General features: G+C 30.2%; 2 long non-coding RNA genes across 2 annotated transcripts; both read left to right on the top strand.

The window, feature by feature from the left end:
- Nucleotides 1-10745: 10745 nt before the first annotated feature.
- LOC128184334 (uncharacterized) lies at nucleotides 10746-13818 on the top strand. Its single transcript, XR_008243721.1, has 4 exons — nucleotides 10746-11439; nucleotides 11782-11913; nucleotides 12268-12363; nucleotides 12469-13818. It is a non-coding gene; the product is annotated as an uncharacterized LOC128184334 (long non-coding RNA).
- Nucleotides 13819-53828: 40010 nt separating this feature from the next.
- Nucleotides 53829-55377, top strand: LOC128184336 (uncharacterized). Its single transcript, XR_008243723.1, has 4 exons — nucleotides 53829-53953; nucleotides 54359-54493; nucleotides 54646-54735; nucleotides 54949-55377. It is a non-coding gene; the product is annotated as an uncharacterized LOC128184336 (long non-coding RNA).
- Nucleotides 55378-71334: the final 15957 nt, after the last annotated feature.

The raw sequence follows: 71334 nt of genomic DNA, 5'->3' as shown, positions 1-71334 counted from the left end.
GCTTGCTTTATCCCGATCATGCAAACGTGCTTATTTTAAGACATGCGTATTAAGATTGATAACATTTTCACTGTTCCGACTGGATAGTTGTGCCTATTGTAAGCCGTTTTGACTTTAGTCATCAAACAGGGTTTAAAATTATTATTAGATATGTATTTTGAGTAAATTTCCTTTAAAAATAATTTGATGGCAAAACAATTTTGATATCCGTATTAAACAACACATGTAAACGGAATAAAACTGATTATGAGGTTTATTTTCTCAAAAGCTTCTATTATTTGGATATTGTGCATTTTGCGATTGTGATTTATAATGCTGTAGATGGATTTAATTTATCTTCTTTACAATAGAATGGCTCCTGTGAAGGCATAATGTTCTTTGTCTGCGCACTTAATCGATATATACTTCTTGTTTTGTCTATTTTTGTCTAAAATAGTCGGATACCAATTCTAACATATTGATTTGTCATATAATCTGCATACGCAGTAAGAAGTATCACTTTAGAATCACAAATCAATGAAACATGCCATAACAATGCATACTAATTTATCTCAATTTACTTTAGTTTCACCACCATCTACAGAAGAGGTATCCACCTCATTGACTACTGAAAAAATACATCAAGACCAACCACTTTCATCACACCAAACCCTAACAAGCACAACAAAAACAAAACTGGAAACAGAACGGACGAAAAATACAGAAGGTATATATAGTATGTTTGATGCCAATGGACCAATGGTAAAAATTTGATGTTCGCGTTTTCATATTCTCGCGGTTTGATGCAAAACAGTTGAATCGCGGAATTATGCACTCGCATGAAATAAGGAATTTTCAAGATATGGGGAAAATTCAATAACAAATACTACATAGTTTTACACTTTAAGCAATATTGGCAATATTTGATCTTATCTGTATCATTTATCAGTTGTATGAAATGAATTTGAATTTAACAAAGCAATATCTGAGTGCTGTAAAATATAAGTGGTCTGATAAGAAAAAATTGTGGAAGACTGACATGCTGTGTACATGTTTGGTATTGTTAATTCAATGTTACTCATGAAAGATGCATGTTTTTGTTTAAAATTCAATTTTACACACGCGCGAGCTATTCTGGAGGAAACATAAAAAATTATTTCAGTACAGTATTATCTAGGTGTTGCAGTTTTTTACCGTGTGAAAGTCGATATGATTTAGTGTTCGATGATGACAAGAAAAAGATCCCCCCCCCCCCAAAAAAAAAAAAGCATAGCAAAATTAAGTCATTACAAATTGAATTCATTAAAAAAGAAAAAAGGTATTTGGCATTTGTTATTTTGTTTACAGCAACTGTATATGAAAGAGATGGTCATTCATTTAAAACGAAAAAGCTATAAATGTTAAGATATTAATTTGAGAAAAGTAACATTTTTTTTTTATTTGTTATCAGCATAAAAAACACAAGGTCATTGAAATCTATTATATTTTTTATAGAATTTTTTTGAAATAAATAACAAGTTTCAGCAGTCTATCAATTTTGATATTTAAAATCCCTTTTTTATGCTACGCGAGTACTTAATTATGCTATATTTTTTTTCCTTTTTAAGAGTACACAAAATTAAAACAGATATGATACTTTACGCGTTTTTTCAAATTCGTTTAATTGTTGTGCATGTCCTTTAACCTACACTTACAAATCAAAGAGATAAAACTATTATAACCTCTGCGTGAAACTACGTAATAGATAAGGAGTTGAATCAGAAATGATAATATGAAGGAAGGATGTAGCAACATTGTTTTCATTTATGTTCTTTGCGATATTCCTGTTTAATGAGCATATAATTGATAACAGTATAAATGTTTACCAAAGTATTTCCGCAATTGAATCTCAAAAGCGACCCACCAATCTTCAAAATGTTTAAAAAAAATCTGTCATATATATATATATATATATATATATATATATATATATATATATATATATATACATATATTTATATATATATATATATATATATATATATATATATATATATATATATATTTATATATTCAGTTTGGTACGCGTTATTTAATATATTTGAAATCAAGAATACTGTTTACAGCTTGTTTTTATATTTCAATGGTAATGCTTTTATCATTATCAAATGTAGAATGCTTTGACATATTTTGGTAAGTATATGTTTTTTTCTTGCATACTTTATCATAAACTTAGCAGCAGGAGGAAAGACACCGGTTTAAGACGAGCTAATGTGATCTTCAGTTTATATGAGAAAATCATGCACTTAATAAGCAATGATAATTGTTTTGCTTTCAGCCATCTAGAAAAGTACATGAATATAAAACAACTAGATACTTGAAATACGACCAGCAACATTCAAAAAAGTAAGTGATCATAAATTGCGCCCACATCTGCATACAAATAAAACGATCCATTATGGAGGTTGCATGGTCAAAATATTAAACATCAGATTTTTACCTTAAAATTTTATCATAATTTTTTGAAGCCATTTACTATTATATTGCATAGAAAAACTCCGGATAGTTTAGCTTCGTAATTTTAATAGTTTCATATATCTCCATAAAAGGTACTTCTTCTAAATAAGATTAAAATAGCCCGGACCATCCAGCCATCTCAAGTTCCTTTAATCGAATCTTATCAAATAATCTGGTAGACAATTTTTTCAGACAAAAAATCTTTTTGTTTCTCATAGAAATTAAAATCTTTCATTTATATATGACAGTTAAAGATTACGCTCTGTTAATATATAACTTTTATAGTTAATATACGACGGCATTCAGTAAAATGCATTTAAGGGTATGTGCTGTCATTTCGTACATTTCAGGATAAGAATCTAAACATCTCTTGAACTTTTTTTCTGTTCGATACAGACCACACGGTTGCAAATCAATAAATATGTGGTTCTACATGTTGTTTTGTATGCAAATTATGCAAAAAAGAACAGAGCAATGCCTTTAATTAGTCATTTAGAACTGCGCAGCCACAGACTTAAATTCAAGATGGAAAAATCTGAAAAAAAATTTAAAAAGATGTCATTGTTGTCCATTCTACAACCATTTGTTGAGAAAAACAGTAATTATCATATCACTGTTTGTTTTAATTACAAAAGTAAGTTTATGTGGATTCTGAAAGTACGTTTATAAGCATAAATACTTACAACTGCAGAAAACTATTCGCTATCCGAAAAGTGAAAAGTGAAAAGCTTATAGTATTCCAACTTTGAATGCCCTTCCATATTAGCACCATGCTTTTTTGGCAACACATTGATTTAAAATTAGCCTAAAAAAGAAGCAGTTTCTGTAATATTTTGAAGAGATTTTTGAACATGCATATCCATGTATAATGGCGAATAAATATGTATTCTCTAGTTTAAGCCATTATATGTTGATGAGAAACTATGCTATCTCCATTATGAAATTGTCCCATGCAGGCACATTTTTCTCAACGATTAACCGCTATATTTTAATTTTTATTATCTGTAATGATCAGATGTATATCAAATAATTTTCATTTGTAGCGTTATAATTAAAATTTTGCAAAAAAGCTTAATATTTTGCAAGTGAGTTATTGTCTGAATTTTACTTTAGTCTCAACACAATCTACAGAAGAAGTTTCCAACTCATTGACTAAAGAATACATTCATCAAGACCAACCACCACTTTTACCACACAAAACCCTTACAAACACAGCAAAAATAAGATTGGAAAAATAACAGACGACAAATAGAGAAGGTATGTAGTATGTTGGATGCAAACATTCAGTTACAAATTTAAACCATTTTTTGTGTACTATCGCGTCAATTGGAAATAAGAAAATTAGCAAACAACATTTACTTACTAATGTTTGGTTCGAAGCCGTCAGATCAGATATCCTAGTATTATTAAAATTAAAAAAATCTTTCAATTATATGGGTTTGTAAAAATGTTTTCAAATATACACATTGTAACAGTTAACACATACTCAATTTCATTATGTATCTGCATATCATCAACGACATTATGACTTACAGCAACTATATTATTTTAGTGTTTTCATATTTTAGAAATGTACCCTCCATGCGGAGAGAACGAACCACGAGGAAAGAACAAGTTGTTATTTCTTGGTGTCATAGGACTCTCCTGTATAACTGTTGTTATGGCTGTTCTTCATATTGGATGGTGTGTTGTGGATGTTTCATGTATTGACATACTGTAAATTTCAAGAATAGCTACGAACTCTGATTACGAGTAAATCAACTTTTGACTGGAAGAAGAAATAAATAATGCCCCCTTTAAGTCCTAGCAAATTTTATAAACTTTGGTTCGAGTGTATAATCAATCTAACATGAATTTCCTGTTTTTTCTGCAATTTATAAAAATGATAGTTACTTTCCTCATCTGTTTTTAAGTTGTTTTGTATTCCGTATGGAAAAAGCAATGATCTATTGGTTATACACCAATAATGAATGGTGCATGGCTGTGCTGTCTTCAACAAAAAAAAAATAATTGATAAAATTAATTTCACTCCAATTATGTTCTCATTCGTTTCACTAATCCGAACATTAAGTATTTTATAAATAAAAACAACACGGGTGTAAGAGTGAGTGAGTTATCAACCAGTTTATTCGCCGTAATATACAATCAGCACGCAACTTTAATAGCGATGAACTGGAATTCAATAATTTTATATTTCCAAATATATCTACAAAATACAATGTAAATTTAATCCATACAAGTATACTTCATCGTACGCACATACACCTATAAACAAAAACTAAAACATCGTGTTCGGAAGGGTTGATTGCTCTCCGATGACCTGTCTGGTCCTGATCGGTTCTTTATACAGCCAAACAACTACTATATATATGTATAACTGCGCTTAAAGAAGTAGTCCGTAAAAATACAACTTACAGAAAGTTATTCATATTATAAACATAGTTATGGTTTTCCCTTAAATATTGTCTAAGGCAAAAGATAACTCAATGTCAATTTTTTTTGTCAATCTTATTTGACATTTTCCCTCTTTGTCCACAGAAAAAGAGTAAATTGACTCAGATGAATAGATTACTGAAAACTGAATATACTTCATGACGACTTTATTCCGATATTTAAACTGGTTGGCATGGACATTTTTTTCCAATGACGCTTTTTAGCACTAAAAAATAATTCCAAAAACGTATCTGCAGATGAACTGGTAATTTGGAAGTTATATTTCCTAAGAGAGGCTCCCCCAAAAACCATCGAATCTATTCATTTTGTACTTCCTACTGCATGTTATGGAGAAACGAGCTTAAATTTCTAAAAGCCACAAATTGAATTAGTTATCAATTTATTATTTGTAATCATAACAAAAACATATTCATGAAAGTTTATAATCGTTTTAAAACCTCCATAAAAAGGATATATCACCAGATATACAGCTTTGAACATCGGAATGCGATAGGTTGTGTTTTGATTCAACACCTAAACAGTTTGTCATGATAAAAATCATAATTAGGTATAGTTATTTCATAGTGATGAATAAAAGTTACCTGGCGTTTACCAACAGCTTGTTTTTCTTAAACAGATCACTGCATTTCATTTATATACTTGAATTAAATGTAACATCAAATATTTTCTTGAAATCAATTTCCTAGTGATAAAATATTGATTCAAATCAGCATTTCGACTTACATTATTTACCATAACGACGCTAATAAAATCAGCATTTAGACTTACATTATTTACCATAACGACGCTAATAAAATCAGCATTTCGACTTACATTATTTACCATAACGACGCTAAGTTAAAATTCGTATTTTTAATTCACATTCACCCGAACAAAAAACTCACTTCCAAAAAACGCAACCCCCCCCCCCTCAAAAAACAAAAACAAACAAAAAAACAAAAACAAACAACAAACAAAAAATAAGACAAAAAATAAACTATAGAAAGCAAGAAAATGACAAAGTCTCAACATCTAATATCAAACTAAATACCTGTATGTTGGTATCATTCGTTATATTTTTATCAAAATCGTAAAGTTGTAAAATAAGGACATACATTTTTTTCAAAAAACTTACATTGTAATACAATATGTAGAGAGAGAAGAAAACATTTTTCACGATATGAATTTTAATGCCATTCGTTTGATATGTAAATATTTAAACACTATTTTTCCAATATCAATAGCAATTCCCCAAGAATTAAATAATGTTATTTATCTTATTCATTTATCTGAACCATTTTAAATGATAAATATAGAAAAGTAAAATCAGTTAAAATATAGTAAAATGCGCGACGTGTTTAATCTTAAATGTACGAGGGTCAATTAAAAAATACGAACACTTTTGTCATACATGTGGCTATGTTACAAATACCTAACATCCCATTATTATTAAATTTAGTAGACTAAATTTAGCAATAGTTTCAAACAATTTTAAATCCAAAAAGTTAACATATTCCTATATTTCTAAGATTGAATTTAATTCTGCAAAAAATGAGGTCAAAATTTGTGTTTTATCAACCATAAACCATATAATGTTGAAAGTAATATCTCTATAAATTGGTCTTAATACAAAATATTATTGAAACATCGAATATATTCTATGTACCAAATAACGACGAGATATTTAATTTTGTTGAACAGATATCAGTAGCCAAAGGCAGAAATTCCTCTTTAAAATTGACTAAAAACGACACTGCGCAACGAAAAGTATAAACAGTATCGATTTAACGCCGATAAAGGCCGACACAAACTGTAAAAAATGCTCAATAATGAGTCAAATACGTCATCTGATGTTCAAAATGGAAACTTCAAGGAACTGTCTTATGATTCTTGAACAAATGTAAACAAATTAGATGTCAAGTGATATAGTGCCGATTTTAATTCGATGTTGAAAGGCACAAAACATTCAGGGTGATATAAAGTATAGGTATTTCTATAAACTGTGCATGCGTTAACTTGATGTCATGTTTTCAACGTTACCGTGTGCCGTGGTGACAAAACATGTTGATTTTAAAACCGCATAACAAAAATACCTTTTCCTTGGCGTTAAGGACTAAAAAGAGGAGAAAAAACAAATTTGTTCACATAACTAGTAGTATTTTAGCCTTGACATACATGTCCTGAAGGAAACAGGTGAAACAGTATCGGTGATTCAATGCTATTAAAAATGACAATAACAAACTGTCAACCGTCTAAAAATCCATATAACGAAATACAGATTCAAAGCAGAGCGAACACAGACCTCTAGAAAATATGCCGAAGTATGTATCTTTGTTCCATTGTCAAGACTGATAAATCTTGAAATGCAAAATATGCAACCATCTTTTAAAATGTTTGCTATATCAATTATTTATCAAAACTAAGATGTACATGCAACAAGATAAATGTTTCTTGATTCCATGTTATGTGTAGAAAATAAATAATAAACGAGGGCAGAGAGAGCAAAAATACGAAGCAGTTGCTTAGAATAAAAATTTGAATCATTAAGGTACCTCACTACACGGAGACTCATACTTTTTAAGACACTACGTCACAAGATAGCGATTTAAATGTTTTGTTAAACTGTCTGTATTAATCGATTCAGATGTATATAGTCATGGCTCAGTTGTTAAAGTACTAGGCTTGTGATCCGCAGGTCATGAGTTCGAATCCACCTGGGACTCTTGTTCATGTTTACTCAATGAAATTTGTGAAAATATCATTTTTTATCTAAACTTGTACATTTCTTCGCTTATTGGACATATATACTTCTTATCCATCATGCTTTCTTTCATAATCAAGTAATTTTCTGCTGATTTGAGAAACTATTTCAAGGTGTAGTGAGGCACCTTAAGATGAAAAAAATTGATGGATATACGATAAAAAAGTATTTAAAAAATAACCCCAAATTATAAGTCAATGAACATGTCTTAAATGTCAGCGAGAAACTAACTCATTAATTTAAAATTACAGGTCAACATAGGGGTTAATTTCTTCCTAGCTATTTTAAAATCTAGGAAAATGTCTATGATCGGCCTCTTCAACAATCTTGTATATTAGATAATTCATTACATATATAATTTTTTTTCCTGATTACTCTAAGTATAAGAGAAGTATTAAGAATAGCGGGCCCCAGAATAATGAATATATCTTAGTTTAAGTCAGAATTTGTACAAAGTATAAAAGTTTAATTTTAACATACAAACAGATAAAACTTTAGATTATGTGCCTGTCATGTTGAAAACTACACACATTTCAACTCTCAAACTATGATTAACATGTGTTTGGCAAATGACAGAAGATTTTAATTCATTATTTGTGGTTAAGAAAATAAACGAAATTTTAAAGAAAGTCTTATATATATATGTGGATTGTGATGTGCGATGTGCACTTAAAACAGTTACCCATCTTATGTGCATTGCTGTTTTAATTGAAATGCTATAAAAATGATAATAACAATGAAGTGCTCATAAGAATGCATACTTATTGATTATCATAAAATACAACAGATACAGATGGTAGTTGTTTTAAAAAAGAAATGAATGTGAACTTGCCACTGCACATTGAATGAAATATATGACGCTTGCTCTCCAATGAAATAGTGCATTTAAATACTGCGATGCAAATTTTGCAGCAAAGTAAATCAGTTACTATTTTTATCTATGAAAATCAGTTTTTACGATTTCAAACATTTTTAACATCATATCCCAAATGATACCTGCGTGTTTTATTTTTTGCGATAAAAATGATAGAGTAAAAGAGAAATATATCGTTTGGCAAAATAGATATACCGAATTCGTTGGAAAAAACCCCACCAATTTTACTTTTTCATGCATATCTTTATTCCCTCGAACATTTTGTTTTATGTTTTCTCATGCTGTACAACCTCATCGCAGCTCTGTTTTTGCTGTCTGAAAAATGAACTCGACACTTGTGCATAATGAAATATGTCATTTCGTAAAAATGACAAAAGTAAATAAAACATAGTAGGGGATCATACCAAAAAAACTGTTCACACAAAATGTTAAATAATTTATCAATATGCTGATCCCAACATAATTGTCTTTGCTAAGGAAATGTAACAGCAGTGTTCATATTGGTGTTGGTGTAAAGAAATTTTCCGTATCTAAAATTTCCATATTGTTACACACGATTACGTGTCATGATTCAAATACATGTAAAAGAATATATATAAATATATAAATATATATATATATATATATATATATATATATATATATATATATATATATATATATATATATATATATAAGGAATAAGGAATCATTCTTTGAGTATTATGAGGTGATAATTTTGGTCGGGCGTGATCAAATCCAATAAAGCCCGAAGTAATATACATGTTTATCATTTTAAACACAAATGCAAAGTTTCATTAGTTAAAACTTTCCGCGTGAATTTTGACAAGAGAATAACGGTAACATTCTTATTCATATGCTGGACCAGCACACTTTGTTCGAACACATCTGTTTAGCCAACAATAGGATCAACACCAAAAATAATTCGTTTAACAAAAGAACCTACGACAAAGTTGTAAATATTTCAAATCTTATGGAATGAGCTTCATCAAAAAGAAAGATTATTGATTACAATTTATTCAAAACGTATTTAATAATACAAGTATGCTTTATTTGTTTAAATTCCAAACATCTAGTTGATTGAAAATAATGAACATTTTAACATTTGTATCTAAATTCTTTTGTAAAACGCTGTCCAAGAGAAGACTGTCCCTTAAAAACAAAGATTTTGTAAAGAGGCAGGGGGTTTATCGGATTCCCAACTCATGACCACTTAGTAACATAGACTACATAACATTATGGGCCATTCAACAGCATTAAAATTTGGCAAAACACTGGCTAGGACAGTTTACCTCTTTAAATAAAGAAAATGGGAGCGAAAGATTTAGTGTTATTTTTAACCTTTTAACTTCAACCGTTAACTTTGACAAAAAGAGCTTTCCTGTTCAGATAATATAAAATAGTTAGTTTGAAAGAATCAATGAATTGCATGCATATATTTTCGTCAAAAAAGCATTGCATCATTTCTTTTTTGTATGAATTGATTATTTATTATGCATTCATCAAACGTTGTCATTTACATGTGGACATTGACTAGTATATTTCGATATTACACGGAAGAGGTTTAGATCAGACTTACATGTACATGTATATCCTTGTTCCGTGAGATAAGAATTAACTTCCACGTCTGCTTTAAGTTTAATTACCTATACAAACATATATATTCATACATGTATCAATTAGTATCCAAGCAAGTAGATTTGTTTTACATTTATCATAACTAAAACAATTGCAACAACATGTTACTTGTTAATTTTTGATAAGATATATTGCTTACATGTAATTATCTGTTTATTGTCCTTTGATCTTTCTTCTATATATATGCTTCATATAATACATGTACAGTTGACCTGAAAAAAAGGAATCACACGCACATGTTTTGAAGTTAGTATGTTCTAAGTTAGCTGGAAATGTGAGCCTAGGGATAACTCAATATCAAATCAGGCGATACTATTATCAAATAGAAACATCGATGCAAGGAACACGTTTTGATAAATGTAAATGTATTCCGCACCATTGTTATTTTTATTTCCTCCAATTGTTAACAATGTTGGTTTAATAAGTTGATATAGCTTGAATTTTTTAACAGTTTCCCTTTTATTTCTATATCTTAAAAGTTTGCATTTAAAATGTAAAAAAAAAAATCATATTAAATAAGTATATGACTGCGATGTCTTAATTTTTGCTGTCATTTTGCTTTTTTCTATAAAAGTTCGTGTTTAATTACGTAGGCACTTCTTTCCAGTCAAAAATCAAGCTGCTGCTGTGCGCGCTGTTTATCTTTAAAAGAACAATATTAGACAAAGATTAGTTCAACACTATTTTTTTAAGAAACAGATGACTGATTATCTTTGTAGTACATACATGTATATCAAAACTATGTGTCTAAAATATCTTTTCCTAAAGTGACCTGAACGGCTTTTCCGAATTTTTTCCCCCTGATTTATTAATTATAAACACATAAATAAAAAGACAAGGTTTATTCCATACAATTCCGAAGATTTCATCATATTAAAATAGAACTTAAATATCATTGTTAAATAATGCATATTACTTGGCTAGCTACCTGTACTTTTGTAGTATTGCTAGTAAATGGACAAGTTGACTTACATCCACCAAACTGGTGATACTCTAAATTAATTAATATTTGTGATATCCATTATGTTTTATAAAGCTGATATATAGGGAAGTTGGAAAAATCAATTTGATCCCACTAAAATGTTTCCTTTTACAATAAAAAGGGAAACTAAATACATTTCCTAACATATGCATATCACTGATAGTTTTTAATCTTATATCAGACAATAGATTAAAAAGATGAGATCTGCTTTTATGAATTTTTGGATAACATTACTGTTTATATCACTTGTGGATTTAAATGTTGTCTGTTCAAACAGTGGGTATTGTAAAACAGAAAGATTTTAAATTTTTTATTTGTATTATCTAAACTAATTGCTTTTTACATTAGTTCTTATAATTGGTTCTTCATATAATAAATATAAATAAACAACATGTGTTTTTGTGCAACTTTGCTGTTTATTTGCATTGCATTAATGAAAATGTTTATGAATTTTGTATTTTTAAGATTGGTTTTAAACGTACATTATTCTTCAAATTAAAAAATAGAAGTATTCTGTATTTTTGAAGCATATGTCTTCAAAAGGCTAAACAAAATCCCACAAAAAAACCTCAAAGAAATACATAAAACGACTAGCTTTGATTATTTCATATATAAAAGATTGCTCGATGGGATACCATGGACCCAACTGTAGCATGGCATGCCGCTATCCAAACTATGGAAATGGCTGCCAGTCGGGATGTTTGTGTGGGGAGGATCAGTGCGATCCTATCACTGGATGTGTTTGGAAAAGTAATGTTTATTGATATGCTAACTAATTTAGTCACAGTTAAATAAACTTTATCTATCTATCTATCTATCTATCTATCTATCTATCTATCTATCTATCTATCTATCTATCTATCTATCTATCTATCTATCTATCTATACACTATCTATCTATCTATCTATCTATCTATCTATCTATCTATCTATCTATCTATCTATCTATCTATCTATCTATCTATCTATCTATCTATCTATCTATCTACTCACCCATCGACCCACACATCCATCCATCCAAACATTCATCCATCTATCCATCCTTCCATTACGATTTGTCTGTCTATCTTCTTGATCAAATCAATTGCTTATGTTTTGATTCAGATGCAACGAATGTTATGCCTGTTAAAGGCACGTCTTATTTTCTACTTAATTCAACATTTGTCAACAATTCTTCAGAGGAGGATAATAATTCAACAGGTATGTTATAATCAAATCATAAACATTGGTAAAATAAGTACAAAAAAAGTAGATAGTTTGTATTAGTTTACAAACCCTTCACCTTTTAATATTTTGTTGTTTCAGGTATGCAGCCGAGCGGTTCATTGCATATAGACAAAGGAATGATAATCAGTATTTGCATTTTGGCAGCTGTTTTCTTTGTCATAATGACTGCTTATCTAAAAATACATAAAACACACTATCATAAAATCAAATACATACGACAATATAGAGAACAAAATGTCAATACAAGAAATGAAAATTCGGTTCTTTGAAATGATAGCAGATGTATGTACCATCGTTTCGTTAATCATAGTGTCGTTGGTAACAAACCATTTTTAAATGTCCAAACTTCTTGTTTTGATGTATATGGGATGTAACTTTGTATCACCCAAGTGCTTAAATCTCATAAAACCCTCCATACTTTTTTTTGACTTAGGAAACCGCCTAGATAAGATGTCTTAACAGAATTAGTTCAGCAATTTTACAAAAATTTAATTAAAGAAGAAATCAATACAACAGTATTCGACGAGAAAACTTATCTTATTAGAAATGCTGCAAACGTCTAAATTTAACTTTGTATTCTTTTTAGCGTTATTTGACAGAATACCAAAATACATCGCTATATGCCATGCATATATTTTTACGAATAGACCATTCTGAAATACACAAAACCATATCTACGATAGTCTATAAGCATTAATAATGTAACTGGAAAAAAAAATAAAAGGCGTAATTACGCATTTTTAAGGTATTTTAACCCAAAAGGGGGTTAATAACGCGCAGATAGGCATCATAAAGCGTTTTGAACAGTTGTTTTTACGCAAAAAAGACATTATTACGCCTTTCTGTAAGGCGTGATAACGCCTTTTTTAAAGACGTAATAATGCCTTTATAAAAGGCGTAATAACGCAAATAAAAGCCTAATATCTTAATTTATAAAGATTATAACTACTTTCGTAAAATCATAATTACAACCTTTCAAAAGGCTTTTAAACAAAAACACATACATGCAAACAAAATAGGGACGCACGTTTGTTGTGTTTCAACTTATTAGGAAAAGAGGGGCTAGATAATTGTGTCATTTTGAACTCATTTAATCTCTTTTAAATGAAGAGCTTTTTGTAAAGACAGAGGGTATATTCAAGCTGTAAATCTAATTTAAATTTTACTACCCTAAATAATAATTTATGGATAAGGAAATAATGTCACAATTTTAAAGTAATTCGGTGATTTCTTTGTTACCTTTCCAGCCCACTGAACATGGTTTCTTATTGACAAGGATCGTTTCATCCATCTGTTTAAAAACTCATATTGTTCAACTCGAGCAATCTAATTGGATAAAATCCCATCCCCACTTAAAATTTAATTGTTGTACCATGATGTTGATTTGGAACAAATTTTGAATGCTTAGTAATTAAAAGATATATTCATTTTTAACTGTTTGATTCCTTTATTGTGGATTAAACTTTGTAGGGCCTTTTTTGTGAATTATTTTTTATATAGCTTAATGGGCAAAAAATATCGGGAGTTAATTGTATAATCACGTAATCAATATTATTTCTTATACATTTCCTTGGGATCTACGAGATTCATGATAATTGTGCCAACAGGAATTCCAATGAGTCCACGGTATGTGTAAATTAATGTCAGCCTGCAGGCTAGAACTTGATTCAGAGGAAGATGGCATACCATTAGAATACCAGCGTCCGCAGAGTTAATTCGACAACGACACATTCATGTTGATATTTGTTATTCTATTTCAAAATTTCGTTCTACATGTATAAACGCAATACAGTGGGAATAAGATTACATTCTGCTTTAAATATTGGTAAGACGAAAAATATCAATGTATAAGTTGTAACATAAAAGGCGAGGCCCCTATACGCTTCCATAGAGACAAAATTACACCTTTAAGAAAGATGTAATAATGCCTTTTAAGAAGATGTCATTGCGCCTTTTATAAAGCGTTATTACGTCTTTCTAAAAAGCATTATAATGCCTTATTGAAAAGGCGTTTCTACGCCTTGCTTAAATGCGTTACAAGGCCTTTTTTGCATAGTGTTGAAAAATCAATTCCCTCCAAATATCGTACACGCTCGATTTAATATCTCAATATCTGTAAAGAGAATTCCTTCGTACTATTGATAAATCAATCAAGCCTGCAGAATTTTACTCCTTCTGTTGAAGGTAAAATGAAAGAGTAGTTAGATATTTGAAAACAAAGCTATTGAGAACAGACATGCAGAAGAATTTTCAGAGAAATCGTACCGTAGAAAGAGAAACATAATGTTTTTCATTGGAAATTTTAGAGACAATTATTTATTTATATACGGTACAAAGCAGACTGGGTTGTTGAACGTGGCGGAATTTACAGGGTACACATGCATTGTGAATGGACTAAACAAAAAATAATGGCAATATTGTAATTTTGACCGGAATTTGTAAGAAAAGACCGATATGAACACAATGATTTTACTACTTTTGCAAATTCCCAGTGACGCCTTGTTGTTACGATGTTGACCCGTACACATGATATTTCTTGAATCCTAGTCGTTAAGTAAAAGAATGAATCAAATTTTATATGTGGAAATTGGTACGTTTTTAAGGCAGCTAAATTTCATTTATGATTAGAATTTTATATTTCCATGACAGTACTTGTTGTGTTTTAACATCAATCGTTTATCTGTGTGCGTTAACAAGTAATTACCACAATTATTCATGGGCCACTGTGACCTCTTGACCAGATCTTGTGGTTATGTAAAAATAACAACGATTTTCTTAAAAACTTTAATGTTAAAAAGAATTTGCAAATATAAATGTTTTCCTTTAACTCATATCAACGGACTTATTGGTGGTCGTTCTTAGTGTTTAAAATACATAAATGTATCTTTGTTGGCATATCTATTCAACATGAAGGTTTTTTCACAAATCACAACAAACATTATATAAGTGAATCAAATAACATCATTTTCATCTCTACAAAATCAAGTATAATTCATTAATGCATTTTGTATAAACATTATATCAATCAAGTTGTGTTTCTGAATTTTAAATCAAACTAAAATATTGCATACAGATAAGCAGCTAATTGTAAGAGATGTCGAAGTTCAAATGCTGCAATATATGATTAAATTTTTTTTTAGAGGAAGGTCTACATTAAGTAGGTACGTATTGATCACTTTATGAATTTAGAAGACATAATTGATAAGATCTTTTCGATGTGTTAGTCATATCTAAGACTTCAATTCACTGCAAACATTACCATGTTTGTAATATTTCGACAAAGTATTCAAACATTTATTTTATAGCTACATCTACATTGTATTGTATCTACAGCTCCTTACTATAATGCAATGATTATACTACAATTCATTATTTCAATATGTTTTTTATCATTAACATTTCAAATTTCTCGCTATATATTTTGTAAACCTTAATAGCACTTTAAAGTTAGGTTGTAATCGTAATTATCAAATCGTAATTATCAAAATTTGTTATATGAAATTGACGCCCGAATAATAGTTTATTTTCGCTATGTTTCAACGTTATGAGTGAACACGGGAAATCAATAAATGGCACGAACTTGACAAAATAACACCAAATAATTTTACATTATAAGCATTTGATTCTGACCATAATAACAGGAAAAAAATATTAGGACATTAAAATTAACAGGAGGTTTCACGCGTACACAATTTAACTTATAAAAATTAATGTAAAATTGCACTAAAAACTGGATTCTTAATAAACCTGTTCTTTCAATTTGAATTTGCATCGAAGTTGCTATTGTTTTCGATAATGGTGACAATTAAATTGAAATAGTAAGAATAAACCAAGATGAAATTTGAGGTAATATGATTGTTTAAGTTGACAATTTGCAAATAATAGAGAATTTTAAAGGATGTTTTAAACAACATCGGTCATGTGGGCATAGAAGCTACCGTGCTTAAGTCTTAAATGTCCATTGTGCCTATTTCTATAGAAGCAAAAGGGAGAATCAGTATTTTTGTCCTGAGTCTGACCATACTTAGTAATTCTGTTTTTGAAACGTGATTTGTTAAGTTTTAATCATCGTATATATCTTAATAAGAGAAATGACCGTTCATTAACAATTTTTATTAACGGTGTAAAAGATTTAATTGTTAAAGGATACGCTTTGTTTTTTTGGCAGTCCTCTCATCCGAGGAAGGGGGCACTGTGTATAGTGTCCAGAAATGGCTTAGCAATGAATGCATATTGGGTGCATTGTGCATGATTGATCCACGATAAAATTCTCGAAATTAATGAGAGGGAATATATAGCTAATTGTGCGATTAGTTCAATCGATATATCTAAGATTAATAATACATGTAACATAAGAATAAGCTGCAAGATAATTTCGGCAATTATGATTTACATAAGATTTTTATAAACATTACTCCATAAGTATTTCAAGAGGAATATTGTTGCAAATGGACCTGATGGTGTCAACAACTCTTCTCAAATGCGGAAATAAAATTAAAGAGATATTTACCATTAACTATATCATAGAGGGAAAGCAGACGTTCCTCCTGAGAAAAACATCTGGCTTCTTTAACATTTGCCCATTATTGTTATAGGCTGACGATACGGCATGAAGCCTGTTAAAGAGTCCCGTCCTGTAAATGTCTATAAATCCGGATCGTAAAACGTTTTTATAGGAAACATCTTTTAAAGTAAAATTGAAAGAGCTTTATATAATTATTTGATAAAATCTTAAAGGGTCAATTTAATGATTTGAAATAATGTCAACATAAAGAATATTATGGTAACAATAGAAAATATTTAGGGATTTTTCGATAAACTTTCAAAGGCCTTTAGCAAGAAAAGTATGTAATAGGACTAATCAAATAAAAGTTAATTTTAACACTTTAATAGTAGGGTTACAATGCAGAATTGTAGGTTTCTATTAGTGGCATTTTTGCGCCCCTTGAGTAAACGTAATCCTTTAAACTAGTAAATTATTTACAATTTTCTATAAATATTAATTCTCTTGTAAGAACTTGTTTATAAATATATTTTCTATAGCAATGGTGTTAACGTTCCAACAGAAAGAGGGCATTGTTTACAAATCGGGTTTTTGTTATTAAGTCCATAAATAGGCTTATTGGACGACAGATAATCCGGAACCTTTGAAGACAAAACTATAATTCATGTATGTTTTATATATACAAAAGAACTTCGGAGAAAGGTAAATCTATCTATCTATCTATCTATCTATCTATCTATCTATCTATCTATCTATCTATCTATCTATCTATCTATCTATCTATCTATCTATCTATCTATCTATCCATCCATCCATCCATCCATCCATCCATCCATCCATCCATCCATCCATCCATCCATCCATCCATCCATCCATCCATCCATCCATCCATCCATCCATCCATCCATCCATCTATCTATCTATCTATCTATCTATCTATCTATCTATCTATCTATCTATCTATCTATCTATCTTTCAAACTATCAATCTATGGGTTGGTCCTATGATCAAATACATGGAGTGAAAATAAATTCATTGTAGATTTAATAACTATCAATCAATATTTGCATCAGTTAAGCCTTATAAATGTTACATATCGAAACCTTTTTATTACATTTACCAAAGTTTAAAACAACGCTCCTTATATTCTAATATGTAACAAAAAATAGTTCAACAGCGTAACTGTTAGTTAAAGCATTAGTATACAATGTACATGTAGCCGTGTAAGGAAAAAAACCCCAATATTCTTGTATTGTAATCTAGACGTGATTTGATATTTCAAGAGGTTCACAGAGTTTTGCAATGCAATTGTTTTAAACGTTTAAATCTTATTAAAATATCACTTTTTTAAAAATAGGTGTTAATGTCAGAGGGTAGTTTAAACGAACTAATAAAAAGAGTGTGCTTTATACACCAATCTAAATAATATCGTAACAAGGGTCAACGGAATGACGATTTTTCATAGGTATTTTCGCGATTTTATTTGTTCTCGTGTTGGAGCTGACAAAAAATTATGCAGCTGGGGTTGACATGATGGATTCACTTTGCGATAGGTTTGTGATCCTACAAATTCGTTTTGAATCAGGAATTGTATCAAAGGTTTGTACAAAAAGGACACTTTTAGCTTATGAAGAGTTTTTTTTTCAAGTAACAGACCAATCTGTCAATCAATTTACAGTTTTAAGAGTTTATCAAGATAAAATGACTGATTTTGTCCAAATAGTTGGCTGCTATCTTTCTTCGTCGTTCCAAATATTGACAGTAAGTAAAAAAAAATGTCCATTATACAAAAAAATTATTGTTTTTAGTACAGTAATAAACAAACAGGGCTTAAAAAGCTTACTAGATGTTGAGTAACAATATACAGCATAAAATACAAGAATTAATATTTCAGATTTGGTTTTTTTTTAAAGAAATGCTAGTTTCAATCCAATTTTAAATGAAAGAAGAAGCAATTATATAAATGATATCTTTGTGAAAAATGAATAGTATGTATCATTTACTTTGAATTGGTTTCAACGTCTCCCTTTGTATGAATAAATTGGTAAAACAAATTCTATATCCAAATAATTATCCCTTATTTTATGAATGGAAATAATATTACGTAGCTTGTTTTAACACATCTGAATGTTAGACTTTTTTTTTACCACTGAGTCTACGTCATCTGTTTCATATTTGGATATTTTACTTGATATGAACATTGATGGTTACCTAACAACAAAACTTTATGATAAAGGCGATGACTTCAAATTTTCTATAGTCAACTTGCCTTACCTATGTAGCAATATACCTTCATCACCTGCATATGGTGTTTTTGTCTCTCAGTTAATACGATACACAAGGGCATATTATTTGTATGAACAGCTTCTAAGGCTAGGCAAGCTACTGACAAGTTGATTAAACAGGACTATCAACAGTCTCGTTTGAAGTCATCTTTTCGTAAGTTCTATGGTCGATACAACGACCTTGTCAGCAAATACAATCTGCCACTGGGTGGCATGTTGACTGACGTTTTTCATACTAATTGTTATACCATAAATAGTCACATAATTGTCTACGGACTTTTCCGTTTTTCCCCGATTACGACAAAGAGCACACGGCGGGTGTGACCGGTCAGCAGGGGATGCTCACTCCTCCATGGCACCTGATCCTACTTATATCTTTTTAGAGGTCCGTGTTGCTCTGCTTTGAATTTTGTATTTCGTTTTATAGATTTTTGAGATGGTTGACAGTTTATCATTGTCATTTCTTCACGATACAGATCTGTGGGTTACTTTATTGTTTCTAAAGCAGACCTCAGGAACGTTTCATGTAACTGTGATTTCAGTGCAATCTGTAACTGGCAAAGTGTAAATGACACCTTTGATATGTTGCTCAATTATATCACCACCCTAAATCAAGGAACATGACCAGGTATGGTCATACTCTGGTTCGAAAAAAGGAGACACAACTGGTTTTATCCAAAAACGTGTCTTTTTGCTATAATACACAGATGTTTGAAGATTGTTTTATCCCTTCGTGCAGTAAATAGGATTCCTTTACCTTTAAACGAGCATTAAAGCTTAACAATGTATTTTATCTTCTAAACAGTGTTGCCACCTGTTATCATTTAAACCACTTTCTAAGTTCCATATATAATGTAAGCAAAGTATAAAAAAACCAGAAAAGTCTTTTACCATATTACAATCAAAATTAATTCTTTTTTAGGTAAAATGGGTTTAAACATAAATATTTACCTGATTAATAAAAAAATGAAGTATTTTAAAGTTACAAATTACGTTAAGAGGTGTTCAATTAGAAAAAAGATTCAAGTAGAAATCTCAATTTTAATTTTACTTAATATGTTTTATATGAAAAATTAATTTAAACCTGAGTTTAAAAGGTTGTTTTGAAACTTTTCAACATCGGTTTACTTTATAACAGATCCGTTTTAAATTTAACCTGAATTAGATATCGAATATTAACTTTAAACTTTAAATTTATACTGAAGTTTGCGTTTTTAGGTAGCTTATCCCCTTTTCTCCATAGCCCATTGAAACATTTTATAGACGTAGTACATAGGTGTTAAGAAATACTAATAGTCTCTACTATGTACCATATTCAAATATTTGTAATCAAATATATTTCAGGAAGAAGTGATATAATAGTTCACATGCGCAGAAAATATGTGTATGGTTTCAATTAATTGTACACTTGGGTGCCTGGAAATGAAAGTATTTTTAGAATTAAGGAGTCGTTGTGGAATGGTAGGAATATGTGGTAATAATGTGATCAACATTAATTAAAATGTATTTTAGGAAATATGTTCCAATGAATAAAATTTAGGAAATGAAAACTTTACTTCCTTGTCTAAAAAGACATAAATTGAAAGCTTAAAAACACAGATTTTAATTTACTTGCAATGACATATTCATTGAATAACATACGCTTGTTATCATTTGATATTTGAGAAAAATTCACAAAATCGTTTTCATGGAGTTTATTTTTATTATATTTTCCCTATACATTTTTGTGGCTTTAACGATTGCAGAGAGAACATGTGGCACGTAAGATATCTTTATTTTTTTTCAGATAATACAATATCTATGTTTTTTTCAATATTTTATATTAGATAACAAACAAATTTTTTCTTGTTCACACTCCATAAAAAAATATTCATAACACTAATGATAGTATATGATGTCATGAAACTCTTTGATAGACCTCCAATGTGCTGTCCGTATTTCCAGATAAACAAGAGCGATATCAATTGTAGCGGTAAGAATCCAAGCCATTCCAAATCAAAACACTACAACTATTAATAAGTAGTTTTGTTGTTGATAATAAGGTACACTTCATCAGCATAAAACTTTTTCACTTGTATGATTTTGGTTAATTTCTTTACTAAATATCGTATTTAATCAAAAATTGGATAGGTTTCAAAGGTGAGTAAAGAATTTAATGTCACCGTCAATTTAAGTACTTATAAAACCTTCAATTTCTTAACGACCGCTTTATATATCTTGTATGGAATTGAAGCTCTGCTATTCAGTCAACTGAATGCCAACTGTAATTGTGACTTACTGGCAGAAATATGTCATTTAGCCAGTTTTAAGTCACCTTTGAGTTGAAAAATTTGCATAGCTTTATGCTGTGACTACTCAGAATTTACAGATTTAAAAAAATCATTTTAATTTCATATTCGTACATTTAGTTTCATTGCCATTCAATAGATTGTATACCAGGATATTATGGACCTTACTGTAATTTTACCTGTCGCCAGCCAAACTATGGACAAAATTGTCAGTCAGAATGTTGGTGTACTGAAGAACAGGACTGCAATCATATCAGTGGATGTGAACCATTAAGTAATGCTTACGTTGATATGTTGCAAAGTGTTTATCTATATACAAGCGAGGCATCTATCTATCTATCTATCTATCTATCTATCTATCTATCTATCTATCTATCTATCTATCTATCTATCTATCTATCTATCTATCTGAGTATTTTTATCTTTGTGGATATATGTGATACATCAAAATAGTGAATTATTTATATTTATTCTGTTAAGTTTAATTCAGGCATGACAGATTATATCATTGTTGAAGACCGAACACACATTTTATGGAAATTACTAGTAACAAAGGCAGTATCAATGAAAGAAGGTTAACTGTATAATTATGATATACAAAGACTCTATTAATTAGTTATCGATGTCTGTGTCTCTCTAGAAGTCCCTATCTCTTCTACTATTTATATCTCTGTTTCTGTGCACTTCCTTCAACAACCCAAAACACATTTACCTATTGAAACATTGACCAAAAATTTCTGATAAACCTGTACAAAAATGAAATATATACATTTTTATATATATTATATAATTTTATGCATACTGAAAATACGATTTACTATTTTTCTACAGTAAAACTATTTGAAACGTCTGGGATTTTTTCAAAACAATGTTTAGATTAGAAATTTCGTTTTATTTAGATGTGACGGCCGGTTGGACAGCTGAAACACAAACATCTGTCCTACAAAATTCAAAAAAATATGAACAATATTTAAATAAATCTTTGAAGAAAGGTAAGATAATATTCATAGATAGTAAACTGAAATACAAAATACAAAAGATTCGAAAAATAAATTTTATTGATATCACGTTTAATTTAAACCACACAAATATAGCTTACATCTGTTCGACAATTTTAAAAGTGCAAATTTCAATTTACACTACACGAACATAACTTACATGTGTTACTCGATACTGTCAACTAACTAATAAATAGATGTATTTGCATGTGCGAATCTTAAGGATTCTAAACTTACAATTATCGAAATACGACCTCAGACCCGCCACTGCGACCTTGATACACATGTATCACTTTCATCCGCAGGAAAATGTTTTGTGGATCTACGCATGATTTCTATACACGTTGGCTGTGACACGAATTTTCTCTGGTAGTTTGTCTGTATATCCAGCACGCAGAATTTAGTGATTAATTCCTAAACACATCGAAGGATATTAACTCTTTCTTTAAACAACAAAACAGCAATATTAATATAAAAAAATATAAAATTTTAATTTTTTGTATATGCTTCATTCACTGTCAAATGTAAAAGGGTTTGGATTAGCGTGGTAGGTTCAAAGTTTGCATTAATTACTCATTAATAGTTTTTGACTAGGTACTATTCTATTAAATCTAAATTTAAATAAAAAATGCGCATATTTTATTTTGCCATTCATAGACAAAAATACGCGAGATGTGTTTTCCTATATCTAATTTTGTTGTGATATATTTCAGTTTCTTTTATTTATATTATTCATTTCCTCGCACATCTTGTTGCTGAGGGAATGTAACACAGCAGTGTTCATAGTGGTGTTGCTGTAAAGAAATTTTGTTTCAAATATAATTCGTAATATTTTGACGATAAAATACTATATATCGTAACATGATATTCTACCATCATTCAAATCAAAAATTATATATGACGGTTTTGTACTATCATTCAAGTCAAAGAATACCCATCATGATCTTTTTACTCAAAAATGAAAGTCTTCTTATTTCACCCTTTCCATGTACATTTTCTGTGATATGCAATGACAAGCAGTCAACTGTTACGGTCTAATTAAGAAGTTTGACCAACACATTTTGTTCAAACACAACTGGTTTGCCAAAATCAGGATCAACTCCAGGAGAAGACAATCTCATAGACACAGAGATTTCCAAAGGACAAAGATTTGTTGGATTTTCCATCTCAATACTACATAAAAATAGAGACTACAAGGCATCATGGGCCATTCAACAACTTTAGAGTTAAAAGCAAAACACTAGCTAGGACAGTTAACCACTTTAAATACAAAGTTGGGGCACAATAGTTATTGCTATAAACATTTGTTGTAACCTTGTCACTCTAAACGATTGCTTTGATGGGAACGCAGGTACAGTCATTTCATGCATATCTTTTACAATTTTATGCTAAGCTATGGTATGCGATTTTAACTGTATGCTATGAGATTTGTATGCTATGCTATGAGATTTGTATGCTATGCTATGAGATTTGTATGCTATGCTATGAGAAATTGAAATGAAGGGCTTAATGATATCGTATGCTATGCTATGCTATGGTATGCTATGAGATTTGAACAAAAACACCTCCATTCACAGAAGAGTTCCACACTTTTCGAAGTAAAATAATAAGAAGCAAAAGTTTACCAAAAGTCTATTATGTGAACATTTATTTTTTTCAAATAAAAACATTTAAAACCGAGTTAAAAAATGTTGTATGCTATGCGATGGTATGCTATGATATGATATGACGAATGTGATTCTATGAGATTGTATGCTATGGTATGAGATTCCAATGCTATGCTATGAGATTTCAATGATATGCTATGAGAATGCAATGCTATGCTATGCTATGGTGTATGTTGTAAAAGATATGCTTGAACTGACTGTATGACAAGGCAACTCTCAGCGATCGAATGAGTAAAAAATTCCTCTTATCGATATGACGTCACGATAAGCAGGGTGATTTCATATTTTACTCAGAAACATGCCAATTTTAACCTTATTTCTGGTTTGAATTATAAAACTACAGACGTATCAGGTATAATTATCATTGTTGACGTCACAAGCATGTTTATATGAGAAGAACAATGTTGGGAGACAAATCATCGGAAAGCAGTGTAAACAACGCCGAAATAAAAATTATTTAATACAGATACCCAAGATTTCGATGAATGTCAGGTTGAATATAATCAGGATAATACAAGCATCGATATATTGTTTTATCAACGAGTGTTATGAGGTAAGCAGAATATACATTTATATTGCTCGACCGGCCTTTCCTCTGTCAGTGTGTACAAAAAAAGGCAAAAGTTTAACACTACCCCGAATATCATGAAATATGAATTTGGCAAATATCAAAAGTATATGAGCTAAAATACTTAAAAAGTGCTGCTAGAAGCCTTTGCTATATTGCTGTGAATGAAAAATACGTAGTATTTTCAATGAAATTGAGGGGTTTCCGATAAATAATGCAAATATTTATTTTATGCGATTAACAATTGAATTCTAGCAGTAATGCTAATAATGATGAACTAATTGCCGATCGAATTATTGTATCATACATACAAATGAACTTCTTGGTAGTGTTACACTTTTTATTTTTGTGTAAAAGTAAAAAAGTGATCTATTTTTAACTGTCACGTGATACCATGACACGGCAGCTTCAAAGATTGAGTCGATTTCGAAAAAGAATAATATCTCAGTTGTTATTATTATTCAGCACTGTTTTCATAAAAATAACAGTTTTTAAATTGATTATAATTTTGACGGTCATTAAACTCTGAGTTGCCTTAACCTAGCCGTGAAACTCTTTTACAGTTAAGCAATTGTAAAATTGTTAGTTTTTGAGAATCAATGAAGTGTATGCATGTACCTTTGCCAACAAAAAGATACAAATGGATCACTACTTTTTGTATTAATAGATAATTTTAATCATGCATTCATCATATATTGTCATATACATAAGGAAAATCAGTAAAGTATTTTCTATATTTGAGAAAAAGGTTTTGATCATCTATATATGTACGTTCTTGTTTTTGTGAGATACAACTTGACTTTCACATGAATTGTGTTTTATAACCTATTCAACAGACAAACATCTGAAGATATATTCATATTCAAGCTAATATATTTTTTTACATTTATCATATCTATAACATTCACAACAAGATCTTGCTTGTTAATATTTTGATACAATAATGTTGTGATACATTGTTTTCATGTATAATTCTGTTTTCGTTCTTTAATATATATTCTTTATATACTTTTTTGTTCTTATAATACAAGTACAGTTGACCTGAAAAAATGAAACAAAATGTTTTAAAGACATACTTAGTAATCTGGAAATGTGAACATAATCTATGGTGACTTAAGCAAGGATAACTTAACATTGAATCAGGTGATATTATCGTATAGAAACATCAATGCAAGAAATAGGTAAATATAAATGTATTTCTGCATCATTTTTGTTTTATTTCCTCGAATTGTTCACAATGTTTATTAGATAGGTTGATATAGCTTGGCTTGCCTTTTTTTACCTTTCCCGTTTTATTTCTATTTTTTTGAAATTTGCAATTCAAATGTTTACATCATCATATCAAAGTATTTAGATGCAATGCCATATTTTTTTAAAGTCGTATTTCTTTTTTATGTCAATTTCTATGAAAATTCATTTTTAATAAGGTAAGTACTTAAATCATGATAAATTCAAAAAATTACCTGCAACAGTAAACTTAATGATCTGTAAACAATTAAATCTATCTATCAATCAATCTATCTATCTATCTATCTATCTATCTATCTATCTATCTATCTATCTATCTATCTATTTATCGATTTGTCTTTCTGTTTGTTCACATGCCTTTACTGTACCGTACACACTATTTACCAGTAATTTTTGTTTTGATTCAGATACAAGGAATGGTATGCCTGTTGAAGAAACACTTCATTTTCTACTTAATTCAACATATCACATGAACTCTTCAGATGATAGTAACTGTGCAACAGGTATTTTCCATCAAATCGTAGATACTAGTAAGATAAGTGTAGTAAACATTGTTGATATGACACCAACTTTGTGTCTGACATATAAGAGCTTTGGCATTTGATAAATATAAAAGTGAAAAAATGAAATTTCAAAATTGTTCATTTTCTTTTTAAGAATACTGGTGGTACATTGTTTAATTATGCTTACATATAAAACTGTTTTTGTTCATTACATTGTTGTATCAGATATGCCGCCAAACTGTTCATCACATGACTACAGAGCAATATTGAGCAGTCTGTGTGATTTGATAGATGCTTTTATTGTCATCATGAGCATTTATCTAAAATAAAATGACAAGACAAGAAATGAAAATGATTGAATATGTTTGTATCTTCGTTTCATTTTTTATACCTTGACTTATTTTATCTATCTATCTATCTATCTATCTATCTATCTATCTATCTATCTATCTATCTATCTATCTATCTATCTATCTATCTATCTATCTATCTATCTATCCATTTTCTCTTATCTATCTATCTATCTATCTATCTATCTATCTATCTATCTATCTATCTATCTATCTATCTATCTATCTATCTATCTATCTATCTTTCTATCTATCTATCTATCTATCTATCTATCTATCTATCTATCTATCTATCTATCTATCTATCTATCTATCTATCTATCTAGCTATCTATCTATCTATTGTTTGTCTGTCTGATTGCATCAGTTGCTTATGTTTTAGTTCAGATACAATGAACGTTACGCTGGTTGAAGACACATCTCATTTTCTATTTTAAAATTCAATATATGTCAATAGCTCTAGAGAAGGATAATTATCCAACAGGTACATGCACATTTCAGTCAAATCATAAATATTGGTATGATAATTGTAGAAAAAATAATTGATAAGACATCGACCTTGAAAGAGTCATATTACAGCGTTAAAATTTTTGTATTTATGAACGTACAATAATTAAATTTTAAAAGTGGTCATTCTCATTTTATCAAATAGAAATAAACATTTAAAACATATAAAAATATAAATATGTATATAATATATATTTTGTTGTTTCAGATCTGCCAGAGAAGTATTCACCTACGCTCACTCCATTAAGAAATTAAAAAATGTTAATCGGTATCTGCATTTTGGTATAGCTGTTTCCTTGGTCACCATCGTCATTTATCTTAAAGTAAACAATACAAATTATCATAGACTACAATTTACATGTTGTAGGGCAATGATAAAGAACAAAATGCCAATACAAGAAATGAAAATTCAGTTCCTTGAAATAATTGCTTATGTGTGTACCATCGGGTCGTAAATCGAAGTGTCGTTGCTAACAAATAATTTTCATATCACTAGACTTATAATCGAAAACCTCGCACAAACGGACTTACTGGTTGATAGGAAAGAAAAGAAAAAAATGTTTTATTTTTAATTCTAAAAACAAAATAGAATATATCACATGCCTAAGAAATGTCTAATTTCTAAACGCTTTGTAGGCGAGTTAAATATAATTCAAATACATGTATCCTATAAAGTTAAATACCTGCAACACATGTTTCAAAATGTTTAGAAGAATATCTATATTGAAAAGAGGTATGCAATAATCAATAAATAAATTTAGAAACTATCATTGCTAAAAAGTTTTGTTATATCAGTCACATCACCGATATATATTCATCACATGCATTTGAATGTTTGTAAAATTTCGAAAAAATATTCAAACATTTTTATTGTACGATATGAATAACCACATTTAATTTTATTTTACTCTCAACGTACAAACTCTCTGTTGTTAAATGTTATATTCTTTTAGGTATGCCACTTAAATGTTATCTATTTTTGTATTAAATGCATTCTAAATTTATTAAAGCCCTTTTATCAGTTATTGACATAGCGTGTCCCTCAACAACACAGGAGATAAAAAAACACGATGAATTGTATAAAAACCATCACAAATCACGAGAAATTTCTTAATAACGCTTTCACCAACTATTTTGCATGAATTCCTATTCAATAGTTTATTCTAAAGTTCCTAACTTTATCTCAATAATTATACGTAAAAAATTTTACATTAAAAATTTCTCACTATGTATTTTGAGAACATTTTAAAGCAATTTAAAGAGGTTTTCTCCCCCCGTTTTTGGATAACTATTTTATGTCACTTCTTATCAAGTACCGTTACTGTAGCCTCTTAATTCTAAGCGCAAACTAAACTTTCAGGTAGGTTGTGTATTACGATATATTCATGTTGTTCTGAAAAACAAATTTAAACAATATTTTGATATTTCTATCAATGTATTTTAGCATATTTAGCTTATATTTTCCTAGAAGTCAAGAAAAAATTAACTCGAAGTTTTGTCAAAAATTAGCTTATTATGTCATTTCTCTATTTTATTTTTTAGATATGGCCTCCTACTTTTTTACTTTTAGATAAGACATTTAATGTATGTCTTTTTGTATGCAAAGTTTTGAAAAAAAAGACATTACATTCATTTTTTTACTTTGCGTTATAATTTGATTACTCCAAAATTTGTAACAATCTCTACATTTGCTGTTGTATTTATTATATACTGGCATTTGAAGCCATCAATAAAGCAAGGAATTTTAAACTCTAACTTGTATATTACTTTTATAGTTACTACATGTGATCAACTTCATACTGTATTGAAACAATCACTAAATAATAGTTCAAACTATAAATATTTGTTTGAATTCTTCGATTAATCAACTTCCATGTGGTATGTGACATATAGGTCACAAAAAAGATAACATGATAGGTCATCATCTTTATATCAAAAACGTTTTTGGATGATTGACATTACTGGTATTGCAGGCGCCAACCTCCTTAAAGATAAGTTATGGTCAAAAAATTTTAAGATAAAAAGATATTAGATTTTATTTCTGACATTAATAACTAGAAAATATATACTTAAAAGTGTTATTTCAAATTGAATAGTGTATCGAAATTGTTATTGCTTTCGATAATGGTAACAATGGAATTGAAACACGGAGAATAAATCAAGATGAAACTTGAGCTAATTTGATTGTTTTAGTTGAAAACTTGTAATTACACGAAGCATTTTGAACTATTTTAAAGACAAAATCGGGTTGAAAAGTGAGAAGGTCCGTTAGGTGCACATAGTAGATTCAGTGGTTTTAGTGTAGATGATCATTTTGTCTTTTTGATTATGAAACGAAAGGGGGAATCAGTATTTTTGCTTTGAACCTGAAAACAATTCTTTTTTAAAACTGGATTCTTAAAATTTAATCATCGTTAATATCTTTATTAGAGCATGAATAATTTATATGAACCGTGTGAAATTTTTCATTTGTTAAAGTATAAATGTTTGCACCATCCATCCATTCGAGGAAGAGAAACTGTGTTTAGACATTAAATTGTAAGGGGCAAAAAATGGCTCAGTGATGGATGGAGAACATGTTGCAGGATCCACAATAAGAATGCCCGTAATCATGAGGGCGAAAAGTATAGATAAATTTGCGATTATTTAAATTCATCTATCGAAGGTTGGGGGAAACATGTAACATAATATTCTGTTACAAGATTTTTTTTTTTCAGTGAAGCTTTGATTTTGGTTTCTATGAAACAATATTCAATAAATATTTCAAAAGGAATAGTATGTAGTTGTTATTGCACTTAAAGGTTTCACAACTCTATTCAAATGTGGATAAAAAGAAACATTTTCTTATAACTATAGCAGAGAGGAAAAGCACATTATTCGTCCTTAGTTATTATGAGGTCATAATATTAGCTGAAAGTTCTTGCGAAGTTCTGTTTCTACCATCCTGTCAATGTCCTTTAGTCCCAAAACGTAGTTTACATTAAATACATTTTCAAACTATAGTTGAAATTACTTTACAGAGTCAGACAATATCTTAGAGGCCAAAATTAATGAACATATCATTCCGTTTGATAACTCGTTTCACTACCAGTGCCTTGAATTTAATGAATATCAGACACATTCATATTTTCAACACTGTTTTATATAATTTGTGTTTTAGTTCAACGATTAATATTTATATGCCAATTTTTTTCACAAATAACTCATTTCGAAGGAATTGTTTGTGTGTTACAAAATTTTAAGAGGAAAACCTTTCATTGGTAAATGTAAAGGAAGTGAGAGGTCTTAAGTGACAAGTAAAAAGAATGGTTATGGTAAAAATTCTATAGGGCAACTCTGTGAGAAGTCAACTTTGTATATGTACGTTTAGGAAAATGTCTGCTGCAAGAAAAGAGGATATACACTGCAATCAACATTTTTTTTAAAAAATCTTTATTATTCAAAAACATTGTTTCTGATTTAAATTCTACTTATAAATTAAAAAATTCTTATAATTTATGAATTATGAAAATTTACTTAAAACAATAGGTATGTTTTATTTTCATTTTATTTTACATTCAAATTCATTTACGTTACGTTGCTACTTTTATTTTTGTTGATTTATCATAATTCATCAGTATTGTATCACATGCTACACTCGCCTCAACGGTCGCACCGTAGAACTTCTTAAATGTAAGAAGGTAATCGGTAATCTTAAAATTTAAAACAAATCCTTGATTTTATATGGCTTCCTCTTAAATAAGGAAGCTATATCTGTCTTGAATTTAGTTAATGCTGTTTCAGGAAATTCAAAGAGTAATACAAAAAACATAGTATATTTGAACAAAATATTCAATGTATAACAACCACATTTTGTACCAAATAAATGAATGGTCCGATATTTGTAAACATCATATAACTTTGAAGGTGTTATTAAATAAAAATACTCCACTAAAGGAATTTTCAAAATTTTGACTATGGTCCAATTAATTTCACCTTGAATTTTGCATTGAATCTATGGGCAACGTATGTTTTAATAAGATATTGTAAAAAGTAAGTTTTGAAATTCATACATTTATAAACTTTCTCTTTATTAAAATATAAAATAAAATAAATCATTTACCGCAATTGTTTCGACAAAATTAAAATTTCTTTTTTTTCACCAAGGGGAGATAACTCTTTAAAAAAAACTTCAAGGTGCAAAATGACCGGCTTCTTATTGGTTGTTAGTAATGTGAGTTAAGTGCATTTCACTTTAGTTGTTATCTAGCAATATATACTGAACTAGTTTAAAATGATTCAAAATTGTTCAATCTCCCTTCCTTATACATTGAATACTTTAAGAACTGTTTAACGTTCCATGTGCTAGCATCCTCGAATCTCGGAAATTCCTAAATGTTAGTTCACGTGTTTCCTTTCTAAGCAAAACGGAAATAAGAATTAATTTACCCATAAACATATAAATTAGTTCTCGTGTATTTTCCTTCCAGAAACGTTCAGATTCATATTATACATCGGTAGTGGAAATGGGGCTCTTTCTAAGGACTTTGAGAATTCAATTCGCTATATATCCCGTCGAGTTAACGATGATATATGCATTGGAAACATTTGATAGTAAGGAGCTTCATTGCATTTATTTTATCAATTTAGTTTTATACTAGCAATAGTATATTCATGTGATTAAGCAGGACATCAAAAACTAGTATTTGTTCTTTAAGAAAGATTAAAAACTAAATACTTTTGTGCAATTGAATTGGGTTTACATGGCTTGATAAAGGCTGCGATAGGTTGTGATATATCATTGAAATAATAAAGTCATGATTTAAAATCAATCTTCGTTGAGAATCAATATGATTTTTAGATGTTATAGTTATACATTTTTGGGAGAATAAATCTTGATATTTTCCGACCAGTTATGAAATAAATTTTTATCATACCGAACAACATAAGATTATACATAAAACGTTGAGTTCTCATAGTTAATCAACTTAATGAAATCGAAAACACCTTGATATTTTGTATTTATATGATAATTTCTCCTTTTCTTTCATAAATTTGTTTCATAAAAAGTTGAATTGGTTTACTTGCCTAAGAAAAATGAATATCATTAGTTTGATATATCTAAGATTCAATCATTTCTTTGTCGTATGTTAATTCTTGTTTTTGTTCGTGCTTATGGTATGATAAACAAGGTTTGCAAAGGGGTAGGCTGTGATATTAACTGTGATACTCGACGTTTTATGTATAATAATAAGAGTCATTATAAAAAGGGAAAGACTCATATACTTATCAATACAGCCAATTTACATTATAGCGACTTAAAACAAAAATATAAAATTAATATGTAAAACAATAATGCTACTAAAAAGATGTGATAGCTTTACAGAATAACTGCAATAATCGAACTTTTTCATTTTTTTTTTATATTTCTATCCCAAAATAGAATGTTTAACAGGATACTATTTTCCCGGATGTAACCTACCGTGTCGCTTTCCTTCTTACGGAGACGACTGCCAGTCGGTATGCTTGTCGTGTACAAAAGCACACTGCAATTTTATCACAGGATGTACAGGAATAAGTAATGTTTACATAATGTTGAAAATACCTTTTCAATTCAATACCGGTAGTCTCTGGCTGTCCATTTGTATATCTGTTTGCTTGTCTTTCTTTTTGTTCCCACGTTTCTATTGAACCACTAAATCTATTGATAAATAGCGTTTTGATTCAGATGTAACGGATACAATGGCTGTTGAAGACAATCAACCTTTTCTGTATTATTCAACATCTGAAACATCTGTCAAAAACTCTTCCGAAGAAGGCGAACGTTCAGTAGGTATGCAGCAATCAAGTTATAAATACAAAAATAGTTAATCAGATATCAACGTTTTGTCAGTCATTTAACATTGTTTCTATTTGATAATCACAAACATGCAATAACGAAATAACGATTTAATTTCTATACGTTTTTATTTTGTTTTGCGGTAAAAATTTAATGGTAGGATGACTGTTTTCATTTACTTATTCCATACGTGCGGTATATACTACCTGTGTGATAAACCTTTGCTTTCTCAACGGGTGACGTTAGTCAAATACTTCCCGTAAGAACTATTTTTGAGGAGATCCTTGCTTCAACGCCCCAGTTATCCGGGTTTTTTTTTTAAAGATTTACCTGTATACTCCACATCAATATTTTTAGTACATGATATTGATTGAAAATTAACTTCGATGAAGATTTTTTTTTTAAAAAGGAAGGAAAACACATGAGTATAATATGTAGTTAATATATATGTAGTTAACAAAACTGTTAGTTACATTAACTATCAAAAAGTCCCTACGTGACGACGTGACGAAAACTGAACGCTGGTTTTTCTAAACAACTGTTAAAGCATCGGCGACTTTGTACATGCCAACAAACGTGACTATTCAAGTGTTCAATATTTTCATTTAGATAATAAAACTAAGAAAACGATATTTAGAGATCAAAGAATTATTTCAAGGTTTATGCCTATTTCAGTGATATTTTACATTAAAGCGGCTATATTTATCACCGAAAAGACATACTATATTGTGTTTCGCAAGTTTAAAAGAAATGCTTTGCATCATCCATTATGTTAGAATAGACGGATTCGTGTCATTTTTGAGACTGTCTCAAAAGTTTGATATAAAAATCGTTTGAGATGCATGAACATAGAACATTTATAACTGTGTGATTTTATATCTGCTTTATCGACCTCGTTGAAATGGATCTGTATTGCTCGGAAAGCCTCGCAAATATATATATATATACCATTTCAACTCCTGGAAAAAGCAAAACACACAAAATATATATGATTGCGCCCATGAAAAAAGGGTGCTTATGACATTTTTGACAAAACAGAGAAATAACGTCACAAACATATGACGGTGCGTCATAACGTCTGAAAAGCGTAAAATTTACGAAGCGTCATTTTCATCGCGTATAGTTTTTATACCTTTTTCAAAATTTATTTTCACTTTTTTTTTCGAATCATCTTTTATTATACTTTATTTGCACACAAATTTGATTAACTAGATGTATTTCTATTTTTCCCGATATTAGCTCAATGCTCCAAATTGGCTATGTTTTATTGCTATTAATTTGCAATTAATTTTAGGTGTCTGTTTCACCTTCTTTTTTTTCTTTTTTTTTTCTTTTTCTTTTTTTACAGTGCATTGATATTAACATATTTACATCACAAATAAAAAAAATAATCTTATTTTAAAGATAGGAAATAATTATTCAGACGACATACTGTAGATTCCTCATTTTACGCGAGTACTTAATTCCGCGATTCAGCAGTTTCCACCGAATCGCGAATGCCGAATTTTTATATACGGAATAAAGAATCATTCTTTGAGTATTATGAGGTGATAATTTTGGTAGAGGCGTGATCAAATCCAATAAAGCCCGAAGGGCTTTATGATAGATTTGAATATAATATTCCCTATTGAAATTTGTTGAAAATGCGCTAAATCTCACTTTTTGCGCATATTTTTTGTACCTTTGCCCATGATTTCTTTTCGACCGATCGATTTAATGTCTGAAATGGATCGTGAGGATTTCAGCTATGTTTCTATTGAAACACCTGTTTTTCTTATGAATTGGAGGGGCAAAATTGGGTATGTATGATAAGCGCGAATCTTACAATTAAATGCTTTCTCTGGTGATTCATGCACGGTATGAAGGTGGCAGCATTGCAAAAAATAAATAAATAAAATAATAGAATTAGCAAAACACGCCTTAGCAGGTTATGTATTTTTTTCTTCGATGATCACTACCGTTATAACACGCATGAATCATCAATGAAAGTATTTTATTGTTTATATTTACATCCTTCTTTTAACAATTTAATGGATTTGTCGTTAAGAGTAAGTAAAATTATTAAATCATTGGTAATGTACATCAATACGTTAAATAAACCGAAAAGCAAAGTCGTCTTAAATTGGAAGGTCGAGTCTGACATTATCAAGATTCTTTCGTGCAGTCGTGGATTTTTCTTAGCTAGGTCGATAAATATTTCGACCAATCGATAAACGGAGCCTGTAGATTTCAGTCCTGTCAGTTTCTACTGATCTATTAATTACAATTAATTTTCATCAGAAATAAAGGGAATCATATATGGTGGATGTAAATACAAACAAAGAACTTACTTAGTGTACAACTTAATCAAAACACCATTTCATGTTCCTATCGGCTGTGTTTTTGTAAAAAAGGACGTTTTAAACAAACGTTTTCTTCTATGTTGTATTGAAAATTGCTATGTAAATATTTTAATTTTGTTTTTAATTCTTTCATTATGGTGTCGATTTTGTTTTTAATACTGTTCAAAAGGTGTTAAACAGTCAAATTCCTGATTAGTGGTCTGATTCCTTGTGATGAACTCGAGTGAAGTTAAATACCGTTATTGCAGAGAGTCACTAACTATTTGTTGATTCCTGAGAATAAATCAGAAATGATGTAATCATACTCTTATCCTTTTCTAAAAATTAAATCTTCCTATTTCAAGTTATGTATTTAAACAAAGAGCCAGAACAACAAAATGGTCATGAAGTAGTGACAAAGAGATAAAAGAAAAATGTGAATCCTATTACAGGTTAAATCAAACCTAATTATACATTGACCTGACTTCTAAATGTACGTTACAAACAAAAACGTAGACGATAAACATTTGTTCATTGTGTTTTTGCATGATTTTTTTAAATACAAGATTCTTTAGGCGCACGCAGTATGCTTAAAAAAATGAGGAACTGTTATTGTGCCAGTACCTACGGTGACACAAGAATTCGGAATATTTTTCCGAACATGAGTAGTTAGTGATAATTTATTGCTAAAAAATGTTTGACATCATAATTACAGCCCATATTTTTAATACCACATATACAATTATTGACTCGCTATTTTCTGCTTGAATACCGATAAAAAAAAACATGGCTAATATTATAAGCGTTGAACCTACCTCGTGTTTTATATCCGAAATTATTTTTGAATTCGATTAGCAATAATTAATCAATAACTTTGTAATCGTCAAGACCAATCTTAATACTTGTTCATTTTATTGTGACCATTACGGATGAACTAAGGAATTCAGACAGCTTCATGATCCCGTCCAAACCTGAGTTTTATTTTCGCATTTATTTTAGTCGATGGAGCGGATTCATAAAATTATATAAGGCTTTAATGTACAAATGATTTTGGAATGTAGGATACATAGAGACTAATTATACAACTAGAAGACAGCGCACTGACGTTGTTTTGAATGCATGCATAAGCTTTGGATTATGGGCAATGGACGGTTGATAGTTGACTTAAACGGATAGTGAAATATACATTCAAAACACGGAATCAATAATACTAAACCAACATATTTGCTGCAAGATAGTCACACAGATATAATAATCGTCTGGATGTTGTTTTTCAGGTGTGGGCACGCCCAAAATGAGTAAGCAAAGGCTTGGGGGGGGGGGGCTTAAGCATTGTAGAAAAACAATCACAGTAGTTTGAAAAAAAAATGTGCCTACAAGCGATCGGAAAGTTAAAATATCCCACATACACTAAAAAATGCTATTTTAAATTAGGTGAAATTTATCAGCATTAGAAGGGGTGAATATCATGCGATCCAGGGAAGGGGCACTCTTTTCCATAAATTCTGCATGAAGTCGAATGGAAAAATCTTTTGAACAGAAAGGGCATGATCCCCGCAGTGGTAGAATTAACTACGTTTTTCTTACTGTGTTTGTGAGTGCACAGGTTAATGCTGAAACTATTCTTAAAACTTCAAAAGAATAGTTCAGTGCTGCTACTATAATTGTATCAAAAAGTTGTACAATGGATCATGAAGAAACAAAATTGTATAGTACGTAACTTCTGATAAAGTTCAAGACTAAAATATGACATATTTGATAATGTCACGAAAATCGCATAATAAATTATGTTGTTTAAGAACAAAAGCTACTAATAAATTTTAGCTATTGATTGTTTATATGGAAAGACAGTGTTTATGTAAATCAAATATGTTCACATAGAATACTCCATAACTGGTTACTCGTGGATATCCCAAAATAAACCGAAACTAAACAACTACCATTTTATTTTTTGAATAATAACCTTACACTGGCAGAGAACTGTGCTGTCATTAGAAACACTTTTATTTATAATTTGAAAAAAGCCCAATAACAACAAACGTTTGTTTTTTAAATAAATGAATAGCATAGATGCAAGCATACAACTATATTCAACAATGTGATAAGATACTGATAACAAAAAGGTGTATTTTACGTTTACTAAACGGCTAATTCACAGTACTGTGTGATCACCTTTACTTGACGTTGCGTATGTGAAACACGACGTCGTGATTTTTATATTGAAATAGCATCACTGTATATGGGCAAAAACTCTACTTAGAATCAGCGTATAGCCATTAAATTTTGGATTTGACAAAATTAAGATGTATTTTTATTAAAACTCAATTATATAAAAATCTAAAAATGTGCGAAAAATGTCATAAGCACCCTTTTCTCATGGGCGCAATCATATCATCTATATATATATATATATATATATATATATATATATATATATATATATATATATATATATATATATATATATATATATATATATATATATATATATCTCCAAATCACAAAAGTATTTTCTCAGTGTCCGGTAAAAATATAATAAAAGAAAAAAAAACAACACTAACTGCAAAACATAAGCACTTTCATTGTTAAAAATCTTCAGACGTTTTATATATATATATATATATATATATATATATATATATATATATATATATATATATATATATATATATATATATATATATATATATAAACTTCACAGTATCTTCAAAATCGTCAGACGTTTTATATATATATATATATATATATATATATATATATATATATATATATATATATATATATATATATATATATATATATAAACTTCACAGTATCTTATTTGAGGTATGTCGCTAAGCTTTTTTATTTACATTCAAATCATGATATAGATAAAAATCAGTCTGTGCATATTGAAAGCTACATATTTTTTAGTATCGGCGTCAGCATAATTTGAACAAAACGAATTATGCTCAATTAAGATACAATATAACAATATTATAGTGAACAAAATGTCAATACAAGAATTAAAAATGTGATTACTTGAGGGATTACGTATGCAAACAGACTATATTATTATATTACATTCGATCCATTATCATAGAAATATCAATGCTGATTGTTCATTGATAGCGATCAATTTATTTTTGTTGGCAGCTAAATTCAAAATGTCACAATAAATTCTTTATATATTAAGGTCAGACGACACACTCCTCGAAAATGATATTTATTTTTCAAATTGTCAACGGTATAAAAATATTTCCTACAAAATTATTATTTATCAACATTTTTAAAATAATTAAAATTTTCAATATATATATATATATATATATATATATATATATATATATATATATATATATATATATATATATATATATATATATATATATATATATATAGTGAGAGAGATAGAGAGAAAGAGAGAGAGAGACAGAGAGACAGAGAGACAGAGAGAGACAAAGAGAGAGAGAGAGAATTCAAGTGTATTTTCAATAAGATTATATAATTAAGAAATTGCATACTCTGGTATCTTTCACAAATGCCTGGTAAGGTACCCTAAATGTTTGCGATAAAGCTTGTCAAAGGAGTAGTAAACGATTAACAAATTCCTGGAAAAAAAATCTTCAAAAATGGGGAACGTGTCGTCTGACCCTATAACAATACAAGACCACCGACTTTTAAATCAATTAACATTATTAAAAAATATCTACTATACACGCGCTCGGTTCTGTTGCATTCACTTATATGTATAGTTTTTACAAAATACTTTTACGATAAAAAAAGACTGTACGCTGTGGTTTTTTTTTAAAGAATAAATGATAATGCATACAAAAAGGTATTACAAATTAAAGTTTGTGTCGCAATTTGAATTTCTCTCATGCGTGTTGAAGATGCATTCCATGCACATATACCACAAAAGGAGACATCTGCAAAGTATGTCAACAATTTTTGTAAGGGAAAGAAACCATTAAACAGGTACGTTTAAATCAAATTTGTTATTTTCAAAGTAGTGGTCATGGAGAAACTTAAAACGCATGCATACATTTTATGAAATAAAAGAGACGACATCGGATTATTATTCTTATCTCATTTTTGCGATCTATCGATTTTAAGATATCTATGATAATAATAAATTAGGCGGGAGAATTGAAATCTTAAAAATGTCACGATCTTTGAATTTGTTCAAAAGTTATGCTATAAAAACACAGCATGCATTTTGTCAATTAAGCAACCAGCATTCTGATGGGAAAAAAAGATATTTGCTTATCAATGATAAAACTGAATGTGATGAGAACCTAGTAAGTTGCAAAAACTTGTGTTCGAACCCTTTGTATATTATATATACAATAAAATATGTTCAAACCAAAACTGAATGTAAGCGTTTTCTTATGTTTTATCTTGATACATGTGTTCTTTTTAATCTGAAGAAGTTAGACATTATTTCTTTTTACATAAATATCAGGAACATAACAGTATATCAATATTCCCACATTTCCTGATAAATAATCACATGCACATGCATACTGTCAATGACTTAACTTTTTTTAATAAATGTATAATTTCAGTGCTTTAATATTATAGGAATGTACCTTCCAAGTCAAGAATCAATGTATTAGTTTGTTCTGTTATAGGACTCTCCAGCATTAATGGAGCTTTTTGTCTTTGATTTTGTTTAGTAGATGTCTTTATCATGTATACTGTAAATTTCAAAGATAACTACAAGAAATTGTATATATGAAAATCTATTTGTACATTGAGAACTTATGGAAATAAATAATGTTTCCCTTTAAACGGCGAAAAAATGCATCCTGGTCAGTTAGTATCAAAATTATATATTTCATGTTGTTTATTCTGTAAAATAAAAAAAAAGAAGCAATTTCCCCCATCTTTTTTAAGATGTTTATTTTGCTTATGTAAAAAGCAACGATACATATATTTAATTATGCACCATAAGTAGCACAGTGCTCTATTGCGGTAATTGTTATTTAAAAGAAAACCCTTGCACGGATATTTATCAAACTTCGTACACTTAGTTGGCATAGTAAGAGGACAAACTCTATTAATTTTCAAGTCAGTTAGTTGAGTACTTTTTGATATATCGTTAAAATAACACAATTTTTAACAGAAATTTTATGTACGACTTGACAATAACTACTTCTGTGAAACCAAATTAAAAGTAAATAGTTAAAATCAACAACTAGATATTTTTTTGGATTTAGATCTAGTGCACGTAAAGAAAAAAGTAGTTTTTGTTGTAATAAAGGGTTAGTAGAAGGTTGTCTCCTCATTTACATTTGCATAACTATATATTCCTAAATAATGCATCCCCCACACAACAACTTATCTTGCGAGGGGATGCTCCGCTTAGCGGTGCCCTTGTATGATAATTATGATAATGATTTTTTTTTATCACTTACTTCTATCTATTATTTCTTTCCAGAAGAAGAGTGGTTTGACTGTAATGTAAATATAGACAATAAATTATATACTGAAAACTAAAATTTAACTTATGATGACTTCAATATGGTATATACCACTTATAAACTGGTTTACATGGACATTTTTACCGACGGAGGCTTTGACAGTGATTAAAAAAACCCATGAAAACGTGAATTTTTACGAACTGGTTCGCAACAAATATTGTTTGCAACGCCTGGTAAATCTATTTAGGTGACATTAAATGTTTGTTATATCTGATATATTTCCTAGACAATTCATCACACGCAAAATATCTTACTTGTATATAACATCAACAGCAAAAAATACATCGTACGATACACATAAACAATATGGAAATGAAGAAAAGGAAGATAAATGGCCAAATTATATAAACCAGAGGGCCCAAGAGGATATCTAGGATACCAACTTAACAAAGTATTTCAGAAAAACCGATGACCTTACATTGAGATTTATACCAAAATCAAAAAATCTGTCTTTAATGAGTTTTTAAATTATCCGTTTACCTATTTTCCCGGATTGCTCCTGGTTGGTGATGCAAGTGGCGTGTATCCCTTGACTAAACTCTCCTCTTGAGTTTAGAGGTGGAGAGGGCACGAAGTATGTGGGACTTGGGTGGCCCAAATTTCAGATTGGGTGGCGAATCCTAGGCGACAAAATTTGAAAACTACCCATATACACCCTAAGACCTTCCCCACAATACAATGCGATAAAAAGAATAAAATTCATTATTAAAAGAGTCCTGATAATCTTCTTTGAAAATTCCAGCCATATTGCGTTTGTTAAGGTGGTATGTATGGACAACAATGTTTTGTCTGTAATGAGGAACTCATAAAAACGGAGTCCATATACCTAAAAAAAAATGCCCACAGCAGATCATTGCACATTTCAACATTTAGGTTATATAAATTGAACAATGGGCTAGCAACTGAAATTTAAGGTAACTGGAAGGATGGGAGGGAAAGCTGTGATTCGGCAGTCTTAGCACGAGGCGTAAAAGGATTTCAGGTGATAGTTTAGATACAATGTACACAATGGAAAGGGATGTTAACTCAAACCTATGTTACTTCGGCACACTATGCTGACAACCCTATTAACCTTTGTCAACTAAATCAGATTATTCAATGTGATAAAGAAATAATCTGTATTCATGACATAAGTTAAACATTATTATTTAAAAACGACCACGATATGATCATGATTTAGCGTAATGCAAAAGTTAGTTAGACGATTTGATTCAGTAAACATTTCATTTGCCATAAATTTGGTTCATTCTTTTGTTTTCTTAAAAGGTTTTCATTATGAATAATAATTGCTGCAAACTTACAATATATTTTAATAATAACAGATATAACAGACTGTTTTAGCTAGGTTACCAAGTACGTTTAATGAATTTAATTTTACGACAGAAAAAATACCAAGGAAGGTACCATACTTTTAATGATAGTCTGTGAATCTGATTATCATGGACCGAAAAGTAATATTAAAAGTCACTATGTAAGATTCGATGTTAAAAATGTGTTCTTGATTGTGCATCACAGCAGAGTTATTTTGTGAACTATTAAGTGATGTTTTTTTCTCACATATTGACAAATTCCTCACTTTTTCTGTTTTGTACTTTTCTTTGCTTCCCTTTTTAATATGCATCACCAGAAAAAGACAATGTGTCAAATTTACAAGCATGAGAATATAAACATTAAAATATAAAAAATGTATGGCAACAATCAACAAAAAAAAACAACAAAAAACTATTACCCCCACAACCTTGGTCACACAAGTATCCTCTAGTATCTTCTTGTATCAAATATTAGTATCTGTTCATATCGCAAACCTTAGACCTGCACGATGCATTCTTTTTATTTTACTTTATAAAGAACCTTTCATTTATAGAGATGAGCTAACATTGTTTATGTCAATCATTCATCATATAGACATTTAATTATGGTATATTTTTTTCAGATTTTAAGTTCATTTGATACATTAGCAAATAACATTATCATCTATCCTTTACGTTGCCGAGATATATTTCTTCGGTCTATTGTCTGTGACTGATTAATCCTTAAATTAAAAAAAAATCATCTAAGCTATGGTAAGTACAAGTAAATAATAAAAAGCAATTGCATAAGAATAACAACTGAAGATATCTGTGTGCAGATGCTTACTAGTGACACCCCGCTCTATTGTTGATAAACAAAATAAGCAAAGTCGACATTTAACAAGAAGTTGACATCGAGTTTTTAGAAAAAAGATTTCACCATATGACATGCTTAAATATAAAGTGTATTAAAATTTCAAGCATCTGCCACAAATAGTTGCTGACAAATCTTTGGCGAAAATTTATTCCAAGTTTTGGATAAACATAAAAAAATTGTCTCATTACAGGAAGTTGACGTCTGATTATGACAAAAAAATTCCGACCACAAGTCATACCCAAACAAAGAGTGTGTTAAAAATTGAAGCATCTGCAATTTAATAAACAAATTCGGCTTTTTACAGGAAGTTGTCTGATTATTACAAAAATAAATCCCACCATATGTCATTCTAAATGAAGAGTGTGCAAAAAATTCAAGCACCTGCAATTGATAGCTGTTGAGAAATCTTTAAAGGAAGTTTGTTTAAAACTTAAGGCAAAAAATAAACAAAGTTGTTAATTGACAGGAAGTTGTCGTCTGATTATTATAAAAATGGATTCAATCGCATAGCATGCCTGAACAAAGAGTGTATCCAAAATAAAATCATCTGAAATTAATAGTTGCTGATAAATCTCTGATGCAAATTCGTTTGAAAAAATTGAGCTAAAAACAAACAAAATTAATATTGTCATTTAACAGAAAGTTGAAGTCCAATTTGTACAAAAATGGATCCCACGATATGACAAACCTAACAAAAGAGTGTGTTAAAATATCAAACATAGGCAATCGATAGTTGCTGAGAAAAACACAATTTAAATTTGTTATGAACAGACACAATGGCACAAAGACATACACACAAGGGTAAAACAGTATATCATCTTTTCTTCGGAGCTGGGTTATGAAAGTTAAAATTTGTTAGCATTCAGATAAAACAAAAAATAGATGGACACACGATAAAAAGTATTTTGCAAATAGCCTTAAAATATTAAACAAGGACATATTTGAAATCTCAGCAATGGGATATAACGCATTTATTCAAAATTACAGAGCAGTGAATTTCCGGGAAAAAAGCCATAATTGGCATAATCAACAATTTTGCAAAGAGAATCACATTCATATATAAACTACTTTAAACATTTTCCAAAAAGTAATATAATGTCAAATGTTTGTGTTTTAGATCAATTAAAAATAAAAGTAGTACACGGACCTTGTGATGTTAGATTAAAGATTTTGATTGGTCAAAGTTGTACAATATAAGCTTTCGCCAGGCTAACACCATGATGGTCAATCCTGTTATAAGGAGTTTCTTTTCTGCATTTTCAACACTTAAATGTGAAATTTCAAATCACTGTAATTTGAATTTTTGAATAAAAAATCGGTTTTTATTGTCATTTCTTCGACTAACAATGTATTTATTGTTGTTGAATAACATTTACCCTCAATTTAAAGATAATGGTATAATCTCCCATCGATAATAATAAAGTTATGATTTGTTAAAAAGACGTGTTTACAAACTGCTACAGATCTCAATTGAGTTGTCAATGTTTTCATTGAGGTAGCAGGAGGAGCAGTGTGCATGGAATGAACTCATGATTGTGAATTTAATATAACAATATAATCACTAGTAGTTCTTCGTATGTACTTCAAATTCACAAAAAAAAATGTTTATATCTAGTGAAAAGTAATTAACTAGATATAGCGTTTCCATTCACAATCTACATACAACCATATACAGAACAAACTAGTATCGGATATTATTAAAATTCATCTAATATGTTGTTTGGCAATATAATTGAATTTGTAGCGTTAGTTGATTCATAGTGTATCTAGATACAATGTTCTACATTTCTTAAAAAATATCAGCCGATGCTGGCTTAATTTAAGGTAACACTGTTTATTTGCTTCTCTTGGTGGTATAAATATATTGTATTCTCTTGGTAATTTGTAGGCAATTCTGCAGTGAACTACTTTCCGTTGAAATCTCCAAAAATTGATAGGCAAAGATTTCCAAGATCAATATGATTGAAAAAAAAGTCGTGTAAATGTTTAAGCTAGTCAGTACTTCAATTTTATATACTCAGTATTCGCATATTATCAAAGATGAAATACAGAAACAAGATTAATTTGAGAAATCGCCCAATGAAATGCTAACTAAACAGTATGTTATATCAAGTGTTGTTTGGCGATGATTGGCTATGGCTGTTTATATATGTAGGAGCTATGCATCAATTCTTGCATTTCAGGACATCCTTATCAAACAAGCAAAGCCAAAACTTTAGTCCTGGGACCAGATGCTTTACTGTTTTATCACCTTATCCATAATGCATTGTATATATGCAAATACAAATAAATGTCAATTGATATTGTATTAAATAAGCAATACTGGTAAGCCAGAATGCCGCCAAGAGACTATGCACATATCATAGTATGCACCACCAGTAGGGTAACCAATGATTCTAGACCATAGAATTATTAAAAACTAAAACGTGCGAAATCAAATTCCAAAGGCATTAACATATATAGATATCTACTTGCTTTAGGGGTGAATAAATGCTCTTGATTGAACTCATAGAACATAAAAACAATGTTGTTCATAAATAGTTATATAGTATAGAGATTGACCAAGCCAAGAAACATAAATCGAATGTTCTCAAGTCAACATGACTAAGAACAAGTGGACTAGGTGAAATTCTAGTAACAACAACATGAAGTCATTATCAATTGTGACAAAGTATGACCCAATTAGTCTTACATAGCCATGGCCCCTCTTCCCCTTTCCCCCTACTCTAGGCAAGGCAAACACACTTTGGTCGGACAAGAATGTTTGCAGTGTTTGTTGCAAACGATACAAAAATAAATCATTGCCCAGCTCAGAAAGATCCACCTTGTCTGCAGCGAACGAATCAGGACTGCGTTTTACAAAATAACTTACGACAAAGTCGTAAATGTTTTCAGTCTCATAGAATGGTCTTTAATATTTTTGTTTAAAACTAAAACCATTTATTTACAATTATTTTATTTTCCATAATATACTTTACAGCCATTCGAATAAAGCGTTGATTTGTTAGGGATTAATTAGCATTCATTAATTTGGTCGTAAGTCGTAAGTTCCTTTGTAAAACGCAGCCCAGGACTGTCAGTGCGCTACTCTGGAAATCTTATATGTTTTCTATCGAACCTTTTTTCTAAAGATGCACAGCCCACTTTGTTTGCTTCCTAAACTTTTCTAAAGGGATTAGATTCCTCCCTATCCTCCATAAATCCCGGGACAAATTCTGGAATCAAACTAAAGTTGTGATTGGTAACAGTCTGGAAATGTTTTGCAGTTTTAACTATACTAATGCGCAGCTTGATTGATTTAGCCGCATGTTGCTGAAGGATAGTGTTGCCCCCGCAATATATGTTCCAAATTTTAGGTGGATCTTTCACCTTAAGCCCTGTTTTAATCTTAGAGTGAAGTTGACCCAACCTCACGGCTCCTTTGCCTTGCCAGAAAATTAATTTCATGTGTCTATCTATCTGACGACCAGTGTCATGGCAAGTCTTTCTTGTATGACAAATTACTTAATGATCTAACAGATGAAAAATACATCAACTTCAATACTTTAGGTTTATTGTGAAAGCACATACTGTCTTATATGATTAAGCAAGGAAGAAGATCTACACTCATTAGTAATATACTGTTGACTTTTCTGATGCCCAAGTACTGGATGCTGCACCAATTTGAAATGAATATGTCTTGTACATCCTGATTTCTAAACGCAATTTCGCAGAAGAATACTGAAAACTGATACTATCTGATATCTAGTGGCAGGACTTCATGAACGATGACAAAAATGACCCCCTTCACTTTGGCCTCACGTGTAAATATTACCTGATAAAAGACACAGAACAAACACGCTTATGATTACACTTATGTTGAATGGCTGCTTCCCTATTTGCCTGCCCAGTCTTTGAATGCCGAAATACTTGTGATCGCAATAAAACATTTTCTTTGCAAAACGATATCATTACTGTAACATTACAAAATGGTTAGCAAAACATGAAACAAAACCACGTCTTACATGTATCACTTGCATTTTATGAAGGATGACTAATAGAAGTATAGAAAAGCGTAATATGATTTGGTAAAAGCCTAAAAGTTCGAGGCCGATAGTACGACTAAAAACCAGAAAGTATTATAGAAACATTAGTGATGCAACATATGCCTAGTTTTATAAGTGTTTAACAAAATGAAACGTTAATATGACGAAATCCAAACAAATTATTTCCCTTTCATAAATGGATTACATGTAAACTCTGATTAGTTAAAAACTATAATCCAACCATGTGTCGATATCTTGCGAACGGTTATTCTGATATTTTTGTTGGATTTATTAGCTATAAAAATTTAAGCAGGAGAGGGATAATTCCACACAATTCCAAAGATTCTATCATAATCCAATAACAATTAATTAATCATGGGTGTATTATTCATTTTTAAAATTAAACATACTACTTGGCTAACTACCTGTAAGTTTGTAGTGTTGCAAGTATATAGCCAACTTGACGTGCATCCAACAAACTGGTGATACCATTAATCAATTAGTATTTGTCATATCCATTATTTTCCATTTACAATATAGTTGAATTAGGGGAGGGGGAAATATATCAATTTTGAAAACACTTATATGTTTCCATTTACAATCGAGGAGGAAATTAAATACATTTCCACAAATACGTATATCACATATGATTTATTATTCTATATCAGACGACGGACTTTAAAAATGAGACCTCTTTCCATGAATATTTGGATAATAGTACTGTTCATATCACATGTGGATTTAGATGTGGTCTCTACACAGAGTGCGTAATGTATAACAAAAATGATTTTTATTTTCATCATTTAAGTGAATTACACTGAGTAAAAAAAATATATATTGACTATTCATATAAAAAAAGAGATATTGATAAAAAACCCCACAAAAACATGTGTTTTGTACACTTTTCAATTTGCCGTTGAATTGTAATAACAAAAATGTCCATAAATGTTGAATTTGTAAGATTTGTAATACAGACGCCACTAAATATTTTTACATCCAAAAAAAAAATGTTTTGTATTACCAATGCATATAGCTTCACAAAGCTAAATGTGATGTTACGAAAATGTAGAACTTAATGAAATACATTCAACAACTAGATGTTTTAATAATAGATTGCCTACCGGGATACCACGGACCCCTCTGTAACATGACATGCCGCTTTCCAAACTATGGGGAAGAATGCCAGTTAAAATGTCTTTGTGAGGAAGAGAAATGTGATCATACAGCTGGATGTGTTGGAAACAGTAATGTTTCATTACATGTGTATATGATACTTTTTTAAAATCTCTCTCTCTCTCTCCATCCATCCATCCATCCATCCATCCATCCATCCATCCATCCATCTATCTATCTATGTCTGTCTCAGATCAATTACTTTTATTGTACCGCTACTTATTTTTCACTATATAAGAGAGTAATTTGATATATTTCACTGATTCCCTGAAAATCGCCGGAAACAGACTGATTCCCTGCAAAACTGACTGCTTCCCTACAAAAAGGTGCGTCGGTTCGATGAACTGATACACACTTATTCGGGACACTTGATAATTTCTGTTAACCAAAGGAAAAAAATTTCCGAACAAAATCATGAATATTTATAATCATATGACTTAATTCTAGTTGCTATGTCCTTTTTTGATTGGCTATACTTATTCATCTTTATCGTATAAAATAACTTGCCTACGTCGCAATACGACGCCCGTGCAGTTTAATTTTATTTACTTTGACCTTATATTAATTATAACTTGTTGGATACACGAAGAATTATGTAAACTTGAACTTTTTCTGATTGATTGTATCAGTATAATAAAACAGTTAAAGTTTACCATTGAGGGGGTCAAGATTCCAGTTCACCTCAAGTTAGGCTATTTCCCTCGGCTTCGCCTCGGGACATAGACTTCATCTCGGGGAACTGGAATCTTAATGATTCCCTCAGTGGTATACTTGAATTGTATATTGTTTTGATTCAGATACAACAAATGTTATGCCTGTTGAAAATACGACTCAATTTCTACATGCTTCAGCATCTGTCAATAGCCCTTCAGGAAAAGGTAATAATTCAACAGGTATGTTTAAATAAAATAATATATACTAATTTGATAAGTGTAAAAATGTAGTTAAGATGACAACTTTGTGTCAGTCATATTACAGCGTTAATATTTGTTAATAAAAACGTTTAATAATGAAAGGACTATGTGCGGTATGGTCAAATATCTGCCCCCGATTTCAACCAATTTTAAATAGCATCGTATAAAAATAAAATCTTCATACATAATTGTACAGAAGATGCCTATACCTATTATTTTGCTTTTAGTCATCATTGTTCATTCGCTGTTTATCTATGACGTCAGTTAAATGACCCAATTCCAGCAAATTTGCAAAAAATGAACATATTCTCAATTTTTCTTTATATTTCGAATTCGGAAGTATAGAGCGCAGGTCTGCTCAAATACGATTTTAACATATGTTTTTCTTCAGATAGTAATACACATTATACTAAAAAGATTGTACTTGAGCAAGCATGCGCCCATGTTTCCCAGTCGAAAAACCATCGGAAAACATCCATATTTTGCTACAAAACATTAATTTATCAAAATAAGGCAATCTTAATGACATCATTTCTACATTATGACCTCACTGTTGTGATATCCTTTTATTCCATTTCTTTCAATGTGATTTTAACCATATTACACCTTTTTTTTTTAAACTCTTTTTAAAACTTTAATTTTGTGGGAAAAAATACCTTATACCGCACTAGTCCTTTCAATAGTGTTCATTTTGTTAGCAAATGGTTAGAATATTGATGGTGCGATGTTAATTTACTCTTACATATTAAAGCCATTCATCGTCAGTAATTTCTTGTTTCAGATATGCCGCCAAACTGCATAGTACATAAAAACAAAGCAATGTTGATAAGTATGTGCATTTTGGTAGCTACTTTCTTTGTCATCATGAGCATTTATCTAAAAATAAAGAAAAACGAACTATCATAAAATAAAATACAAACGACAATATATAAAACAAATTGTGAAGACAAAGAATGAAATACGATTTTTTAAATGATTGAATATGTATGTACTGTACCATTGTTTCGTAAATAAAAGTGTCGTTGCCAACAAATCGAATCCTTTTTTACCAATAGACTCCTTTATCGATGTATATTCGGATATAACTATAGGTACACCACGTGATCAAATCCCATAAAGTCCCCCATGCATAACTGTATGTGTTGACTTAAAAAAGACACTTTGATTCATATAGCGTTACAAAAATTTTCAGCAATTTTGCAAGAATATTATTAAAAGAACAAATCAATAAAACAATATTTGACTAGAAAACTCAATTTATTTCAAAGTTAAAGTCACAGAACAGTTAGAAATTTGGAAACAAAGCCATTGAGCACTGGCTTAGAGAGAGGAATTTACGGAGAAAACCGTACCGTAAACAGAAGATCATGTTTTTTCATTAAAAAATTAGAGACAAACTACTTAATTTGTTTACGGAAGGAAGCTGGTACATGTATACGTGCAGAAGTGTTAGATATTGCATGGTCGACATGCATTATGACTGAACTATATACAAAAGATCGGGAAATTTGTGATCGCGATGAGGACCGGAATTTTAGGAAAAGATAGCCATGAATTGAGTGTGTTAGTTACTTTTTTAAATTGCAAATGCAGGTTTTCCAGTGATGCCTTATTACGATGCCAACCCTTACACATGATATTACTTGAATATTTTTTTCGGCGGAAAAAGAATGAATCAAACCTTGTTTGGGAAATTGTTATATTTTAAATCAAACTTATCATTTATGCTTAGGATATTGTGATTTCCTGACGACAATTGGTGTTTTTAACATCAGTCAGAAAGTTGTGTGCGTAAAAAAAAGTTGTTGCCAAGATAATTCATGCGCAATGGTGACCTTTTGACCTATTTTTGTCGTTATGTAGAAATGATAACAATTTGCTCAAATAATGTAATATTATAAAACATTTCCAGATGTAAATATTTTCGTATTACATGTACTCACACAGAAGAGCAAACTGGTGGATTTTCATTGACAACAAGTGTTAAAGTACATGCATGAATCTTTTTTGGCATATTTATTAAAAATGAAGTTTTTTTTACAAATCATAACATTGTAAGATAATCAAATGACATCATTTAAATATCCACAAAAGCAGGTTCAATTCTATTAGCATTATTGATTTATTTTGTGAACCCATTTTGCCAATCGACTCTTTCATCTAATAAAGAAGAAAAGAATATATGTGTTTCTGAATTTTTTAAAATAAAATAAAATATTTCATACAGATTAGCAGAACATACGTAAAAGATGTCGAATTTCAATAGTTAAAATAATTCACTTCCATTTATTCCATTAAATTCAATAGCTGCAACACAAGTTTAAAAATCTTAAGAGGAAGGTTTATATTGAATTGATATACATTAATCAATTATAAATTTAGAAACTATCATTGATAAAAAATTGTTGTGTCACCGACATTAATTTATCACAAACATCGTACAAACTCTTCGTTCATCATTATATATATTACATATTATGTATATTCTTTTTGGTATGCCCCACAAGTTTTAACGATTTTTGTAATATATACCTTAAAAATCAATTTATTAAAGCCCTTTTTATCAGTTATTGACAAATGTTTTTATCATGAACGTTTATCATGATCTCTAACAAAACAGGAAAAAGAAAAGACACAATAAATAAGACAAAAACTATCACAAATCACGATATATTTTTTTAGATAATGCTTTAAGTTATTATTTGTGTATGAATTCCCAATGCATAGTTTATTCAAAAGTTTCTATGTTAATTTCAATCATTATACGTACACATCTATTTATATAACAATCCAGTGCCTTAACATTACTTTGAATTAAAATATTTTCAATATATATTATGAAAACTTTTTTAAAGCAATTCAAAGTTGAGTTCTGGTCGTAGTTATTAAAATATGTTACATAAAATTGGCGCCAGAATGAGTGTTTATTTCCGCTATGCTGTGAATTCGAAGTTTTGAGTGATCTCGGGAAATCGGCGGATGGGCGTATTTGACAACCCAATATTAATACGTACTTCCCATCAAAATAAACCATAAAATTAACTGTAATCTTATAATTGATTTTTCCTTAGCGCAGTGATATAGAGCATAAACTTTGAGTCTGTTTGTCATGAATTGAATCCTACTTGAACTTTGGGTTTTTTTACCTTTCCAAAAATTTAAAAACAAAACCTTTTGTGTAAAGGTATTGTAAAATTTTAAGATTATAAACCGGCAAAATTACAATGATTATGATATACTTTTTGTATCTAAATTAATATCGACATGTATCCCATACCAACTTAAGCAAAATGTGATTACTTAACGTACAAATCATTCTAGCTTTAGCATTGGTGAAACTCATTATAATGAACGAAAAATATTTTGCTTATCATTAATCATTTATTTAGGAAAATAATACATTTTATAAAACCATTACAGATATTTTTGAAAATTATAAAGATATAACCTGTTTAAAAATATTTACATGTACATTATATATATATATATATATATATATATATATATATATATATATATATATATATATATATTCAAAGCTTAGCAAATTTATTTTTTGTAAGTATCATTTAAAGGAAACATTTAGACCTCACAACCAAATAATAAAAGATTTATATTTTTGGAGTTTATAGATATATTTTAAAGACGTAATGTTGCATTTCTGCGAGGTATTTCTTAGTTGAGCTTGAACTGTTTTGTGAAAGGTACGATAAAGCTTTGTTTATACATTTATTGTTATTTTTCATTTACAAGCTTCCCGTATATATATAAGTTATTGCTCAGTTAATTTGGATTAAAAAAAACCTTTCTGTATATTTCATCTGTATCTTACAATGCTTATTCAAACTAAAAAGAACAAAATATGTATATTTAGAGTTGTATGTACGGTAACATTTCACCCCCTACTATCATTGCTTAATTAATAAGGATTTTCAAGAACACCCTTTAAATATTTTGATCTGCATCTTTTTATCAACTTCCAATACTGCAAATTTGTTAATTGAAATATTAACATGTAACTTGTTATCTTCACTTGATATTTGAGGTGATAACATCATCCTAAGAAAGAGAACTGACTGGTCTGCTAACGATTTAATACGTAAACTGAGATCGATCATTTAATTGGTAATGATATTTGAGTCTCAACCCCTCCCCCCCCCCCCCAAAAAAAAAGAAAAACCAAAAATCAAAAAACAAATACCAAGAACTCTGCTTGTTGAAGATTAAGACCCTTTCTTTTGAATAAATATAAGTTGTAACTATAATGATATCTTTTTTTGAAAAACCAGTAAGAATCATTAAATTTAAATTGTTTCAAAGTTTTCTGTCGGATGGTTAAACGGATATTTGAATATTTTTGTCAAAACGAAATAAGATTTTTTATGAGAGACATGTTAATTACCGTTGAGGTTGCTATGACAATTTCGCCTGGTGCTTTTTCTGAATTGAACAATATTTAAGAGTAACACTGGAAACTAGATACATTATAGAATAGTTAAGAATCGTTTAACGTTCCATGTGCTAACATCCTTGATGCTCGGAAGTTCCTTAACTTGAATCTCACGTGTTTCCTTTTGCAGGCAAATTGAAAAACATTTGCCCATATACATGTAAATTAGTCCTTGCGTATTTTCCTTCTAAAAACGTTCATTCATATCAGACATCAGTTGTGAAATATGGACCTTTTTTTAAGGACTTTGAGACTACAATTCGTTATATTTCCCGTCGAGTTACCGATGATATATGCAACAGAATCATTTGAAAGTAAGAAACCTTCATTGCATCATTTTTATCATTTTATTTTCATGCTAGCGATATTATATTTATGTGATGAAACTGGACACCACAAGCTAGCATTAAGACTTGTTCTTTTTAAAATATCAAAGACTAGATATTATTGCGCAATTAAATTTGGTTTACATGACTTGGTATAGGTTCCAATAGCTTGTGATATGTCATTGAAATAATTAAAACATGTTTTAAACTAAATCGTCGTTGAGAATCAAGATGATTTTTACATGTTATAGTTATACATTTTTAGGGAATAAATCTTTATATTTCCCGACTATTTATGCAATAAATTGTTATCATATCAAACAATATCAGATGATACAGACTACGTCAGTTCTCATAGTTAATCAATTTCTTTTAATTTCTATCCCAAAATAGACTGTTTACCAGGATACTATTTTCCCGGATGTTACTTACCATGTCGCTATCCTAACTACGGACAGGATTGCCAATCAGAATGCTTGTCTTGTACAAAACAAAACTGCAATCATATCACAGGATGTCCAGAAAAAAGTAATGTTTATTTAATATTGACAAAAACCTTATCAATACAATACCAATATTCTTTCTTGCTGTCTATTTGTTTATCTGTTTGCTGGCCTGTCTGTTCGTTCCCACGTTTCTATTGACCACTGAATCTATTGATGAATAACGTTTTTATTCAGGTGTAACGTATAAAAGGGCTGTTGAAGACAATAAACATGTTCTGTATAATTCAACATCTGGAACATCTGTCCATAACTCTTCAAAAGAAGGTGAACGTTCACTAGATATGAATCACTCAAATCTAGTTGATGAGATATCAACGTTGTGTCAGTCATTTTACATTGTTGATATCTGATAATCACAAACATGCAATAACGAAATTACGATTGAATTTCTATATTGTTTATTGTTATGCGGTAAAAATGTAATGGAAGGATGATTATTTACTTTTATATATATAACTGCAAAATATTCTATTTCAGGTATGCCGCCGAGCTGTCCATCTATATTCAAACCATACAAAATAAAAGCAATGGTGATCAGTCTGTGCATTTTGGCATTGACTTTCTTGGTCATCATTGGTGTCTATCTAAAATTGAAAAAAGTTAATTATGTTCAATTACAATACATACAGAATTAAGAAGAACAAGATGCCAATCCAAGAACCGAAAATTCTTTGAGGGATTACTTATGCAAGCAGACTACATTATTACATCTCCAGATATATTCTCATAAAACTGACTGATTGTTGCTGATTGTGGATCGATAGCGATCATGTCCAATACATATTTCTTTTTCGATATCGTCAACATCGCGATGTATACAATATTGATACGATATCGATTTTACATTGTCAACATTGCCGATATTTCTTTTCCGTTTACATCGTCGACATTGTCGACATCGCATTGTTGACAATGTTGAACCAATATTGAGTTTACATCGTCAACATTGCCGATATTTCTTTGCTGTTAACATCATCGACATTGTTGACATCGCAATGTCGACGATGTTGAACCAATATCGAATTTACATTGTCTACATCGCGAGTAGAAATGTACAATGTAAGACATATCAAAATTGCGATGTTGACGATGTAAACAGGATATAAGAGGTACGATGTAGTCACGATGTTGACTCGATGTCGATCAACATTGCGATGTCGACTCAATGTTGTTCAATATTGCGATATCGACAATGTCGACGATGTAAACAGGATATAAGAGGTACGATGTAGACACGATGTTAATTCAATGTATATCAACAATGCAATGTCGACGATGTTAACAGGAAAGAAGGACCACGATGTAGGCTCGATGTCGACTCGATGTTGGTCATCATTGCGATATTGACAATGTCGACGATGTAAACAAGATATAAAAGGTACGATGTAGACACAATGTCTACACGATGTCGATCAACATTGCGATGTCGACGATGTCGACGGTGTAAACAGGTTATATGAGGAATGATGTAGACACGAAGTCTACACGATGTTGATCAACACTGCAACATTGCGATGTTGAAAATGTAAACAGGATATAAATGGTACGCTGCAAATGCAAATTCAATAATTATGTTAATATGATATTAACACACTGTCTACTCGGTATTGGCCATCATTGCGATGTCGACAATATTGATAAAACATCGTGCATTGGATATACCTCCGATTTTTTGTCGGCAATGTAATTCAAGATGGAGTTCTCGACATATACTTTATTTATAAATTAAAATATTACTAAACAACTGACTTAAATTTCAAACGACAATATTTTGATGTCAACGAAATACGGGTTCTCTTTTGTTGCATTACTAATATGTGTACAGTGTTAACCAAACATCTCTATCAAGAAAAATAAATATAGATTATTAGCTTTTTTTATTTCCCTTCTGAAATATAAACCCAAAAACGAAGACAACAAGGTCCCATTTGTCACTACTTACCACCCTGTCCTTAGGGGCCTAAATGCAGTCCTAAAGAAGAACCTACCAATCCTTTACAGCAATGATAAAATGGTTGAGGTTTTCAAAACCCCCCCGATGGCAGCTTTTAAGCGCCCTAGAAACCTTAAGGACATGGTGGTAAGAACCAAACTAAAGAACCCTCTGCCTAATGGTGGCTTTAGAACTTGTTCTGACACCAGATGTCTGTTGTGCAAACACAGCTCGGATGCAGACGACTTCTCTAGCGCCATTACTGGCCGTACTTACAAAATTTTCGCAAATACTTCTTGTCGTACGGACAATTGTGTATATCTCATCAATTGTAAATTTTGTCAGAAACAATACGTAGGGGAAACAGGAGACCTCCGCAGGCGCATCAATAATCATCGTTCCACCATCAAAACTAAGAAAATTAAAGAACCCGTCGGTTGAACATTTTAATTTAGATGATCACAAATGGGAGGACATGATGGTTTTGGTCATTGATCACAACCCTAACTGGACAGATGCGGAGAGAAAAAGTAAAGAAAAATTTTGGATGCATAGACTGAAGTCATTCCGCCCTGACGGCATTAACAAATTAAGTGACTTCACCAAAATGAACATCAACTAAGTACTGATTTGTTTTCGTAGCAGTATCACCATCTTCATCTTTTTCTGTCCATGTACAAACTATTAATCATGTTATTTATTCAAATTATTAGCTATTTCCTTAATCGGTTTTGTTCTTTTGCTTTATTTCACTTCTATTAGTTTTTACATTCATGATTATTTATGTGGTCTTTTACAGGGCCAATCTTCCCTACAAACTTTCACTACGAATTATCTTACTAGTACAACTTAATTAACAGCAACCCCCAATTAGCAAGTTAATTCGTTCACGTTATCTTTCAGCACTTCTTCACAGACCGTCCGCTGTGTCGGACGGGATTTTTCTTTCTCGGGCTCGCTTTCTTAAATATAAAGATGTAGCTGCCACGTTTTGATCCGGTGTTTAAACATTATTTAGTTTTTATGTATTATTTAGTTTAGTGTAGTGCTAGTTTTGTAGATGTTTTTTTTCTTTCTTATGTAGTTTTTATTTTGTTGTCCTGAAGAAGGGACGGGTTGTCCCGAAATTTGACAATATTTTACTTTATTGTTCGTGTCGTTGGTTATTTTTTGTGCTTTTATATATATATATATATATATATATATATATATATATATATATATATATATATATATATATATATATATATATATATATATATATATATCCAAAGTCTCTTTTTCAATGAATAATAAAAAACTTTTAAAACACTGTTTCAAAATATTTCGACCGTGTTACCGGTCTTCATCAGTCGGTGTTTATTGTCTATAGCAACACAACGTAGAACATATACTATGACGTCACAATATGAATACAGTCTGGCAAGTGACGTCATACAACAATATTGCGCCAAAAACATATGAAATATAGGTGAGAGTCTATAGAAAGCACATTGATAGCCGTAATTAGTACATAAACAAGTAATATTTGAAAAATGTATAGATAACGGGACATAAAAAAAAAGAAAATGTCTGTAATAATGTAGTCTAAAGACAATAATGTTCCCTTTTGTTTATACCAAAAGGCATATAAGTATTTAATTTTTTCTTCCACAAATTTTCTCTGAATTTTCTGTAAGTTTCATCTTTGTACAATTTTTCGATACCTATTACAGAATAATCCTCAACTGTGTGTTCGTCAGTATAAAAATGCATTGCTACAGGGTCGTTAGTTTCTCTCCTGATCAGTGACAAATTTAAAACATGTCTTTGATATAAAGTCACCCCCGTTTCCCCAACATATACAATTTTGTTACACTTTTTACAAAACACCCCATAAACAACATTACTTGACTTGCAATCGATATGATTTTTAACTTGATACGTTTTGCCCTTAGAATCTTGAAATTGGCCAGAACAAATAATATATTTACACATAACACATTTTTTTGCACCACACGGCTCGGATAAGTGTTGTTTTTTAAAAAAGAGGTTATTATGTTTCTTATGGACCAATATGTCTTTCAAGTTTTTGTCTCTCCTGAATGCCACTATAGGTGTGTTATGAAACGCAAGTTTTAGGCGGTCGGAATTTTCGAGAATTTTTTGACGTTTCTTTAGTATTTGATGAATATTTGGTAGTCCTCTGGAATAGTTTAACACAAACGGAACACGGTTACATTTTTTGTTATTTTTTCTGTAGTTCAATAAATCCGAGCGGTTGAGTTTATCCACCTTCGCCAGCTGATCCTCGACATCCTTGTTGGAATATCCACATTTGCGAAGATTAGTTTTAATTTTCTCCCGTTGTTTGAAATATCCCTCATCTGTTGAGCAGATTCGGCGCGCACGGATACCCAGTCCAAATGGTATAGATTTTTTTGTAGATTCAGGATGGCTTGATTTTTTATTTAGGTACATATGTTTGTCAGTGGGTTTACTGTACAGGTCGGTAGAAAGATATCCTTTTTCAATAGAAATATTTACATCTAGGAACTCTATGCTAGATTTAGAAAAGCGTAGATCAACCTGAATATTTGGATGTATACCATTAGCCATTTCATGGAAATGTAGGAGATCGGCTTCTGTCCCTGACCAGATTCCAAATATGTCATCGATATATCTAACATAAAAAAGAGGTTGTACGTTACACTGTTCCAAAAGAATACGTTCCCAATCCCCCATATATATACACGCATAGTTTCTGCCAAGTTTAGATCCAATAGCAGTTCCTTCTGTTTGAATATATTGTTTGTTGTTAAAACTAAAATTGTTATTTTCCAGGACAGCATCCATCATCTGTAAAATGGTATTTGTGTCAACTTCTTTTTTCTGTCGTTGATTTAAAACTTTTGCTATTACTTCCCGCGCTTCTTGTCTGGGTATACTGGGATACAGCGCTTTCACGTCCATACAAAATAATATTGAGGAATTGGATAATGGTTGATTTACGGTAGAAAGTTTTCTTAAAAAATCCGTAGTGTCTTGTACATAACTTTTTAACGATCGGTTTGCCTCCTCCAATTGAGATTCTACATATTCTGCAAGCTTCTCTGTTGGATGTTGGCGGCCATTTACTATTGTTCTAAATGGATGGTTTTCCTTATGAATTTTTGGATTTGCCTGTAGTTTTCCTGAAGATATTTCTGTAGGTAAAAGATAATGTCGTAATTCAGACGTGATGGATCCTTTTTTATACATATTGTTAATTAGTTTCTTAATTTTGTTAGTGATTTGTTTGCTTTTATCTACTTTAACTTGATCATATGACGCACTGTTAATCATTTCGTTCTCCAACTGGTCGACGTACTTATTGGTGTCCATCACTACTATCCCAGATCCCTTATCTGCTGCTCTAATAATTATGCTTTGATCACGTAATAATTCCCTCATTGCTTTGTCTTCTGAAACAGTTATGTTACTTGAAAATTTTCTATTTAACCCCCGGATAACGTCTTCTTTCACTTGTCTGATGTATTCATCCAACCACTTGTCTCTTCCCTCTTCTGGTGTCCAATTACTTTTAGAGTTTTTATGATTAACAGTACCTACATCTTGTGAAGAAATGCCATTTTCTTCGTCAATGAAATACTCCCGAAGCCGCATCCTACGTTCCCAAGTTTGCAGATCTGTTAGTAACTGTGTGAAATCAATATTTTTTCTAGTTGGTACAAATTTTAATCCTTTTTTCAATAAACTCATTTGATCTGCAGTAAGTTTTTTTGATGATAAGTTAATAACTTCCATTTCACATGTTTCAGCTACTGTTTTTGGTGAACATACTTCCTGCTCGTTGGCCTGAGTAGCTATTTCGTCAATATTAGCGTGTATTGATGGTTGGTAATTCTCTTCTTCAGGAGAGGGTGATAAGTTGCAAATACATGGGCGATGTGAGGTCTTAATTAAGTTAAAATGATTTGACGAATAATTAAGACAAATAAAATCTTTCTTATGATTACATTCACCAAGCGGATATTTCTGCCACTGCGATTGTCCATTGAAATATGTTTTAACAAAAATGTCTTTATCAAAACGATGAGATGTAGCGATTATTTCTGCCTCTGTGGCCCAGGAAGCCACACTGCCATCTAATAACTTGACGTTGTTCAAATGAGTGTCAAAATCCCCATCCACAAATTCTCTGTAAAATAGTCTATTAGAACTCAATTCCTGAACAATGGTGTTTCTTACATTTGCATGGAGATCCTGATTATCATGACCAGTTGGAGAACGAAATGATTAACAGTGCGTCATATGATCAAGTTAAAGTAGATAAAAGCAAACAAATCACTAACAAAATTAAGAAACTAATTAACAATATGTATAAAAAAGGATCCATCACGTCTGAATTACGACATTATCTTTTACCTACAGAAATATCTTCAGGAAAACTACAGGCAAATCCAAAAATTCATAAGGAAAACCATCCATTTAGAACAATAGTAAATGGCCGCCAACATCCAACAGAGAAGCTTGCAGAATATGTAGAATCTCAATTGGAGGAGGCAAACCGATCGTTAAAAAGTTATGTACAAGACACTACGGATTTTTTAAGAAAACTTTCTACCGTAAATCAACCATTATCCAATTCCTCAATATTATTTTGTATGGACGTGAAAGCGCTGTATCCCAGTATACCCAGACAAGAAGCGCGGGAAGTAATAGCAAAAGTTTTAAATCAACGACAGAAAAAAGAAGTTGACACAAATACCATTTTACAGATGATGGATGCTGTCCTGGAAAATAACAATTTTAGTTTTAACAACAAACAATATATTCAAACAGAAGGAACTGCTATTGGATCTAAACTTGGCAGAAACTATGCGTGTATATATATGGGGGATTGGGAACGTATTCTTTTGGAACAGTGTAACGTACAACCTCTTTTTTATGTTAGATATATCGATGACATATTTGGAATCTGGTCAGGGACAGAAGCCGATCTCCTACATTTCCATGAAATGGCTAATGGTATACATCCAAATATTCAGGTTGATCTACGCTTTTCTAAATCTAGCATAGAGTTCCTAGATGTAAATATTTCTATTGAAAAAGGATATCTTTCTACCGACCTGTACAGTAAACCCACTGACAAACATATGTACCTAAATAAAAAATCAAGCCATCCTGAATCTACAAAAAAATCTATACCATTTGGACTGGGTATCCGTGCGCGCCGAATCTGCTCAACAGATGAGGGATATTTCAAACAACGGGAGAAAATTAAAACTAATCTTCGCAAATGTGGATATTCCAACAAGGATGTCGAGGATCAGCTGGCGAAGGTGGATAAACTCAACCGCTCGGATTTATTGAACTACAGAAAAAATAACAAAAAATGTAACCGTGTTCCGTTTGTGTTAAACTATTCCAGAGGACTACCAAATATTCATCAAATACTAAAGAAACGTCAAAAAATTCTCGAAAATTCCGACCGCCTAAAACTTGCGTTTCATAACACACCTATAGTGGCATTCAGGAGAGACAAAAACTTGAAAGACATATTGGTCCATAAGAAACATAATAACCTCTTTTTTAAAAAACAACACTTATCCGAGCCGTGTGGTGCAAAAAAATGTGTTATGTGTAAATATATTATTTGTTCTGGCCAATTTCAAGATTCTAAGGGCAAAACGTATCAAGTTAAAAATCATATCGATTGCAAGTCAAGTAATGTTGTTTATGGGGTGTTTTGTAAAAAGTGTAACAAAATTGTATATGTTGGGGAAACGGGGGTGACTTTATATCAAAGACATGTTTTAAATTTGTCACTGATCAGGAGAGAAACTAACGACCCTGTAGCAATGCATTTTTATACTGACGAACACACAGTTGAGGATTATTCTGTAATAGGTATCGAAAAATTGTACAAAGATGAAACTTACAGAAAATTCAGAGAAAATTTGTGGAAGAAAAAATTAAATACTTATATGCCTTTTGGTATAAACAAAAGGGAACATTATTGTCTTTAGACTACATTATTACAGACATTTTCTTTTTTTTTATGTCCCGTTATCTATACATTTTTCAAATATTACTTGTTTATGTACTAATTACGGCTATCAATGTGCTTTCTATAGACTCTCACCTATATTTCATATGTTTTTGGCGCAATATTGTTGTATGACGTCACTTGCCAGACTGTATTCATATTGTGACGTCATAGTATATGTTCTACGTTGTGTTGCTATAGACAATAAACACCGACTGATGAAGACCGGTAACACGGTCGAAATATTTTGAAACAGTGTTTTAAAAGTTTTTTATTATATATATATATATATATATATATATATATATATATATATATATATATATACACACATATCTATGTATGTATGTATATATATATATATATATATATATATATATATATATATATATATATATATATATATATATATATATATATATATTGTGGTAACCTATATATATGTGAATATATTTTCTTATTATATATTTTTTTTAAAAATCCATTTTTTATCATTACAAAATATTAACTAATAGGAGTTCGAAGCTATTTATTGGCTAGAGATATTAATGTTGTCTGTAATTTTTTGCTATTGAAATTAAACAAGGCAAATGAACAAATTTTCGAGATATACTATCCTGATTTGATTAATGTATTTTTTAATTTTTCCTACTGCGTATCAGTCAGTAATCTAAAATCAAACACAAGATAATACAAAAATAAAATTTGCCAAATGATGCAAAAAACATAACTTTTGCTGATAAAAAAACTAAGCGGAAAAAAGAAAATGAAAAATTTAGGTACAATTTCCTCTGTTTGATATAAATCTGCCTTGGTCATAGCATATCTCCCAACAATACACAAACCAAAAATATAAAAATCAATATTTGTTTATTACATAGCTCTTTTATGCTTTTAAATTAAAGTTTCACTTCATAAATTGGACTGTGTAAAAATATTTTTTTCAAAATTGAGTCATCGTCGCTAGCCAAGTGTTCGATCCCTTTTGCAGATGAGAAAAACGAATCGGACACTTGGTGAGCGAAGATGCACCTGAGTAAGCGCAATCCTTACGGTCAAGATGTAGTAAATCATTTCAAAGTTTATTTTTGGTGTTAGCTTCATTATGACGTCATCATTGATTTGATGTTTCTATTCTTGTACATTATGACTTTAAGGGAATTATATATGTACGAAATGAGTTTTATCCCGACATTCCGTTAAAAATCATATCAAGGAAGCTGGTCTCCATAATCCATTAATACTCAAAAATGTTGTAGTATATGCATTTAAAAAAATTAATAATAAAAACGCTAATCAAATATTTCAAATTAAATATATTACAGGAACATGAAGTGATAAAAGAGGTAATTTATAGAGAAAATGTATGCATGAGATATAGGAGACGTTATGGAATGGTGGGGATATTGCAAGTATGGTAATAATGTGATCATAATTAAAAGAAAAATCCTTTTTCAGGAAATATGTTCAATTGTTTTCACTTGAAACTTCACTTCCTTGTTTAACAGAAGATAATGTGAAAGTTTTAAGTACACAATTTTTTTTCATTCTTTGCAATCATATTGACATTGAATAACCTGAGCTTGTTATCATTTGATATTTGAGAAAATCATTGATATGGACATGTGCATTCCTAAAGTGTTTTCATGAAATTTATTTTTTATCTTACACCTATTTATTTTTGTGAGTTTAACGATTGCAGAGAAAAAGCGTGGCACGTGAGAGATTTTTATATATTTTTTTCAGATTATACGATGTTTTTGACCATTAATAATTGTATTCAAATGACAAACAAAATTGTTAATATTTATGCATTATAAAAATGTTTATAATACTAATGATAGTATATGATATCATTAAACTAGTTAATAGACCTCCAGTGTGCTGTCAGTATTTCCAGGTAAACAAGATCTTCAACAGTTGTAGCGGTAAGAAACCAAGGCATTTCAAATCAAAAGACTACAACTATTGATAAGTAATTTTCTTTCTAATGATTAGGTACATGTACACTTCTTAAGCATAGAAAAATTTACTAGTGTGATGACCGTTTGGTTAATGTCTTTAACCGAATAATGTTATCAAATAAAAATCTATCATATCAAATTCGTATTCGTACATGTTATTTTCACTTGCCATTCAATAGATTGTATACCAGGATATTTTGGATTTCACTGTAACTTAACATGTCGCCAGCCAAACTATGGACAAAATTGTCAGTCAGAATGTTTGTGTACTGAGAAAGAATACTGCAATTATATCAGCGGATGTGAACCACGAAAGAATTGTTTATGTTGAATTGTTAATTTTTATTCGTAAATGTAAAGCGTATATCTATCTATCTATCTATCTATCTATCTATCTATCTATCTATCTATCTATCTATCTATCTATCTATCTATCTATCTATCTATCTATCTTGTGTTTCTTGTGTGTCTTTCTTCGTGTTCTTCTGTACTCTGTTGGTATATTTGTTAGTATGTGAGTAACACTATAACCATCAGCAAAATATATCCAACTACCCAGAAGTGACAAATGTTAACAATTAACAATTTACGAAAATCAACAAACAAATGCAGTATCAATTAATGGAGGTTACTTTAACAGTGGGATCTGCATAAATCTATTTATCGATGTCTTTGTCTGTCCGAAACAAAACATTTCTGTCGCAATTTTCTCAGCAACTATCAATCGCAGATGCTTGAAATTTAAACACACTCTTTGATAAGGCTAGTCATTTGGTGGGATCCATTATTCTACCAATTGGATGTCAACTTCCTGTTAAATGAACACTATGTTTATTTTTAGATGCTTGGAATTTTGATACGCAATATACTTTAAGGCATGCCAGATCTTGTGGTCTATTTTTGAACCAATCGAATGTCAACATCCTGTTAAAATCGATTTTGCTTATAATGCATATTAACATTAAAGCAGGTACGTAGCATCGTTTTTGAAAATGAGGGGGAAGGGTGCAGACTCATCCAAAGAAATCTTGACAAGCCAAAAAAAAAATGAAAAAAAAAGAACTTTCCAAAACTTCAAAATCCTAATCAGGGGGGGATATCTTCATTCCCATTTTTTAGAGACTCACAAAAGGGGGGGGGGCAACTCCGTAATAATTCAATTTTTTATATGTTAATTTCTGACAATTAGTTCCTGCGTGAATAAGTCGGGAGGGGGGGGGGGGCACACACTGATGCTACGTGCCTGAAATACCTTGGTTTTTTTTAATTTCAATTTAGGCGTGACAAATGATAACACTGTTGAAGTCCAAACACACGTTTTACCGGATTCAACTAATGCAGTATTAATGGAAGGTTAATCGTATACATAATTGTGATATACAAAGTATCGATGTCACAGTCATTTTAAAAGTCCCTCTCCTAATCTCTTTATCTTCCTGTTTCTGCCAAATACCCAAACACATATCCTTTTAATACACCAACCACAAAATTATGATAAACATGTTTAAAAATGAATTAAATCAAATAATTATGTACATTATCATATACATTATGTATAGTTATACATACTGTAAGTGTTATTTACTTATATTTTGTGTCTACAGTACAACTGTCTGATAATAGGGCCCGGTTTTTTTTCCAAAACGATGTTTGGATCAGAAATGTTGTTTTTATTTAGATACGATGGCTGGTAAAACAGCTGAAGATCAAGCAACAGTTCTACAAAAATCAACAAAATATAGTTCATATTTCAATAAAACTTTAGAGGAAGGTAAGACATTATTTATAGACATTAAACAGCAATAAATAACACAAAAGATTAAAAAAAACCCTAAAATAGATCAATCTCAGATCGCGTTTTATTACATACTTAGTAATAAATACAGGTATTTTGCACAATTACGTGATACAGATGACATTACAAAACTCGTATCGGCCTCCGGGGCTGATACAAGTTATCAGCCCTACGGCTGATACGGATCCCTATCACAATCGTTATGGAACTCCTCTGCCTTTTTTCTGTTTCGGTAATTGTGCATTTTAACAGACGAAAAATAAAACATTTCTAACAGTCGACATTTTTAAATGCAGTTGAAAGCTTCAGTTTTGGGGCAGCTATTTTTAAAACATGAGGAAATTCTGGCTCTGTAGCTACGTGTTTGGTAACACAATAAGATCTCATTTTTGTGTTTAATACATGTACAGACTTCTTTTAAATAATATTTAAAATCAATTTGTTAATTTTTTTTTTTAAACTTGTTTACAAAGTATGTAATAGATACCCCTTTCCATATCACAGCCTGTATCAGCCCTCAACCAATATCATCCCTTGGACCTTCGCCCCTAGGGCTGATTTTGGAGTCTTGGGCTGATATTGATATTCTTTGACCTATTAGGCTCATAATTTAGATAGATTATCAACACAAACAGAGAATGGTAAACATAATTACTTACTTGTATGAAATATAAACCTAATTACCCATTGTTGTTATAAAGTTTAAATTTTATGGCAATTCTCATTTCCCCTTAATTGGTATATTTTTGTAATTCCATATTTACTTGACAGGTGACCAAAAATACCCGTCTCCCTTTATATCTTCGGGTGATCTATACTCTATCATATGTCATAATTTGTTATTTGATGTTTCCATGTATTGATATCTTCATTGAAGTTTAGTGCATCCCGACTTTTTACTATACCCAGGTTAAATTTTTAGACCAGTGACCCATTCTTTTATTGTTACCGTCTCTGAAAAGAAGTTGAAACGTTGCAGATACTAATTTTGTTTTTTACTATTTATTATTTGTTTAAAAATGATGCTTATTAGTTTATGTTGTCTATGTTACCACATTTATATTTAAATATTTATTTTCAGGAGTGTTACGGAATTGTTCATCTGTGCTACCATACATTACCAGGTCATTTAAGAGTAAAACAATGTTGATTAGTCTTTGCATGTTGACATCTGCTGTCTTTGTCATCATTGCAATTTATCTTAGATTAAATAAAAGGCCTGCTACATTCGTATAGATGGAATTCGTTCAAAATGACTTAAGGTGGTATAAGACACTTTCATGTTTTGACGTATTGCTTATCGAAATAAACAATAAAACCAAGTGTAATAATATAAGTAGTTTCTTTCCCAATATTGTCACCTAACAGCGTAGCGCAGTGAGTTAAAGGGTTTACTACGAAACTGAAAGTCATGAGTTCGAATTTCGCTGGGGTTTTGCAATTTTTATCTCTCCAAATATTTTTAAAAGCTTTTTTTATATTAGATATTGTAAAATTTGAAAATTCTAAATCGAAGAAAGTATTTTAATCATGATTTTATGATTTTTTATAATTTATGATTTTAATTATTTTATTATGTACTTATATGCACCTTAATATCGATAGATGTCCCAGCTTAAAAATATCATGAATGTATGCACTAAATGTTTTAAGACTCGATCTCTACCATATTGTGAAGTTGTTATAAACACTTCATTACACGTTATCACCAACCCAACCGATATTATATCTATACCTGAGCTACACTAATCTCATTCACGACATTGAATTCCTATCATAAAGATGTGAATTCAGCACGCAATAGGTAGATTTACAAAATATGAATACATATAACTTGTTTTCGTATTTGTGGGGTGTTAATTCAAATCGGAGCATCAATATAAAGTTTGTAACTTGGCGACCAAAAAATTAAAATTAATCAAAATAAACTTGAATACTGAATTTTTATTTAATTGTGTGAAAATTCTAATAACTTTGCTTCTTAATGTTTTTGACAGAATTTAAGAAGTGACATTAATTTATTTTTTTCAAGCAAGAATTTAAAGTTGCAGTTGTATGTATACTTATCTATATTGTATTTATATACCAATTTGAGATAATCCCTGAAAACACCACATTCAAACAATGATATGTTTGTACATTTTATGTACCAATAGTATACAGAATGAAACAATTTTAAGACAAGAATTTTTCCTTTAAAAATTAAAATGTGATTCATTGAAAAAAATACAACTTAAACCCATCCATTAATATGCAATTGTATCTTAAGGATACTTTTTTGATTCTTAAAAACGTGTTCCAAATTAGAACATAATGAAATAGTACATGGTGGCTACATGTATTTGTGGCATGTACAAAACTGAAAAGTTTTGTCCAACATTACGATAATGAAGACAAATAGTTTTCAAAGCAAAACAAAAGTCAGGAAGCTGTATATATAACACTAAGAATAAAGTTATAAAAATGAACTTTAAAGACATTAACTTTTTTCCCTCTAACATGCTCGATTTTTACAGTAACAAAACAGCAAAATAAACTTAAACGGGCTTGATTTAGCCTGGTAGGTACTAAATAAATGTGCATGAACCACTGACCAATAATCTTTATAAGGTACCATTTTATTAAAGTTAAATAAGAAATGGGTGCATATATCTTTTGTCATTCATAGTAAATCATATGCTGTATACGATTTTTTATCCATTAGTTTGTGATATGCAAAAAGCCTTTTAATAGAAAAAATATTTGCTGTATATTTTTTTTTACAAGGTATGACCATTGTTTATTCTTCATTATACTATTTTTAGTAAAAGTTTTTTTGTTTTTGTTTTTTTTTTCAAAATGATACTTATATATAAAAAATGCAAAAACATAGTAAAGAAGACTCTCGGATAGGGTTAAAGATGTGAATACCAAGAGGACTGTATAATTGCTGATTTCATTTATTGACACTGTGATTATATCTTTACACTATTAGTCAAAACACCTTTTTTCAAGAAAAAGGAAAATGTTGCAATTAAATATACATGTATTGAATCGAAGAACATCAGGTTAAGAATTATTTTGTTAATCTTTGTAATTTTCATTTCTTTGTTTTGATTTCAAGGCACTAAAAAATTCAATGACAAAACAATGCGTGATATATGTTGCTATTTACCACCAGCTTAATTTTATTTATTACATAACATTGTAACACATTAAGTATCATTATAAAACATACTATTACGTAATATTGGTAATATTATGAAATGTAATCAATTTTTGTGTAAAGTTGTAATTTTATTGAAATACGTCACAATTATGAATTTGATATCAATATGATGTTATAATAATAAAATTCAAATATTAATTAGCAATGTTTAGTTAAATAAAGACTACAACATTACGGGACCAGACATATTACTAACGACGTCTTGATAGTATTTACTCAACAAAACCTCTAAGTGTTCACCCTGATACATGTAAATAGAATAATTTAAAAATTACAAATACAATAAAAGAAAATTCTTCACATTTCGTGACTGATGTCTATTCATCATCGTAACTAAGGTCCTTTTATCAAAGGCACAGATAAAATAAGACAACAACGATTAAATCAATTACCAGTGACGAAATGTCAACACATTAATTATAAATTGGTATTTTCTGTGGATGCTTATCATAATGACAATTTTTTGTGATTGATTAAAACACTTTACTTGGCCAAAATGATCGTTTACAAAACAACTATAGCTGTTGGAATATTGGTTTTTGCATTGTTTCCTCGACACATTGTATTTATTTTACACTTGCTGATTATTTTGTACTCGACATTGTATTAAAGATGAAGCAATCGAGGCAAACGACATTTTCTCTTCCAAAAGTGTTAGTTATTTCCATCGGTAATTTAAAACAATCCAAAAGCTCTGAGCTAATTCAACCAAACCGGAAGTGTTTGTGATATCTAGCAACTGTCAAGGTCAAGGTATCCCGTTGCAACCAGAAGTCAATGTTATTGCATCGTTTTTAACAATTTGAAATTAAAGTGGAAATCAGTCACTGCTACAACGGGACAAATAAATATCCTTATTTTATGTCGGAAATACATTAAACTGGGTGAACACTTAGACGTTTTATTGAATGTACATTAAAAAATAAAAAGTGGGATAACTCGTAATTGGAACCTCAATGTATAAAAAGCATTTGCAAAGTAAATTTTAAACTCCCATTATCAATGGTTGAAAATCAAATTTGCCATAAAAATGCATTATTCTAAAAAGGGTGAAATTAAAATATTCTACGTAAAATTCTAAAAAGGGGACAACGAGGCTGACTAAAATTACGGAAGATATTTTAATGTTGTAATATTATTAAAACTGTAATGAGTAATAGTTTGTGCTGCAACAGCTTGATCATTCTCACTAAAATTAAGGAAGAACTTAACAACATTTGTTTTTGCGTCCGCATGTAAATGTGTAGATGAATTTACAGCTACACTGTATGAACATTTTCGAACATAGTGTATTCTATCTGTAAGCATAATAAAGTATCAAATATTCCGTGATTGGCCCATGTAGAAATCAATGTGGCTTACTTAGATATAAAACAGACAGATTATGATAGTTACATTGCTTAAATGTTGATATTGGAAGATCTGAATCGACATCACATTGTATTCATACGCTGGAAATTGAAATTTGACCATATCCGTATTTAACACTTGAAATATAAGGGTCAACACTGAAGAGCACTTTCATTAAACATGTTAATTTACAATGTCAAACTTGCCAGCAATATGGCTCTGAAATTTTATTTTTTATTCTTCTCCGCTGCCATATTACTCCTTGTTTCACTGCCGACTTTAAAATGTTTTGATGTATTTTGGTAAGTAAGTTATATGCATGAACAAGTTATTAATTAATTACAAATGGATTATACTTTTATTATATATTATATATATATATGTCGTTCTTCAATCGTTCATAACGTTTGAAAACTATTGCAATCTCAGTGGTAAAAATAAATATAAAATAAAATATTTTGTAAAATAAATATAACCATGTTGTGAATTTCACATATTGGAGTTCGGTGAAATGTTCATGCACAGTCTGAAAAGATTCTTTTTTGATTAAAATTTAATTTGACCTTATAAAAAGTTTGTTTA

The sequence above is a fragment of the Crassostrea angulata genome, chromosome 5 (genome assembly GCF_025612915.1).
Source record: "Crassostrea angulata isolate pt1a10 chromosome 5, ASM2561291v2, whole genome shotgun sequence".
Taxonomy (NCBI): domain Eukaryota; kingdom Metazoa; phylum Mollusca; class Bivalvia; order Ostreida; family Ostreidae; genus Magallana; species Magallana angulata.
This window is presented reverse-complemented; position numbering and strand designations above follow the sequence as displayed.